The sequence below is a fragment of the Magallana gigas genome, chromosome 9 (assembly GCF_963853765.1).
Source record: "Magallana gigas chromosome 9, xbMagGiga1.1, whole genome shotgun sequence".
NCBI classification, from domain to species: domain Eukaryota; kingdom Metazoa; phylum Mollusca; class Bivalvia; order Ostreida; family Ostreidae; genus Magallana; species Magallana gigas.
The window spans coordinates 34,385,596-34,457,684 of NC_088861.1; the positions used below are offsets into that span (position 1 = coordinate 34,385,596).

Consider the following 72,089-nt stretch of genomic DNA (forward strand, 5'->3'; position numbering starts at 1 on the left):
GTGTAGTTTGTTTTTGAAGTTTATTTTTGATACATGTAATTATATTTATCTGGATCGGTTATGTTTGTTGGTTTGTTTTGTTTATTAAAGAGGGGAATAAAGAAATGAGTAATCTCCAGGCACGTAGCATCGTTTTTGAAAGAGGGGGGGGGGCGCAAACTCTTCCAACAGATCTTGACAAGCAAAATAAGAAAAAAAAAGAATTTTGAATTTTCCAAAATTATCAAAATTTTACCCATAATTTCATGATTTTCATACCATTTTTTTTTTACATGCTACCCAAATGGGGGGGGGGGGGACGCCATGATAATTAAATTTTTTTATGTAAATTTTAAAAAAATAGTTGCTGCGAGAAAAAGTGGGGAGAGGACTTCTTTATGTCATATAACACGTGAAACTGATTTCATTCCACCCACAAGCTTGAAATAATGAAATAATTTTAATGAAAACAATATAAATAGACGTCATAAATCCCATATCAAACGACATATTACCACTTGAATCTGCGCGTCTTTTTAATGAATTTATAAACAGCGGCAAATTCTAAAATGTATTTTTAAAGGTAATGTTAGCTGCAAGTCTGTAGACATTGTATGAAAAATTTCGGATGGTAGTCAATTTTTCCGGGATACAGACCGAGCGGTACATAGATGCAGCTAAGGTAGCTAAGAATGCTTCCAACAAAAATACTTTGTTGATTAATGCAAGCTTTTAAGAAAGCAATACTTATATTTGTTTAAAATATAACACCCTAATACTTCGTCTTACATTCGCTATTTGTAGAACAAGCAGAACCAGTATCAGTCCGACCGGCCTCACCATATACATTGTTGAAATTTATTTGTCCTAGCATTGCATTGTTCTGCATGTACACAATTTCTTTTAAAAATTAAACACTTAAAGTGTTCATCTATATGGCTACACATAACGTACACACGTGATTTAAAATAACCCAGACGGAAAACGGTAAAGAATTCAGTCATTAAGTCTACATTTTATAGAACTTGTAAAAAACACATTGCTTTGATTTTTGTTAATCACATGTTTGTTGATATGTCAATCTATCAATATACAGTTTGTTAATTATTTTCGATTGCTAAGGCTACAGCGTATTTGATGAACATTGAACTACATTTTTCCATGCCACTTTTTTCCATGGAAGATAGCGAGGACAAGTATAAAGCATTTATAAAATTTATTTAATTACCTCTTTAGAATTGTGTATGGAATGAATAATTTATAAGTTGCTGCTGAAGGTTGTTTGGTATTTTCGTTTGTAGATGTTTTGCAAGTAAAAAACGTGAAACGCGGGGCAAGTCATAATTAATATCCCTAATAACCGTAACTTAAAACTTAAAACTTAGCGGCTTTGGATTCAAATATTATCGTATACGAATATTACGTTCACTTTTTAAAATCATCTCCACGATGATAATTATATTATATCCATCGCAAATCAGTATTTTTTTTTAAAGAAATGTTCTATCGGGAGCAATACCGCGTTCGCGTACATTTGTCATGTCTGTAATACACATTTTGCTTTATAAGACGGCCGTGCATACGTATTGTAGAAAAGTTGAGTTTAATTACCATGCATTGGAACCATTTTATTAATAAATCTCCCAGTACTCAAACAATTCAAAATGTCTCTGTTACAGTAACACAGTGGGGCGTTAAACATGAACGTCCAGCTCTACAAGCATATGCACTGTCGTGTAGGAGACGGCCTGAATACAGCTAGCGACTCTCCTATCGATCGGTTGCCTGGGTCTCGTAATGCATCTAGATATAGACAGGGGCGCAGTTATGAAACAAACAACAAAAATAAGGTCAAAGAGGTTCATCTTTATGAAATGAAAATGTACATATGAATAAAAACATTTGGGAATTTTATGTGGAATTATTTTTGCGCGCTACATGTATCAGTTAGTGCATTACAGGAAGCCCTTTCATAACCTCATAAACGTGCGCACCCCCACAAAAATGGACCGAACTGACAACAATTGTGTCTGCAAATACTGACAATAAATTACGAAAACATTAAATTGAATACTATGGATGGATTCAAAATTAATTTCTTTACAACTTTGCTTCAATAATGCATTAGAAATTTTTATTCCTTTTTAAGTTATTGACAAGAAACTTTGGACGTCTCAAACTCCCTAATTATAGGGGCCAGCCCCTTTTTCGGTATACCGAATGAAAGGTCTGGGTAAGACCAAGAACTTTTAAAATACATGTTATTACACATTTTTATCAGGTAGAAAACTATCACGGAAAATACGCGAATTTTTTTGATTTTTTTTCTTACCTTTGTTTCAACATCTATACCACCCCTTTTATTTGCATTTAAATAACAAATGAAATATATCTCGCATAAATTCAATGTTTTAGCTTCCAAACCAGTCCATCTTTGAGACTCTGCCAGTCATCGTTAAAGCAAAACCCCCTGGACAAAAGAAGTCGTTAAATTTTACTAAAAGGGGAATAACTCAAAACTGGATAGGGATTTTCCTCAACTAAAATATGCAACGACAACATCACGCGGCATGTTATCAGTCCTGAAAATTTCAAAACAATCGGTGAACAAACGAGCGAGATATTAAGGATCAAAGTTGGCGTCTAGAAGAAAAAAAAATAAGAAGAAATTTGATAATTTATTTAGAATAATAGTCCCAGCGGAAAACCTTAATTAAACTAATATTTTCTTCGGACACTTTTAAAGCTAAGGACTATAAAGTTGCAATTGAAAGGCTACATACACTAAGACCCTCTCGCTAACATGCATAACAGCTGCTTAACGTTGGTTTCAAAGTTGTTGTTTTTTTCGGTAAAATTTACAATAAATTCATAAACAAATGATAAAATGATAACCCGACTTTATCTCCGATAACCTCTGATCTAAAGCATTACCTATAATTTTCCGAGACAGTAAAAGACACGGAAACATCTCGCTGCATGTTCTGGAACTTACACTAGGCCATCATGATCATTCTAAGTATTGTTGGCTCCAATATGTAGAATGACAGGATAAATCACATTACAGCAATGTCTATGCTCAATGGCGGTCCTATTATATTTGTAATTAGCGAGAAGATGAAAACTTCATATTTGAGTAACTTCCTCGAGAAGCCTGGTTTTTGTCCGCATGTCATGATTATACCACCGAGAACATTGGAAACATTTTGACAGACGGCTGTTTACATGTTAAAACGCCTATATACAACATATGTCATTAACACTCTATCTTAAATGCATTATAAATCACAATGCAAGCTTTTAAGACAAGGAACATATAAATACAACGAGCATTTATTATATGTAACTTTAATATTTTAAAATATATTTTGTCTGCATCTTAAAAATTCTGCATCATAATTAATGTGGCGACCCGTTTGTGTGAAAATATCGCGAGTAAACAACATCCTAAAGAAAAATGTACCTTAAGGCATACTTGTGAGCACATTTTTTAACAACTGTGGCATGCAAAGGTTTTCATTTTTTTTTAGAGTCTGAAAGATAAACATTATATTTCCTTATTCGCAGTCAGCCCAGAACAAATACTACTTGAGTTTATAGTGCTTACTTATTGCTTGTTATTTGCGTTTTACAATGTTAATCATGGATGTGCGTATTGAATTACAACACACCCTTTTAGGTGTGACATTTTTTTTTCAAATGTGAGCAAGAAATTTTTGATATTATTCGGACTATCACGTTTCCTGGTAATATACATTTACACTAATATGATTTATTTTTATATGTTAAACCAAACTGTATTATGTCATTAGCAATTACAAATTTTATTTGAAAAAAATTGAATAAGCTTATGTGTTTGAGACTTAAAATTAGGTTGCCACAAAACAGAATTATAACAAAAATTATGAAATAATTAATGCGATTAGTAATAAAGCCAATGTTGAATTAATCTACCACGGAGTTCTGCATGCCATAAATGATATAAGACAAAAATAGATAAATAAGTAAATTCCCGTTAAGTAGATTCCCGTTTATAAAATTAATACGTTAGCTCTGGCTGACATAAAGTACAAAATCGGCTTTTCTACAGAAAGAAATATTTCAAGAGATTTTTTAATCCGATTAACCGAATTTATTTTTTTTTTCTTACAATCTGATTAAAATGCAAGTCCTGCAACTTGGTGTTTGCTTCTCATCATTAATAGATAACTTTTTTATGTTCAGATTTGTGAAAATAAAAGCAACTTAACATAGTCATTAATTTTACATAATTTTTTGTTAAATCTACTTTTTTAACTTCAAAAAGCACAACATAATCAATACCTCTGGTTTCGCTAAATAGACAAATAAAGGATATATCTCAATGCTGCAAATAAATTTTGAATACAATTTTTACGAGGTTATAAAAATATTTAATTGTAATTACATTATAAATTGATCAATGTTTTGTTTCATTCATAATTAATTATACTTAAACAAAATTGCTGCCTAATGTAGAGTTTAATCAGTTAAGAACACGTTGTATTTAAAACTGGCAAACTTATACAATCCGTTTTTACATGTATATAATAAACACTGTTTTATAATGCATAATACATTAAAATGTTATAATAACAAACCTTTTTCCATTTCTGTAGCATTATTATTAAGGTCTTCCGTTTTTCAACGGAAGACCTTATTGTTTTCGTTCGGTTTCTTTTTCCCTATTATTATTATTTTTTTTCTTACAAAATTTGTGCAGGCGATTTCTCGAAAATGGCTCAGCTGATTCTCGTGAAACTTTCAGATCTAATAGATATTAATCCAAACTTAATATACATTTTTTTATTTTGATGACGTCATTTCCGTTCTTAAGAAAATGACGTTTTAACGATTTTCAGAGGGTCGGCTTGTCCAGGGATCTTCTCCTAAACAGTAAAAGATATTGAGTTCAAACTTTCAGGGATTGTAGACAAGAGATTGTAGATGTGCTATTTGGCGTTCATATTTGTCATGCTCAAAAGGCGTTTAAGCTCGCCTGGTCCCGAAAATTGAGACTAAAAAAACGTCGTAATTTTAAATGGTTTTCTTAGTTTATCTCTTTTCTGAAAAATATTTTGTTAACACTTGTAATGCAAAAACGATTTATATTTACAAGACCTTTCGTTTGATATCAAGAAAAAGGGGCTGCCCCCCCCCCCCCAAATTAAGGGACCAAAGGGCTCTAAAGTCTTTCATCTGTAGCCCTTTACTGAGTGATATTTTGTGAACAGTTATAGAGGCAAATATGTTTATCTTACAGTTATGTATCCAATAAATGTAATGATTTTATCATGTGTTACGTAATTAGGGGTTTTTAGGGGCCAAAAGTCCAGAATTTTGATCACCTATAACTCAGTAAGGAAAAATATTTTGAAATAAAGTATAGAAGTAAAGATGCTCAAAATGATGTACTAAAGAATATGCAATTTTCAAGATTTCGTTAAATGGCCCCTATAAGGAGTTATGTGATCGGCCCCTAAAACGTTCTTTCCCATATATCTCAAGAACGGTAACGAATTTTAACACTTGTTGAACAAAATGTGTTGAGATTTAAATGACCTTTTATTTGATATCAAGAAAGAGGGGCTGGCCCCTCAAATTAGGAGACCAAAGGGCTCTAAAGTCTTTCATCTGTAGACCTTTACTGAGGGATATGTTGTGAACGGTTATAGAAGCAAATATGTTTATCTTACAGGTATGTATCCAAGCAATGTAATGATTTTATCGTGTGTTACGTAATAAGGGGTTTTAAGGGGCCAAAAGTCCAGAGTTTTGATCACCCATATCTCAGAAATGAAATAAATTTTGAAATAAAGTATAGAAGTAAAGATAGTCAAAATGATGTACTAAATACATGTAATATGCAATTTTCAAAATTTCGTTAAATGGCCCCAAAAAGGAATTAAGGGATCGGCCCCTAAAACGTTCTTTCCCATATATCTCAAGAACGGTAACAAATCTCTTAACACTTGTTAAACAAAATGTGTTGAAATTTAAATGACCTTTTATTTGATATCAAGAAAAAGGGGCTGGCCCCTCAAATTAGGAGACCAAAGGGCTCTAAAGTCTTTCATCTGTACCTCTTTACAGAGGGATATTTTGTGAAAGGCTATAGAAGCAAATATGTTTATCTTACAATTATGTATCCAAGCAATGTAATGTCATGTGTTTTGTAATGAGAGTTTTTTAGGGAAAAATATTTTGAAATGCAGTTTAGAAGAAAAGATGCTAAAAATGATGTACTTAACAACATGCGATCTTCAAAATTTGGTTCAGCGGTTCCAATAAGGAGATAAGGGACCGGCCCCTAAAATTTTTTCTTCTAAGATATCTCAAGAACAGTGGCGAATTTCTAAACACTTGTTGAACAAAGCTCTTACACCTGTAACAATATAGTATCTAGCCCCCTTGAATGTAGACCATGTTTTTTTTTATTCTAAATCATGTTTAGCTGTTAAATAGCAAAATCAAAATAGAACATATATCTCAAATTCTAAAATCAGACGGAAGACCTCCTCGTTGCTCGCAACGAGATCGTGTCTAGTTATTATTATTATTATATTATAATGATTATTCCTACTTACGAGTATTTTAGATTCAAATACAGATAGAGGAGCACAGTTAACATATAACTTGGATTTACTGTAGCGAAAATTTTGTTCCTTATAAATGTTTTATTAACATGACTCTTATTTCATTTCTTTTTATCATGATCAAAGTCCTGTATTCAATTCATGTAACAAAAGAGAACATCTACAAAATGGGACTCTTAACTAGACCCTGGGAAATAAATAATGAGAGGTAATGCATCTATTTTTTTCAATTACAAGTCATAATTGTAATGTAATGCATTACTTCCCAACAATGCCAATAGTAAGATAATAGTTGACATTCTATAGAAAATCATATCTATATTCAATTTGCCATCATTTCAAAGAGGAGCTCAAACATTTGTTTAATGATATTTTTGGAGAGACTATAGGCATTCTACATATATTTTTTTAAGTCAAAAATTGACAAAACTCCCGAGATTTGTTACATATGTTCTTCACATTTCATAGAAAATGACATTATAAGACAGGATTTTTCTTACTGGTTACCAAAAATTTAAGCTCCGCTACACCCTATTAAACAAAATATTGTTCAGAAGCAGATTTAAAAGTATTTATATCATAAATCTATAAACACCTTTATTTTCTAGATCTTGAGCTTAACTACTGGCATGAGGAATGCTAAAATTTGTTTCAAGAGCTTAATAAAATAGTAAAGATTAAATGTCAGATATTTCTGTAAATAAAACGTTTACTTACCATCACAATGCTTGTGGTAAAGCCGCTTCTTCAATTGTCGTTTTCACTACCGGCGGTGTTCATTTATAAAACGCAGAAGTCAAACATTACGCAAACATGTTTCTTCTATAAAATGACCAGAAAACTCTAAGCCATACGAATATCATCTGAAATGTTAAGTGGCATATGTCGTAAAATAAATGCGGTTTCTATGATTTTTTTTTAAAGAAGTTTGTTATAACTGTAAAATTCAATTGATAAAATTTAATCATTTGATATAATGATTGAAATTAAAAACTTTCACAACACTAAGGTGATGTACATGCAACACACATATAAATGGGACCAAGAGCGCCATCATTTAGTTCACAAGCCTAATTCTGATTGACATTTCATACTAGGTTTTTTGATATTATTTGAATACAAACGATGAGAATTAGGCATAAAAGTTTAACAATATTTTTAACAACTATATGACATTGTATAACATTCGGCTGTGGCATTTGATAATAATTAGTGCATAGGCGTTGGAAGCTTGGGGGGGGGGGGGGGGTTGGAGCTTGGCCCCCTTCCCACACACAGTTTTTTTGCAACGTTAGACCTAACCAGCAGGTACATAGCATCAAGTAGGGGCCGCAGCCCCCCCCCCCCCTACTTTTTTACGCAGCAAACATAATTTTCTTAAATCTACAAATAAAAAATTGAAGTGTCCGGAAGCTGTCGCTCCCCACCTTAACATTTTGGTAGAATGTAGGGAATTGAAATGAAAATAAGGAAATATTAATAGTGGTATTAAAAATTACATGAATAGTACGCCCCCGAGAATTTAATGGTTTTAGGAATATTTTTTTGATTAGGTATGATTTTTTATGGAGTTATAGCTATACCCCCAACGGATTAGGAATTTCATGATTTTTGGGACTTAGGCTTTTTTTTTTTGCTTGTCATGATTTCTGACGATTAGTGTAGCCGCCCCGCCACACACACACACACACTTCCAATTTGCTTCCGACGCCAATGTAGTGTTGGAAGTGATGTTTCGATGTAAGCAAAAAAGATAGATTTAAGTTTAAGTGTCATTTGTTATATTTATATTTGAATCTTTCTCAGTAAGTACGCTGTACTTCAATTTATTTTTTATATTTCTTTTTCCACCTCTTATAATTAGCTCCCCCTGTTACATTACTGTTTAATTAGTTCTCTTTCTCTCATTTTTTTTTATCTAATTTAGCATCCTTTCATGTTTGTCTTTCATAGTCAATTTTTCAAATTGTTGTTACAGTGCTGCTGACGTAAATAAAAAAGTAAAATATCATATAATTTTACATTAAAAACAGTTTTTAAACCTATAAATATAACTACAAACTAAAAAAAAAAAATCATGGTTTTTTAAGTTGACTCCAATCGGCTTAGCCCTAAGCACGCATTATATCCTATCCTGTAGTTATCATTTATATTATATAATCATAAATACATGTACTGCTAAAAGTTTTCCATTTTTTTTTTTAAACACTACCGTCCCTGCATCCATTGACAAATTCGCACTGGTTCTTGTTGCAGAGGCATTCTTGTTGGCACATTTTTCCATATAAAGGATAGGGACACTCCAAGCTACTGTTTATCCAACGGTAGCCTACGGGGCATTCTATAATTAAAGAAATGAAGAAAATGATTGAAAAAAAAACAACATTTCACATATATGTGGTGATGAATTGTTAGGATGTTAAAGTCAGAAAAATTAACAACATTATCACATGCAGCACATGTATCAAATGTATTATCCACTTTTATCCGATTGATCAACATTTTATGTACAAATGATATCAAATCAACTTATACATTCGTAAAATTCCAGATTTGCACTATACAAAAATATTATCAAGCAAAGATTGCATACTTTGTTCTGAATAATTTATTCTGATACGTTTAATATGTAATCAGAAAATGATTCATTCTGGTTTTTAAAAATGTATAGGCCATAAAGGAAGACATTATAACAACTATGTACAGGTATAATGCACAGCTTAATAAAAAAAAATGTAACTTACCCACACATTTGTTGATTTCTAAGTCCCATCTTGTGTATGGAAAACATCCCATATAGTATCTAAAGTGAAATAATTCAGTAACTGAAGGATATAATAACATATACTCAAATAAAAACTGGCGTGTTATTATTATCTGACAATATAAACTGCATAGACTTACTCCGAAAAGGGGCCATTTTCTCCAACTACCAGACAAAAAAAAACATGAAAATCAAAACAAACACGATGCTGACCACTAATTCGCGTATACTCATTTGGAACTATTCTAATAAATAAAAAAATAATGCTATGTAAAATCAAATTTAAGTATTTCCAACTCACTTGGTATTTGATTGACAGGGATGTTCTTCCACATTGTTCATGGAAAACAGAGTCACATTTATTGTGATTAGTATATACATTACGTACTACGTGTATCAAAATTCAATCATATATACAATCCATTTATTACAAATCAAAATGACATAAGGTCGACTGTATCAAAATATTGGTGTTGCTTAGTGTTTAGTGTTTTTGTGTTGTGTATGTGTGTTTGTTTGTTGGTGTATGTGTTTGGGTTCTGCGTGCGCGCGCGGGTGTATTTCAAATGCATTTCACATTTAATCTTCTTTTTTTGGCTGTATTTTGATTTAATACATAGCTTATTGAAATATATTGTAGAAACAACTTTCTGTTAAATAAGATATTGAAATGTATTTTGATTGAAGAAGGACTCGGGGTCACAAAACACACAAGTCGTTGATAAAAATCATATACCATCGCAAAACATGAGAGATCCTATATTTGTGAAAAAAGTCTTTACACTACTGTAATTTTTATTGCAGGTGCCAGAAAGTAACAGAAATCATAATCCATTTTCAAATAAATTTAAAGTGAAAGAAAAGGTATATGACGTATTGTATCGGGGCATGGTTGTCATTTTAACGAGTTACATTTACATGTATCTCGTTATTATGAGTGGCAACATATTAAAATTTTTCCGAGGTACAAGACACTATACATGTAAAACAAAATTCTGTTTATTGGCGATAAAAGAGTAGACTCAATATTGTTCATAAACCAAACGTGCATTGACGATTTTTCCCTACTACAAACTACTGGGTATGCAAGTGCATCATCCAGATTTAATGATGAGCTATGAAAATTGTACTCCATTGTTAGGCATTAAAACCATAGCTGAAGTTAGCAGCGACTAACAGCAGCCATTAAGATTAAGTTTGTAAGGTGTTCTATCAGCCCTGCGAATGAATTTGCTTTTGTACCGTATATTCCTCTATATATGAGGATATTTCTGCAGATACGAATCTTTAAATTTTTTGCCCACAAAATGGCAAGGACAAGTTCGTGCTTTCTCATGAAAAATTAAGTTATGATTTTAAAAAATTGCTCATGTGCCTTGCCGAGAATAACAAGTGAAGAGAACGTAGACCTCATAATATGCGTACAAAAATTATTAATCATATTCATCAGAACAGGTTATGAAAGTTCACGTGAGTTCACATCAGGTAAACAACAATTGTTAATAATGGGAAAGGCCATTTAGATTTTTGAATGTTTTTACTTACAGGAATCGAGCGCATTCATGTACATTATAAAGGTAGATTTATAAAATACAGCAACTAGCCAATGAAGAAACATGTACCCCCTTGCACTCATATATTTTAAAAGCTTTAAAAAGGTCGGTGGGGCTAAAAATAGTGTACACCTACCTAACATTTAGAAATATATCTTAAACCTGGTCTTTTTCTTTTCGATATAACTGGGATTTCATAAAAGTAGATATATCAAAGAATAGGTATAAACAGGTGTGAGAGATAGAGAGAGAAAGAGAGAGAGAGGCATTACCAGTCTTTAAAACACAACATCAGAAGAGCCCGGCTTTCAGTACTTCAGTTCTTTATTATCAAATGTCATGTATGCCTTTATCCAAGCAAATAGCAACATCAATTCAACATTCTCTGGTCAATAGACAATAACAATCAGATACATTTTGTTTAAATCAAAACTGTAATGACGCATGCTTTTTTTGGAATCGTATTAAGCTTTAAATCAAACCGTAACAAGTGTATATGTAACCGAGGTTTCTTATCGAATGAATACCATACAGCCGTTGAGATTCAAATGGGTGATTTATGCTACAATTTAAACACCCTTCAAATTATATACAACATAATCAATATTTAATAACAATAAGATGATCATTTTCACAATGCAAATAATAATAATAATAATAATAATAATAATAATAATAATATATATATATATATATATATATATATATATATATATATATATATATATATATATATATATATATATATATATATAAAAATAAAAGGTAAATATGAGTCACGTAATTGGTATTTTTCAACTGGCAGCGTCCATTATACGTACGGAAAAGTAAAACATTGCATGTACACGCGACCTTCTTAAAGTACTAAAAATAAAGGCTCACGAGATCGATAAAAAGGGGGCAAAAATCTCTTATTGCACTTTCTTGGGGGGTAAGACTGTGTTGCGTTTCTTCCGTATAATTTTAGGTACTAGTTAAGAATGTAATTTTTCACTTATATATTTTTTTTAGGTCTAACTTATATTTTTTACAAAGATAATCAAACAAATATATCATGCCATAAAATATCCATAATCAGAATAATGTATTTAAGTAGTTGGAATCGAGGAAAACATATGTGATAATTTTCAAATAAGTAATAAAATATAAAAATATGATTATATTTAGTTAAATTTATTTAGTCTCAAACAATCAAAGTTTCTGGTTTTTTACTCATTGTGACTTACAATAAAAAAAATATGTAACAAGTTTCGCTTTGTATATGAATACATTGGATATTCATGCAATGATAGAGAACACTTTTCTTTATGCATACACTTTTTAATGGTTTGTAACCAACAACGTATTATAAAATGATAGATACAACTGTAAACGTTTTGATGAATACTTGCCGTTCGTGCATCCATTAACAAAATCACACATGTCCATTTCACAGAGACATTCAAGTTGGCACATTTTACCATAAAAAGGATAGGGGCATTCAAAGCTACAGTTCTTCCAATGATAACCTATGGGACAATCTATAGCAAAGAACAATTAAGGATCATAATCATGTTTGAAAGACAGTTTGATTTTGTAATGTGAAATTGATAGAATTTTACCAATTACAATGAAACTAATCTTCAAAACGCATTTTTCAAACACGGAAAATTTTTTTCCTGTTGAAAATTAACGACAATGCTGGACATTTTTTTTCAAATCAAGTGCAACTAACATTTATAATACATCGTACAACATTGCTCCTTATATAATTGTTTTTATAGTTTTAAACTTCCTTCCAATTATTTCATGTAATAAAAGTCATCATTTATGAATAGAAATTTTCAGACATGCTCAAATTTACATTATTCCTCCATTATACAATAGAAATCGATGCGATCGGGAAATTAAAAAGTATCGTTGATGTGCATGTATATGCCATGGCATTTTTAATATTTTGAGTAACTTACCTACGCATTTGTTCATTATAAAGTCCCACCTTGTGTATGGACAGCATCCTTTAAAGTATCTAAGATGAAGTAAAACAAGGAAAAATGTAACAACAATGAAATTATTGTGTGTTTAGAAAATGTCATCTAAAACTAAAACTTACTTCGGACAAGGTCCATTTTCACCTGCTCCCAGACAAATCAAAGATAACACTGAAATAGAAACGAATCCGACCAATAATTTATGCCTGTACATTTTGCCCTTTTTTAATGTAATGGAACATTGAACATAACTGCAATGTAGATTTAATTATTTCCTCATCATTTCGTATTTGTTCTATGGTGTATTTCCGCAATGTGATTGAATAACAAGAGATGAATGTTATCAGTATGTTCGTATATAGAACGACATTTTTAATCGTATACGGGTTTATTTCATCAATTGTATCAATTTTACACGACAAATACTGACATCTATGCGAAATTGATACCTTGTTGACAAAGAGTTGCTGACATCAAGACTGTAAAACGTAAATAAATGCATTTATTTTAAACGCATGTTGTTTGATAATAATTTATGCAAAAAACAAAAATGGTATTTAGAGTTATAATTATCTTTCGTGATATACATTCACATGATAAATCCTAAAGCAAATATATTTTTTGATGTCATTTAAGAACGTTTTAAATGTTGAAAACATATCAATGAGCTTTATATATCAAACTCTGTATTACGTGTACATAAGAATATATTGAATATATTTTACACATCTATTACAAATTTTGTCTTCTCAATTCATTGTATGTCTTTTAACAAATCTGTTTAATCGTACGTACATCATGAGTTTTTGTTTTATTTTTTTTTAATAAAAGCACACAATAATACAACGAATTATTTGCTTTTTTACTTATATCGTATGTACAACAATAGGGATATATTTGTCTATCAATTGTATGTATGCATAATGTAATCTACTTAATAGAAAATATTTTGGACGATATTAGACGTGCAGCTTAAAATACACATGCATTAGAGTTCTATTGCCTGGAACAAAAACGCACGTACATGTACATACATAGAAACTCACTGAAATTAAGTAGCCCAAACACTGATAGATTAGCAACAACATGCCCAGGGGCCACATCGGCCGCCTGAGTTACATTTACCTTAGTTTTATTCAAAGCAGCTAGCTATAATTTAAACATCTTATAAAGTCAAGACAAATATTTAACAGTGTAGGTTTAGTCTTTGTTGTGTCTACAATTAAGAAACAGAATGCGATAATTTATAATTACGTTTCAAATTAAACAATTACAAATTTTAAGAATTGTTTTTAAATTAAAGAAAGTGAACATGAATAATAATCAATGGTTCATATTGTCGGTTTGCTGTATATCATGATTTCTGAAAACAATTTCCTCAGTAAGAAGAATTGCGATAACGAATGACCTTTTCTTGCAATCTATGGACGCTACCACATTGTTAAAAGCATTGCCTAACAGCTCGATTATCTCATCTAAGAGAGAACTAAACTGATTATGACGTCAGTGAGACACTTTACATTTTAACACATGCTTAGTAGCAAAGGTAAAATGCCTAGGGAATGGCCCCGGTTGGTGGAATTTTTAATTTATCACCTTTTTCTTGCATTCAGAAAGTTTCTTATATAATTATTAATTAAATGAACACACAAAATGCAGTTGTCAGCATCTTCATTTTGACACAGTGAGTTTTACTCAACTTATCCGTTTGACAAAATAAACCGAACATACGTAACATCTAGATTTATTGAAATTACCTTTATAATATTTATTTGAAATCTACAAATTGCATTTTTAATTAATAAACAGTTGAGGTCAAATCTAAAACATCTTGGATTGTCTCATATTTCTTAAATATTATACATGTATCCATACATTTGCAAAATTTTAGTAGGGACAACTAAGAATCAGTAACAGTGATATATGAGTCCACTTTCTCTCATGACAGTACAAAATTATGCTTAACATCCAGACATACTTTTCTTGATAAGTTCTATCAAATTTGTGTACACATATGGCCAGTCACCAAATGCACTGTGGCTTACATGTATCTACTAAAGAGAACAGATGGAAGTTGGGGAAAAATAGATGACATTCATAAACCTTTAACTGAGAGCGTACAATATGTAATTGTTTGTAAAAGTTCAAACAATTTTGAAGCCCAGAAATTGTCCATGAATTGCAGTTTCAAAACTAAAATTTTAGCTATGAGCAGATTATATTAATCTCATGTTTTTTTCCCGCATGTATTGCTTATTAAGACCCCCCATCATTTAAATTGCCTAACAGGGTGCAGTTTAAGAGTTCAACCTGTTCTAGATTCATGGTTCTTAATGACTTAATTTTCAAAAATGAGGATGAATTAGACAAATATAAAACAGAATGAAAAATTTCTCGATAATAATTCTCTTTACGCAGCTTAGAATGCATTGATAAAACTAAGGTACCGTTGTTTATTCACAATACGTAACAGATTGTCAATTAACGTTTGGTTGTTAGTGTTGTAGAAAGTTCGTCCTCTTCAGAAATTTCTATAAGAGATGACTTAAATAAAGGACAATCAAATGTCTTCTTTTTAATTATGCACATTTAACCGTAAAAGAGAAATTATAGTTGTGATTAAAAACATAAACGTATAACCTTGGTAAAAATTAAATTAGTTTATTGCAATTGATAAAAATGTGTTCACTGAACACATTTTGTTTTAACTGAAGTTATTTTCATTTCCAATTTAAATATGATTAATTTTTTGTTGTATGATTAATTAATTGAATAATTAAAACAGTCAAACCCAGAGGTATACGTAGTACTATTTTCTTGTTAACCAGAAGAAGTGTTAGCTTGACATCTCTATCTGATGGCTAATTTCAAAATGCACCTTGGGTGCTGAAAGAATGCATCTCCCATTAATGATATTTATGATTAATTTACGTAGTGCATATGATATCATAAAATTGTACTTAATAAAACCAGTGCACAGTGAGCAGAAATATCTTTTAAAGAAGTTGTAGTTGATCATGGCGTAATATGAACTAAATACGTAAGCTGGTACAACTCTGTTAAGAGATTGTTGAAGGTTTGTAATCAGAGGCAATTGATAGACTGAGACTGTGCTCAGCAATTGCGTTTGCTACTTTCACTGCCTGCATAGGAATTTGCGGGTCGTGATATCGACTGATAATTTACGTCAGTATTCAGAATCTAAAATTCATCAGGAAATTTATCAGGAAGCTTATGTTTAGGAATTGATATAACATGCTTTTTAGTGCTGGAGAGGACAATTTTAAAATACTCCAACTTAATTTCATTCTTCTCCAATTAGTTCTCTTTTAAAGAGGTCCTTCATTTAAAACTAAATTAAAACTCTCTTCCCCAAGCCATGTAGTTTGTGTAACTTTCATACTGGCACTGCATGAAATATTGCGTTTAATAAAATTAAACTTCGTTATATCCTCATTTTACATGAACTTTAAAGTTTAATTGATATTTAATGTAAAATTATACTTCGAGATATAATTGTAATTAATTCTCAACTTTAGGTCATTTTTATTACTGATTAAACGTCATTAAACCAGAAGTTGCAAATATAATTGAGGTTTAAGACAAATTATATTTCCAAGCAACCGTCATTAATTTTATCAACTTTAAATAAGGTAAACATGGTAAAAGCCTCCCGAACTTGTTGTACTTTATAAAAATAATGACCTTGCAATAAAATTTCTATTAATCATGGATAGATCTTTATATGTAAACAAATCATTCTGTCCTTTTCTGTTGGCTGTGCTGGTTTTAGCATAAAGTACACTATGCAACATGTATTATACGTATACCCGTGTAGTCATGTTGGTCGCAGTAAAACAAGAATCAAGATTTTTTTTATTGTTTATTAACGGTAAAATATATCATGAATATATAAATAAGCATGATTGAGACAACCCTTCCGTTTATCTTAAAAGAATGTATGTACATATATTATCCATATTTTGCCTGTTATAAGAACAGCGCATTCCTCTTACAAATATGAAACACAAGCTAATGAAATATAAAAAAACCCATTTTACACACGCATATTATAAATACAAAAATCGGACACAAATTTTAAATTTAGAGTATATAGTTTAAAAACTCCCAAATCAAATACTAAAAAAATGAAAAATTTAAAAGTCCAACTATACCTTTATATTGCCAAGTGGCGCAGGACGCACATCCTAACAAGATGGCTGATGCCAACTGGCGCAGGATGCACATCCGTCAAAGATGGATGATGCAATCTGATGAAATTATAGATCTCTACATTAGCGCACAGCACAGAGAGATTTCACTGCGCTGTGCGCTAATGTAGAGATCTGTATTTCAATCATATTTTGGATGATGCCATCAGGTACAGAACGCACATCCTTCCAAGAAGGCTGATGCCAACTGGCGCAGGACGCACATCCTTCCAAATGGCTGACACCAACTGGCGCAGGACGCACACCCTTCCAGACTGGCCGACGCCAACTGTCGCAGGACGGTCAATTTTTTCAGGACAGATTTCATTTCAAAAACTAAAATTCGATACAGCTATTAAACACGTCCCTTTTTTATTACATTTACACGTTTACACCTTTAATAACAGGACAAATGTATGATACACACTTATTCAAAAGCATACCATCAGCACATATATATTTACAACTTATTCTCTGGAATGAAAGCAGAAGGCTTAAAAGTGTCAAAAACGTTCTGTCTCCATAATTCAACAGGCTTCCCACAGTGATATCTGTACATGTTTGGGAGTGATGCAAGCCACAAAACTTTAGCAAACAGGTGAACACGGCTTTTATTGTCTACAATTAAGTTGTGCTGAAGAAAATATTGAATTACCCTGGGACGGAGTTCACCTGAGCCAACTTCTTCGATTATTTTTCCATCTGTGGAATGCCAGTAGGCCATGACAAACGAAGATCGCTTGTGACGCGATTGATTTGAACCATAAACTTCTCCTCCGAGACAGATAGATGAACATTTTCTAAAGGACTTTGGGATGCATTCAATGTAATCATCAAGCTCTGGATAAATATGTTTGTATGTTTTCTTTAACATATCTAAGTCAGCTGAAGATAGAACATGGCATGATAACTTTTTACATTCAAATGCAGAGCAAATTTGCCAGTCCTATCCAACAATTTGGGCACTTTTCTTAGACATATACAATATTTTCAAAATATCAGAATCCGTAGGAAATCTGTCACCACATAACTCTGTCACACTTGGAAAATGTTTCTTAAATTTATCAACATACAAACTAGGGAATTGCAAAGAATGTACAAAAGAGTCTCTTAAAAAACCTCTCATAAGCTGCATTTCTATTGACCTGCTATTATTTGGCATGCTTCCCAAATGACTATTGTATCTTTCGAAACTAAAAAGCAAAAAAGAGTAAACTGGACCATAATCAAGTACACACTGTGATAAATGACAATGCATATGAATATTTGGTGTAATGCTAGAACAGCCATATACCCTTTCCACACCTTTACAAAATGCAATAATATAACTATCAAATCTAGCTATTTCTACACTTGATATGAATTTAGAAGTTAGCGCACTACATGCCAAACCAAAATTTCGCCAAACATCCAAATCTGTTTTAGGCAAAATATCTGCTAGTGCAAAAATCGAGAAAAAAATGGTCCAATTTTTCCATTGCTCAGCAGTAAATCCTCCAAACGAGGATGCAATTTTTCTAGGAATTGCACCTATGTTGCTTGCTGCATCAACAGAATCAACCTTCTCCTGAATCAGAACTAACTGATCTGAATGTAAAACTTTTAAATCAAGCCACATTTTCATCATTTTTTTTTTTGCAGTTCCTTGAAATAAATTGTGCATGGGATCAACAATGGACATTCTTATTGGGTTGAAATAGTCTAGTTCACTTAATACCGAATATTTTACTCCATGAAAAGATTCAAGTCTTTCTTTTTCTGTCTGAGTTCTAGCTTTCTTAACAGCTTTCATGGATAAATTATAATCTTCAAGTGTTCGTACTGGCCAATTCTCTACATCAAAACCTGAATAATCTTTATTGCCTACACTACCTGGACATTTTTTAAAACATTTTGAGCAACCAATTGTTGCTGAATGACCCAAAAATCCACATAATTTTCGTGTTGCTGGAATGTCGCATCCAACACACATTAGTGCAACTTTAAAATTCTTTTTTAAATATGAACTTTTGTTTGAAGCCAACTGAAATCCCTGCGACCATGCTACTTTAAGTTCATTAACAAGAGGTGTTATGAAACTATTTACAGAAGGTTCATGTTTTAAATCTGGAATAACACCTATCAATAAAACATTTTTCAATTTAAATTTTTTTCCTCTCTAGGCAAATTCAAAATAACTGCATACAAAACTGAATATTTAACATGTTTAAATGGCTGAAACCAGTCTAGATTTAACATTAAGCCATAATTGTTTCGATGGGTTAAAAAGTGTTTTTTTCTTAGCTCTGAAACTCTTTCCAAACATTCCCATCATAAATATCTGTCAAAAACCTAGGTGACTGCTTTCGTAATCGCCAATGGTTACAAAGATCTTCAAGCCCAGGCCTTTTAACTAAATCTTGCAAAGATTCTTGAATAGGTTTATAGCAGTAAGACTTAAATGGATAAAGTTTTTTTGTACCATCTAAAAGTGTTACAGATTTCAACAACAATTCCCCACATGGTCTTCGCCTTGCTGGCTGTGTATGATTTGGATATTCTACAAAAGGACATTTGGCAGACACAGTTTCACCCTCTAAATTCATTAAACAATCATCATACAAGTAAATGGAGAAACATTTTCTGCACACAACATACTTTGTAAAATTGTCTTTTTTCAAGCCTATCTTTTTCCATAACAGATACACAGAACCTGGAAAAACAGTAGCTAAGCTCGAAAATATGAAAGATTCTTTTCCAATTCGACAAAAAAATGTACTTAAAAATGAAAGAAGGTTGTCAATAACACAGTCTGGCAGCATGAAAATGGCTTGCCAGGTACATATGAACATACAGAACCACATTAAAAGTGTCCCAAATTTCATGTTTGGGTTTGAAACATTCACATCATTGCTTTCATTTCTTTCTAAGAGTTCTTCAGTCTGAAGGTCTAAATCTAAATCCTCCAAACTTGCATTATCCCAAACCTCATCTTCACTCTCAGACTCGGCGGTACAATTATTTTCAGAAAAATGTTTTCGTACATAAGATTGAAAAACATCATGTAATCTTTGAGAAGAAAGATTTTCATCAGATGAGCTATCAGAAAATTCCTCATCGATATCCTGAGACAAAACTGCAACATTTTCAGACACTGACTTGAAACAATTCCATTGATTATTGCTAAAATATTTTTCTTAAGCTGCCTAAAATACCTAGATGTAAATGATTGTTTACATCCTGGACATTCTTTTCTTGACATTTTTTTTCGCTGAGCTTGGTGAAAAACTGAAAGTTTTTGTTTCTCAGACATGTTTTACAATGTACCCTTCCAGTCTATTCTTAATGAAAAAAATACAATTCCAGTAACTAATGTATCTAGTATACAAAGCTCAAATAATGACAATTTTTGTTTGGACTGAAGCAAATGTTAAAAACTAAAAATACATTAGCTTTTATAAAAAAAATAAAACCTTTTCAGAACTTGGCACAAAATTTACATTTCTTTTTACTTTTGATGACATGAACACAGAGGTTTGTAAATTTTAGAAGGTTCTTTCTTTTGTCCTTTTCATCATCTATAGCATTTTCCGCAGTTTCAAGACATCCCTGTCTCCATCCCCAAAAAGCTCTTTAGCTGATTTATAGGCACTTCTTTTTTCTACAAAGGTATCGTATATGTATATACCATCCTCTTTGCACTGCTCATGAATTTCCCGTTCAACTTCCTTCAACCCAAGATCATTTTCCTATCAGGCCAAATATTATCTGCTGGAAATTGAATAATACGTATATTGAGAAACTGAAACTGAATAATTGTAGCATCAAGTACGGTACATCTCTTTTTGTGCAGTGTTAATGATTAGCAAGCAATCATAAAATAAAATTCATGAGTGAAATCAAGTAAGAGAATAAATAAAACAAGATATCTGTGAGCCAATGCTATTTGGCTCACTAGTGATATCCCTGCTCTGATGTGAATATGCAAAATAAGCAAAGTCGACATTTAACAGAAAGCTGGCATCCGATTGGTAGAGAAATACATCCCACAATATGGAATGCCTAAACAAATAGTGTGTTAAAATTTCAGGCATCTGTACGAAAGCCGAGAAGGATCATTCGAGATTCGAGATTCGAAATACGAGATTCGAAATACGAGATTCGAGATTCGAAATTCGAGATTCAATATCTAAATTAACCAATCAAATCAAGGATCTGAAAATATGTATCCTAGCGACATGAAACTGTTCTAAATAAAAATCATACGTACATGCTCTTATATACAAATAAATGCTATGTTCACTTCTCCCTACCTAACTAAATAATTATTTGTATTTACTTTTACACAGAATATCTAAGTAGACTAGTAATAATGCAGTGTGCTTCGCGGATCTAAGTGATTTTGTTTGCCCTGGTGCATTTCCACCTGATGCGTTTGAACCCTAAGGTATTTCACCACCAGTAATAGTTTAAAACCCGGGTTTATTCACCCCTTTTGTGTAAAAATGCGGTTATGGTAGAGAACTTCATAAGCGGAGCTAATTTTTTCTGTAGGGGGTCCTAGGCCAATTTTAAAAAAAATTACTATGTAAATTTAATAAGCTCCAATTTTCCCGAGGAGGGGGTCCAGATCCCCTGACCCCCTCCTTTCTAGATCCCCGCATGAAGATTAGTACATGTATCTAAATAATCTAAATATAAATAATCTGTCCTGTTTCACTAATAAATATAAGCATTACTAATCGTTTTTATGTATGCATACAGTGATACACTAGTACTATGATTATAAACAAATCATTGAGATATTATCACATCATACGGAATTATTAATAAATACAATTTTTTTTCCTTTTCCGCAGTAAACAACTTATTATGAGTCTTACTTTTGGAATTGTTTTCAATATAGAAGGATACCTACTCTCTACAATTAAAGGTAGGGATGATAGGGTGCCAACTTGTTCACATTGCCGATTTCTTGTGCAGAGAACAGTAAAACCTTTTATTTGATTGTGCATGAATATTTCAAAATTAATTGTTGTACATATATTTTGTTATAATTCATTCATTGATATATCAACAAGAAAGAATAAAAGCATATGTTTCACAGCCAAGTTAAGTTTCTCTGTAGTTTCCTACCCCCCCCCCCCCCCTACGCACCAAAATTGACAATAATTACATATAAGTCATACAAATGTTTACTTTTGCTAAAATGTGTGTGGTTCAAGATTTTTCTAAAGGACATACCCGATTAGAATTGAAAAAGAGTCGTACGTTTAAAACTAATTTTTTGTCAAAATTTTTAAAATTCATTTGGTTATATTTTGGTCCATTTGGGTAAATATATGCACCAGCGCAGCTCTAATTTATATATTGATTGGTTAATTTAGATATTGAATCTTGAATTTCGAATCTCGAATCTCGTATTTCGAATCTCGTATTTCGAATCTCGAATCTCGAATGATCCTTCTCGGCTTTCGTACATCTGCGATAAATAGCTGCTGTGAAATCTTTGAGAAAAAATTGTTTGATAATTTTGGCTAAAATAAACAAAGTACTCATTTAACAGAAAGTTGACGTCCGATTGGTACAAACATGTATCCCACGATATGGCATGCCTTAACAAACACTGTGTAAAAATGTCAAGCATCTGCGATAAATAGTTGCTGAGATAAATGCGACAAAAATTTTTGTTACACACGGACAGACAGACAGACACACAAAGGTAAAACAGTATATCCCCTCTCCTTCGGAGCGGGGGTATAAATATGCTTTTCATTTAAAAGTCACATAATATTTACTGGTTTTTTTATTGAACATTTCGAATTCCTCTGAACTCTCATTCAACTGCCGGTGCCTTGCCTTTTCTAATCTGTGTTTTTTCCTTTTTTCTCGTCTCTTTCTCCTCTTTCTGTCTAAAGAGTGTTTTCCCATTTAGCTAAAATAATAATACATATTTTTAATAATTAACTTCAATGAAATCACTTTGATTATTCTTGGCTTTTTTCTTTCATTATGATGAAACAATATAAATCATATAATTTGAATTAAAGGTGCTATTAATTTAGCTTAACTGGGTGTACACCCATCTTATCATTTTGTGTTGTATAACAAGTACATCATAATACTCCATTATATTGGTGAAATCATTTGTCAAGTTTCTAATCATAATTTACATAAAATCGTAATATTTGTTTCAAGTTTAAGTTCTTTATTCCAAAGGAAAAATATCTCATAGGTTATACATGTGAACAATGTGTTTATATTATTTACATATTAAATACAGTAAGTAAGCGACATACAAAATGTACATAATCAATTTCAGTGTTTCACTTCACAATACATGCCCCTGATTTGTTGTAGAAAAGTGTTCAACCAGTGTACACGAAAACAATACACCAATGCACTTGATTTATAAAAGTGTACACCTTCTTGGAAAATCAAGAGCACCCTATAGCTTGATGTCTTATTTTCTTTTTTCATTATTCATCGACTTACACTTTAACTGCATAAACTCAGTTATAATCTAAGCGATAAGACGTTTTGTCATGACAATTAAAAGTCTTTCTTATAACACGTTTAATTAAAACATACCGTAATTCAAGTACCATAAACTTCCTTAATACTGCAAAGATTTCTATAAATGCTCTTGCTTCGTTTTTGATGACCAACAACTGCTGTATGGTAACCTGTTAAATGAAATAATCATGAAACTTAGTTTCTGTGTATTTCTTTGCAAGCTTAGTGCAAGTGATTCACAATTCTTGGAAAGGGGGGGGGGAGAAGGGGGCTAATTTTTTTTTTTATTATTATTTAAATATAGTTCAGAAGCAATAAACATCAGTAAGCGAGAGTCATGTTAACCTGTCAGATGAAATAATCATAAAATTGAAAACTAAAGTTTCCCTGTACTTCTTTGCAAGCTTAGTAGAAGCGATTCACAATCATTGGGGGGCTTGGCTCTTATCTAATCTGAAATCTTGAAAAGTTTTATTAATTAAGGTAATCCTATACTCAGCACTAAATGCAAGGGGGGGTGGGGGGGGGCATCAAACAAAGAGGATATATAAGCATATAAGATGTGACCATAATTAAGCTTGGTCTATTGTGATTCGTTATGATACTATAACAATTTTTGACAAGTGTGCAAATCACTTAAATCTTATTAAATTAACACATTCCTGTAATGAATATTATGCAAATGTTAATCATACAAAGGGGTAGGAGTCATTACGAGTATACTAATGAAAATAATGCACCAAATCAATATTCAAACAATAGAAATAATTTAATTTGTCATTAACATTTGTTCCCTCTTATGTGGATTTCAATTTGCCTGCTCACAAAGTTCTACATGTAGGTCTCAAATTAGTGGTGTAAGCATCCTGGTTAATCAGTGTATTATTATCCGAAGAAATTTTGTTTTTTATTTTACTTTTACAAAATCGAGTTTCTCAACATTAATCATTTCTATCTCTCATTCAATACATACATTACCGTTCTAATTGCTTATTATTGACATTGTTTACAAGAGCGAAATCAATACTGGATATCTAAAACGCTATGTAAAAGTAGTACCAATATTGTAAAATCCGTATTGTGACGTAGTTTGATACTCGGACTACTTTAATTCAGAAGCAATATTGATAAACATTGATAAGTGCCAGTCATTTAATGATCACATTTACTTTGTTGAACAAAATGGCAACCACTATGGTGGCGCAAAGGAGCTGAAAGAAAAAGCCACCTTTCCCCTCCTTTGGCTCATGCAGATATATTTCCAAACACACGCAAAAAAAATCATAATTATAGACTGAGCACATGACATTTGATCTATTATGATTTGAGTAACGTTTCATAGGCAGGTAAATCTATTTTTTCTTTCATGTTTCGAAGAAATTTTGTTTCTATCTTTGATCTTTTATACTAATAAGGCCATTTACATATTATTAACAAAGGTAAACTTAACGAGAAGATGTAAATAATGGGTGTTTAAATGTACTTCACACTTTAGAAATAATACAAATAGGATTTTTTACAGAGGCGTTGGAACAAGGGGGGGTGTAGGGGGGCACTTAGCCCCCTCCCTCCACTTTTTTGGCAAAGTTATACATAACCATAGTTTTATTTTAGCCTGTCAAGATTTTTGATAAGTTTTGCCGCCCCCCCCCCCCCCTCAATTTGCTTTTGACGCCACTATTTAATATTTCTTACAGACATGAAATTCAAGCATGCATTTGACTTGAAAATGACTGAAAAATGTTCAATTTGGGGGGAAAATTAACTTTCAAAAACAAGTCACTACTATAATTAGACTCGGGACCTTTTGGTTAGAAAACCACATTTATACTTACTGTGCTACAGAGATAGACACAAAATTTTGGTGACCAACATCACGAAGAATTGAAATCACCATAATTGAAACGGGCATAATTGTCACAGGGTTTCACGGCCCCTTCATTACGCCAGTAAGGATCACCAAAGAATTGATCATTGACATTTATGTGTAAAGATGAAATTGATCAACTGTAAAGCACGTTCTTAATATCAAAGTATGAGGCATTGGAGTTTCATTTGAAACCAAGTTATCAGTTAACTGACTGAAATAGTTACATATACATATCAGCTACCCCTAAACACAAACTTTCATTATCATTATTTACCATGCAATAAAAGTAGAGAGGCAATTTATCATTACAAATCTAAGTTTATTTAGGTGTGATTGTATAAGTAAGGAAGGTTGGTTATTGGTTAAACAAAATGGCGTGTGTACGTGTGTGTGGTGGGGGGGGGGGGGACCTGTTGCTACGTGCATGTGGGTATCACTACATAACACAATTCGTGAAATTGTTGCTGAAAAGAAAATTAGATATTGCAAATGTCCTTCCATTGTTTGTGATTACAGCCATCATCAGTGATCATATATACATTATATTAAATTGTATCACACATACATGTATCGATACCGACTGTTTACAGTGTAGCATAAGATACAGCAAAAATGACATCACAATATGACATCACGCAAGTGAAAATAGGCGACGATATAATAAAACACATACCTGTTATGCTCCGTATTCCAGTATCGTCCGACCACCCTCAAAAGATCATTTCTTACACGTGTTCACACACTGGGTAAATGTGTAACCGCTCAGTTTGGGATACCGCGAAAACTGCTGCTGCTGATTGGATGTAAATGATGCTGTACATTTTCGTAATTTGTAAAAAAGGAAGAATGAGTGAAAAAAATCAATCATTTAAATGTTTTTAAATATCTATACATTTCCTGTTTAATATACCATGTTTAAGTAGATGTCGAAAGAATATTCAGATGCGCGATTCAAGATGCGAAAATAACGTCATAAAATTTTGGCGGTAAGATACAGTAAATATCTCTCATCCCGCGTTGCCGCACATTCTAATAGAGCAAACAACAATGTCTGATTCTGAAAATACGAATTACATCGAAAACGACTCGGAGGATAGTTTTCACCCAGATGAGGAATCCAGTAGCAACGATTCAGACGAGCCGAGTGCGTCTTCGAAAAGACCAAAGAACTCGAGGAAAAGATCTTCAGTTGGCATTTTCACCTCCACGCCAAGAAATTCTGCCAGCCATAGATTAAGTAAAACAGTAAGTCGTAATACAATGCTAGTTATGCTAAATGTGTAATTTTGCTTTGATACAATAGATAATCAGCTAATATGCTAGAATTTTAAAAGTGTGTTTCAAGGATTTTTTTTAGAAACGGGAGGGGGTCCCTTAAATTCCCTAAGAAAAAGGCCATAGGACGTATATTGTATATAACTGTCCGACTCAAAATTATTTTGACAAGCTCTCAAAAGTAGCATAAAATTTATATCTTTCAAGTTTACAATGTATTTTCATTTACTACTTGAAATGGCTGGGGGGGGGGGGGGGGGGGGGGGTCATCACCTGTGAACTCAAAACTGAAAAAAAGCAGGGCTATTAAGTAATTTAACAGTTATAATTAGTTAAGGAGGTAGGAGGATCAACTTATCCTTTTTTTAATTGTATATTTTTGGTGATTTAACTATCTAACCAGTTAATTATAATTTTTAAAGTGTTTTTTTTCGGGGGAGGGGGGTCTGGACCAGTTCAACTCCACTCTTGATTCATGGGAATAAGGATTGTTTGAAATGGCTGAGGGAGGTATTGGTCTCAGTTGTGACCGATAACCCCAATGAAGACCTCTTGATTGGTATTAGTCCGAAATATCTGACGTTTTTCTGGCTTTTTTAACGATTTTGATATTTACTTGCCAGTAAATATCAAAATCGTTAAAAAAGCCAGAAAAACGTCAGATATTTCGGACTAGATTGATATATGATAATGAAGTGTACATAACAGTGTTTTCAGTGAATAATTGATGTAGGCAAGCTCTTTATCCAGTGATTTTAATTATTAATAACAATATTTTTAGCTTCCAAGAATGCCATCGTTGGATTCTTCACCACTTGCTGCAGCTCCCCATAATTTTACTCCAAAGCTTTCCCCAGGAGAAGAGGTAAGAAGAAATGTACAAAATTTGAACATGACCTCTTTTGCAGTACTTCAAAATCAGGTATATATATGGTTAGGATTAAAGTTTTTTAACAGACTTATTTTTTAAAAACTTGGTTCAAACTAAACATGACTCAGTAAGTGCACAAAATTTACTATGATACTGTTGATACAGGATTCAGGTGTATAAACCCTTCGTATTAAGGTGGCATGGGACATCTGTCGATATTAATGTGGATTAAAGTACATTATAATTAGAATACTTCCAACGATTAAGAATTTTAAAATTTTATAATTTTTAGCCAAAAAATAGCTTTAAATATTCAGAGAGGTAAAAATTGTAAAAACGCCAGCGGGATTCGAACTCATGAGTCATGACTTATAAATTCATAGTAAACCCTCTAATCCACTGCGTTACGCTGTTAGGTGACCATGTTGGGAAAGAAACTACTTATATAATTACACTTCATTTTATTGTTTATTTCGATAAACAATACGTCAAATATGGAGGTGTCCAATACCACCTTAATTGTTTATATATACATTTTCTATTTGTAATGTGCAAACATTCAGTAATGTGTTGTTGGGAATAAGATGCGCAACCATACAGGTGAGGAATGCTAAATGTAACAATATGTTAATTACATTTCAATGCATCATATTTGTAATTCATGAATTTCTTGGATTTTTTTAGACTATTATGCAGTACCTGAAAAAAATTGACAGCAAAATAGACAAAATTGAAGAAGAAATCAAAACTCTCAAGGAAGAGATTGGAACTGGAATGAAGGGAAAGGGGAAAAAGAGTGAACAAGAGAATTTTCATGTTTCTCCCAAAATAAGAGTATGTTTTAGTATATGTAGATGTTTAAATTTTTGACACGTAAAAGTACAACAGAATCAAGTGTAAATTAAATCACTCCCAAGATCTTTATAAAACTGAGCTTGTGCTATACTAATATTTTACAATAGTACGACAGTAATCATTGAGTTTCCTGTATATATAGGAAACTCATAACAAAGTTGCTTTGTCTCATGATGCAGGTATTCATGTATTCCTCAATATACATGTACGGTATATAGGATATATTTGATATAAAATTCTCTTTTCTGTAGACAGCAGTACATGATGCTTACAAGCAACTTGTAGAAGAAGATGATTATGCTGCTTGGCAAACTAAGCTTGGACACAATAAGCTAAAGTATCTTATTTTGTTCTTGATGAATTTCAAAATTTTTTGTGTTTCTACATCGTTATGTAAATCTGCTACTAATATGCTACATGTTTATAGTGTAATTAATTAAAGTGTCTGGAAGCAAAAATGTATACAAATCTTGAAATTATACCTTTAAAGAGAAAGTAACATTTACAAACTTTCCCAATTTTAGAGTTTCTTCGGAGGTAAACAAGGCAACTACACAAGCTGTGAAACAGTTTGTCAAAGGCCTATATCATGATGTGCAGGATGGAATTTTACAGAGTAAGATGTTTTACATAGTGAATATTGTCGAATTACTGTTTTGCTCATTTGTAGGGATACAATTTCATGGATGCACCGGTTTTCAGTTTCAGTAAGAAGGATAATTTTCTAAATTTGTTTTTGTTGAGGATGTAAATTCGTGGAGGAAGGCTACCCACGAATACCATGAAAATTGAGTCACCACAAATTCTAATGAATCCACCGTATTTGCTGCTTATCTGGCATTAGTTTAAGCAAGATTTAGGCCTTTCAGTTCCTAAAAACAAAGTTTATGGGGGTATATTTGAATCATCTTGTCTGTCTGTAGACACAATTTTGTTTCCCATATAAACTTGAAAATTGTTTAAACTTGTTTCAATAATATAGTTACTTAAATTATGGTAAGTCACATTTGCGGCAAATTGCCCCATTTGAAATTAGCGATGACAAATATTTATAATGACTTGTTTTAAGATTTGAAAAAAAATCTGGAAATGGGCTTTTTTCGTTCAGTCATTAAATGGCCAAAAAATAAGTATAACACTAAATTTATAGAATCTGTAAGTTTATGTTAGAACATGTGTACTAACTAACTTAGAGTGTTAATTCAAATTTATTTATATTTACAGCTGCTGTAGCTCGATATTTTGAGTCTGTGGCTCAAAAGGAGCACAAAGAAAAGACAGGAAAAATTGAGCAGCACAAGGCAAAAATGCTCCACTACAGCAGGAGAAAGAGGGTACATATTATGATGTATAAGCATGAATTGATATTCCATAGGATTTTTGTTATTCAACAATGTTCACATTATATAAATAGTGCCTGTTTGGGAGGGTAACAGTTGAAATTGACACCCCGAGGAAACCATTGTCAACCAACGCGAAGCGGAGGTTGACAATGGTTTTCGAGGGGTGTAAATTTCAACTGTTATCCTCCCAAACAGGCACTATTTATTTTATTATACTGAATGTCTTAATTTTAGAGATTTTTTTACTGATTTTTTATAGAAATGACGTGAATTCCACGGCGAACAGTATGCGCATAATTAACGCGCATGTAACAATTCGTTGTGTTACCCGTTGCTAACGCTGATGGTAATAGAACGGATTATCAACCGTGTCTAAACCAATCAGATTTCAGTATTTAACATGAAAGTATAATAATCAAAGATATTGCTCAGTTTATGCACTTATATAATATATGATGATTTTTTCATTTTTTTAAAATGCTTATAGAAATTGCAGTGGAGAATGGCAATGGTGGAGAAAAAGACGGGATGGGACGAAGCAAAGAAACGCCGCATCTCAAATGCTTTAGAGCTATGCTATATGTCCTCAGAGGAGGAAAATAATTCTGATGATGAAACATTTCTGAAGACCAAACCACTGAGTTGGAGATCAGAAGAATATACCAAAATATTAGAGGAACTGGACACAAAATATGAAAGGTCAATGTCCAACAGATCAAAACGACAGATGTTGAAGAGAGTTAAGGGGGATATGCCATCAGTGAGACCAAAACCATGAATGGGTTTTTGCTCAATAAATTTTCAAAAGGGTGGCTCCCATCACAATTGTAATCATTGTAAAGATTGTTCTCCTTTAAACATTTTCTTTCATTCATGGAGTAATTATTTGTTGTAATGAATTTGTTTTTTACACATTTATGAAAATTCTGTGTGAACAGAGAGATCATTTTTCTTAAGTGAAATATCCAAATATCGTGTAAATTTATTTCATTTTTATTTTACCTGTGTTAACTACTGATGTTTTTTTTCAGCATTATGTATAAAATACTTCAATATTTTTAGGGCTCTCTTTACACTTTCAATAAAAAATAATTTGGCATGTGATAGAAATCTTGAGTAGGTAAAATTTAAGAATTAGGAAAAACATGCTCTAGAACAATGATTTATTGAATAATTAAAATCACCTTTACTCACTTAGAATGGAAAAATAAATGCAGACAAGTTGTTCAGTTATTTAAACTTAGTAAGTTTAATCAAATAAAATCTGGTATAGCCAGAATTATTTAGGATTTATGTCTTACTGCATAGAATTAACATTGCATTAAAACTCAAATGCATAGAATGTTGTCCGTTAAGAAACTTTATTTTTTAAAATAACTTGCATATTAAATTATAATGGCACTCAAAAACATCTGTTCTTTGCTTTGCTGCATCCATGTAACAGTTATCACGTACATGTATATACAAGAAGGCACTTCATGTATCTTAATTTGCTGTATACATATTTTATTTGCTTTATTGGTTTCTGTTATGAATTGTTAATGTTGCATTATAAACCAGCATTAAGATGACACGAATCAAAGTAAAAAAGTCTGATTTTCTATTATTTTTTGGTTGTTGATATTTAGTAAACAATGCTGATCTCTATCTCTGATGATCACTGTTGCCTTAATGACTAAGCACTTGGCAAAGAGGAATGAACAAGAGAAGAATATACAATGTTACCTCTGTGAAATGGAGATAAAGGATGTTTATTATTAATTGGTATTGATCAAATCTTCAAATGAAATTACGTATATCTATATATATATAATTCCAGAAAAGTTGAAACTCCTTATTAAAATCACAAACATGATAAAAAGCAATAAGAAAAGGTGAACAAGTGGAAAGTATACGGTACCATAAATTCCACGTAAACTTGGTGTTTAAAGATATTAATTGTCAGGTATAAGTGAAATAAAATAATGAAATTTTACGTGAAATTTCATATAAAATATTTAAACTTGGTGTATAAAAAAATTATGTGTCATAAAAAGTTGAAATATAATAAGTGGATTATACCTGAAATTCCACATAAAATCAGAAATTTGATGTATAAAATGATTAATCGTCATTTAAAATTGATATAAAATTATGGTTTATATATGAAACTCCACATAAAATAATAAACTTGGTAAGTTTTATGTGATATATAAATGAGATTTAATTAAGTATAAATCTCATTAAATTTAGGAGTTTACAACAAATTTTACACCTAGGTAAACTCCAATTAAATTTCACGTATAAGATATTATATGTTGAATTAAACGCAATTTTTCGTGCAGTGTGGCCCAGTGGCCTTGGAAAAGGAAGTGGAAATGTAAAAAATTAATGAAAACGACGACGTCAGCAATAAACAACGGTCTCATTTTGATAAAAACGCCGATTTATAGATTTTAACCATTTACGAAAAAAATTTAGCACATCAAATTCTTAACTTTGATGAGAAACGACATCTTAAACCATGCTGAATATTGTTATTGTTAGACTGCTTTTCTTTTGAAACTTGGGTGGTATTTTTTTTCTTCAGTGATTGTAATTTTAAACGAATATCAGTAACTGTTGTATTTTGACGAATGCATTATTTTTGAAAGGAAAAAAGTGTAAAAATGTCATATCATGAAAAAAATCATTTATTATACATTATAAATATTAAGTTTTATTTTAAATTTATGCACAATTATATATATTTGATTGTTTTGTTTTTTTTTAACAAAATACCTTACATTACATATGATAAATTAATGTATTCATATATCGTAGACACGATGCGGCCATTCAAATAAATAGAAAACTTAGTAAATTAACAACTTAATACACAAAAATAAATTTGATACTTGTATCATCACATATTTTTGGATGAGACATTACAATAATTTGTTTTTCTCAAAAATACTATAAAAACAAATAAATACATAGTAAAAATAATTTGATACGCAATAATAACACCCGTTTTCAAAACTTAAAAATTGCAAAGATGGAATAAAGATGAACCCAAAACTGATTAAACTAGCTTAAAAAAATCAAATAATATGCATATACATTTTGTTACAGCCAACCTTCCAAAGAGCACAATTATCCCTTGTTAAAGTTTTTTGTTGCAGTTGTTGTTTATCAAATTTTCTTAGAAACGATTTACATATGCATAGTAAGCGAATCTATCCTATGTATTAAATTTAAAACGTGTTTTATTGTAAACGGGGTATAAAATGTTATCATCATTCTAATTTTTTTGATTTATTGAATCAGGATCTTCTTTGATTAGCGATAAAAATTAAATATGAACTTCACATCTAAATATACCGTTGCATTTGAATCGCATATATCTGTTTTGACGTGTCTTGACCCAGTGATCAATATACTTTAATATGAGCAGTATCGAAATGTGCTGAACAATACTCATTCTTTTTACTTTCTGACATGGAAAATAGGTATTGGTTTAAGATAAATTCACTTTATTAAGCGTTTTAAGATTAAACTAGTCTTGAATTATAAGAAAAGCAAACGGGTAATGTAGACATTTCCTTAGATCGATTATTTTTTACTGGGGAGGGGGTGTAAAGATTAATGTTATGTTATTTAATGTATTTACTTTAATGTACAATCGGCAAATGTTGAGTTTAAGGGATTTTAATTACTACAAAATAGTTTAACTACAAATTGACCAATCATTGATCTTCCGTATAAGTGGTAATTTTACAACATATATTGTATTTCATACATTTTATATTAAGATTAAAACATGTTATATCTTTGCTTTTTTTCATTTTTCAATCATGTACCTAGAACCTTTTGTTGATCAAAATGTGCTTGAATTGCTCATGCCTCCTAAAATGATTCCCCTCCTGCTGAATATCCACGCATAAACATGACATCACTGTACCTTTATCTTTTCAGGTACGGTGCAACAGAGTGATCAACTGTTTGTCATCTATATCAAAATACATCGTTATTAATACATTGGTATACAAAATTTGAACAAACTTCATCTTTTGACTCGTTCACAATCTGATTTAAATCATTCAACGATACATATAACAAACTTTTTAAGTTCAATTGTTAATTTAATGCAATCTATCGTTTTTAAAGAACAAATCAAACGATAAAGCTTTTCTTCTTTTCTTTTCTTTCTTATTTAATTCAATTAACTGAATGTTTACGTATAAAGTAACTAATGAATAATGCTTCTATAAAATACTACAACATACATACGTCATTTTATGCATATCTTTTTCAATTTTGAGCTATGCTATGGTATGCGATTATAAAGCAATGTAAGCTGTATTTTTTTTAGAATTTTACTTTGCTGCAAAAACCTGCTAGTATGAAAAAGTCTGTATGTAACTTAAACTGTTATGGTAAATAAGGTTTGTAAAGATCATTAATTTTTGTCAAAAGAAAGATTTCTCTTATAATGAATATATAGCATATCAATTATTGTACAGGACGACAATAATTCAATTTTGCTCCAATTAAGGCTTTTTAAGGGCTTTCCCACAAACATATAGCTAACAGAAATTTAAAAACCATGATTTTTTTGCCAATATAGTAGAAAATAGCATTTTCGTAAAAAAAAATTCAACATGAAATTGCAGCTCATTTTTCTTTTATGATATGCTATTAGATTTAAAAGCAATGCTATGGGATTTGTAAGCTATGCTACGAATAATTGAGATGAAGGCTTATTGATATTATATGCTGTAATTTACTATGAAATGCTATTAGATTTGAACAAAAACGCCTCTGTATACAGGAGAGTTCCAAATACTGTTAACCAACCAAAGCGGCGACTTTATTTCGCGATTAACTGCCAATAAACTGGTTCGCGACGACTAATGTTCGCGACCTTGCCTTATCCAGACCTGTATTGTTATAAAAACTATAGACAAAGGATTGGTTTGTGGAGAGAAATATTTGCGACGACAAGGCTCCCGCTAACCTTGCGAAAATTTCTCTCACGCGAATAAAAGTTGGTTTACAATATATCGAAGTAAAATGATAAGAAGCCGAAGTTTACAACTAATCAGCACTGTAAAATTTATTTTTTTAAAACGGAGTTAAAATCATGTTCTATGCTACGACATGGTATGCTACTGTATAATATGACGAATGATAACCTATAAGATTGTTTGCTATGATATGAGATTCCAATGCTATGTATGAGATTCCACTGCTATGATATGGTTTATGTTGTAAAATATATGCTTTAACTAACTGTTATGCTCTGCTTTTCCACATTTTAATATTTTTTCTGATATGTTATCGTAAATATCTGTCGTTTTCTCATTAAAGCTTAACCCAGGGCTCATAGTTCAAAGAAATCCATAAAAAGAACTATCTTACGATTATTTCTCAATTCTTACGCTTTTCATGATTGACTTAAATACTAAAATTGTACGCCAATTCAAAAACATAAAATATACGTTGGCATTATCAATAAATATTGATAACTATTTTGCTATTGATTTTGAAGTCGGTCAATATTGTATATATGTAATTTATTCATATTCTGTAGTATCTATTATATGTTCTTGTCGATCATTTCTAAGTCAACCAGATGAAATGTTCAAGTTATTTTGGGATTTGCACCCTAAATAGCATTAGTTTCCTATGATAAACAATACATGTTTACCTTCGCTGTTCTTCTTTCTATGATTGCAGTATACGTATATGCCTATAGATGGAATTGCAGATAAAAATATGACCACAACTATGACTACTGGTACTATGATATGTATATATTCCTTTGGATCCTTGTTCCTGCAAAAAGATTTAGAAATGAAGTAATTTTTTGATGTGAAATGATTTTTAGCTCACCTGAGCTGAAAGCTCAAGTGAGCTTTTCTGATCACCCGTTGTCCGTCGTCCGTCTGTCCGTCCGTCCGTCTGTCCGTCCGTCTGTCCGTCTGTCTGTCCGTCTGTAAACTTTTTACACTTTGATCTTCTTCTCTAAAACCACTTGGTCAAATTTAACCAAATTTGGCACAAATCATCCTTATAAGAAGGTGAATATAACTTGCAAAAATAAACGGCCAGATTATATTCAAAGCAGAGAAAACCTCGAAACTGTAAAAAAGGGGGGTGCATTTTAAAAAATCTTCTTCTCAAGAACTACTGAGGTAAGCTTAACGTAATTTAGCATAAATCATCCTTAGGGAAAGGAAAATATAAATTGCAAAAATTGTAGGCGAATTCTGTTCCAAATTTGAGATAATTTCGAAAATACTAATAAAGAATGGCTCGTTATTCCATATATCGTAGACTGGCAATTCATTGCGATAGACTGGTCTTATGACAGGCATCGCCAGTCTACCGCATCTCGAAAACGAGGTTCTTTGTTTGAAGCTGGCAGTTTGTTGTGCAAGTTCACGTGCAAATATAATCTATGAAACATGGAAATAACATTGGTGCCGATTATTGTGAAGTAAATTGAGGTTAAATATTTCAACGCGTTGTCATTTTCACTTGTGAGGGTGGTTTTAGCTTGTTTTGATTTTTTCGTTTCATTTTGCTTTTTAACTTGGGAAACAATCGCCTTGTATTTGGAACGTAGACTTCGGTAAATAGGCAGTTGATTGTTTACGTGCGAAAATGATAAAATCTGATGCATTAACAACGTACTAACGTGCATTTCCCTCTGTTTTTATTGTTTATTAATTTCTAATTGTGTCAACAAGGATCAAACAAGGGAGCGACTTTGGTTGAAATAATCGATTTTTGATCGGTAACTTCGCCTGAATTTCTTTCGAAAGAGAATTTAAAGTAGCCATGTATTCCGAGTTCATAATCGTGTAAATTAAATCCAAAGACAATAAAAAGATGTTTATGAATTTGAAAAGACGTTTTCACAGTCTCAGTTAAACCCTGTTGTGATTAATCACCCGCGACTGTCTTATCTTTAGAGGTTATAAATACGGGTGATGCAAACACATATACCGTGTATTGAAAATTACAATCGATAATCATTACATTTCTTGTTGATACTACAATTAGAATGTAACTTGTAATCATTTAATAACTCTGCCAAATTAATGCAAAACCGTTTGTTTACAGTTATCTTCAAAACTAAAAACTGTTGTAATTGGGTCATAGGGTAGGACTATAATTTCTCCAAAATACACAGTGCATAAACTGATTTTGTGTCACCTGGCTAACTCAATTACAAAACATTTTATCTATATAATGTATGAATGCATTAAAAAAAAATGAAATTAAACAAATTGGATAAGTTTTTAAAAGTTGCTTATCATTCTACGACTGACGCTAAAATGTATGTTGATCTTTGGAATTGTCTTGCTAAACGTTATATACTTGTGTACAGAAAAATCAAAAGGATGATGTGCTATAACTACTTTCTAGGGTCCTTTCTCATTTGATAAATTATTTGAAATCTGCAACAATTTTGGTATTTTTCAAACGAGTAAATAAAAACTTCTTTTAAACAGTTCTGACACATTATAATTATGAGGATATCCGTGCATTATCATTATTTTAAAGAAAATATTGCAGCAGAAAATCTTCTTGGTTTGTAGCCGTTTGTTGTTTTTGAGGGAATATGAAATAATTAATGGGCCTTAGTACAGAACTGATACCTGTATGCCTGACAATACATTAAATTATACATGTATAGCTTTTTAACACATCATGTAACAACATTTTCCAGTCAAATGTTTTCATCGATCAAGTGAGTAAGGATATAAAACGTCACACAAGTTTACATCAGGTAAACAATTCTTCAAGGGAAGACCAATTAAGTTTTTTACTGTAGCCTTAGCAACTTTTTACTGTAGCATTGGCAACTTTTGCCACAGAGTTCTAACACTGCGTACTGCCTTCCAGACTAGCTGGCGATTCTCTGTCCGTCAATCTTTGTTAACTTTCACATATGAGATATCAGCTGTGAAAATGAAATGTATCTTCTCTGCATGGTATATTCATAGAGCTTGGCATCTTAAATAAACACACTAAAAATATTCACTTAGATGTGGAAAATGAACATTACACTAATTTAAGTTCGATATTTTTTTTCTTAAGTACCAATTTACCAAACAAGAAATATTGCAGTTAAATGGTAACTACCTTTTCCAGTATTTTCATCATATAAAATAAATATGCATTGCATGGCCTCTAAGACAACATATTAATGAAATAAAATGTTGGCATCCTTTAATTGTGTAGATTCAAAATGTTCAAATTATGATTACACACAATAAGGTAGGCCTACAATGGGTGCTGATTTTTTAACTGATATGCGTCTTAGGAAATTCCTGATTTTAAATAATTTACCTTGATAAATTATTTCTTATTTATCAACATTTAAACCTGTTAATTCCCAAATATTCAAGGTTTATTAGAGCTATAATATTTAGAATTTTCCTTAAAATAGCATGCAAAATGCATTTGAATGCTTATAAATAAAGTCATAGTATATATTTTCAATTGAACACTTTATATCTAAATAAAAAAAAGTATCATATAACAGGAAAATATAATTATGGAATTACTTGGTGGAAATCTTCACATTGTGGAGATAGGAAAAAATAGAAAATAATGGAAGATAGGTCGCGTCTGACCGTAAAGTGTGTTAAGTCAATGTAGTTCGCTATTGTTGCTCAGGTGAGCGATGTGGCCCATGGGCCTCTTGTTAAAACATGCCACTGTGACTGAACAATGATAAAGAACTTCAAGCTACGTTTGATTTTACTTTTGTTTATTCAATTTATATTCTTATTTTCCTGAAATGCTAATAAAGTGCAAAAACTACAAGAGTTTGAATAATAATTGTAAAAAAAAAAAGGAAATTAAGAATGAATGAATTCGTATTTACTAATTAGACATATATTGCCTATGATTTGTGTTTGGATAAAAAAACTAATTACATCTTCTTCTTTTTTATTGATTTAAAAAGAATTTTTTTTTTGTTTTATTTTTTTTGGGGGGGGGGGCGAAGTGGTGGGGGTGGGCATACATCCATTGATACACAATTCGGTGCATAGATATTCATATCGATAATCTGACGGCCTAACACCCAAAAGGATGTCGCTAGGGATACTCAATGGCTCTATATATTTTATTATGTTTATTATCTTGCAAATCTAGTTATGTTCATTTTTTTTTTCACTGTGTGATACTTTTGTAATAAAACTAGATGAAATTTAATTCAGTTTTAACTATCACTTATTTTAATTTAAAATCATTATTTAGCAATAACATCTAGGGCTATTAATCCCTGAAGTAAGTCGGTGTTCAAAAAATTATATTTCCCTAACAAAAATAATGAAATTTTAAATCATTAAGTACTTTCCTTGTTTAATTGAATTTTTTTAAAGATCTAAAATAGGAAAATTGTGACACATCTGAATGATTATTCTGAACTCACAAGTTTAATGATATTAATATTCAATCAGAACTATTGTTTTCTTTATTCTTTAGGTTTTACTAGCATGTTATGATTTGGGGATACACATGAGTGATGTTTGGAACTTATTTATGCTAACAAAACATTCATGTAGAAAAAGAGAGTGATACAATAGAAATATAGATTACAGCAAAACTATTAAATATGTATAGCACAGAATTACGAAAATTGCAACCTTTTCAGCGAACTTGAGAATAGAAGTAAAAACCTATGATTTTCCCCAGATCAAAACATGTGGTATAATGTTCCTACACACTAAATAAACATGAATCACTCAAATAAAATGCACGCTGTACCAAAACAACCACAGTCATTTACTAGAATGGCATAATAATATCTTTAGTTTTTTAATGAACTTATACAGAGCCTAAAAGTGAAGTTTAAATGAGTGGACCCCGCGGGATAGATAAGGCTACACATTGTTTTGATATGCTAATGAAGGGATAATGAGATATGACGTCATAATATATGCCCCGCCTCAGTATTTCCATATATAGAAAATTTACCGAAAACAGCAGTTCAAGCAAAAAATACGACTGATTTAATACTTCATTTGAAAAATAAAACTACGAATCACTCATGTGTGTTTTTATAAGTTTACAACAATCAGAATATTCGAAGAATTTCCATAACGCATCAGTCGTATGGTTGTAAATTTGCGTCCTAAAGGCGATCGTTAGACGATGTAAACACGTGTAGCTGGTATTCTCGATGATAGCGATTTTTTGATGATTTATCAGGTATGTAGACTATATATAGGCCTACAGTGTATTTATAATGTATCAGACATATTCGGACTTACAAGTTTACAGGTCTAGAATTTTGAACACGATTACCCTCCATAGATACCTGGCGTAAACTCGTGTGACTTTTATAACTTTACTCACATTTGATAGATAAATACACTTGAATGAAAAATGTTGGCACGTGGCATGTTAAAGAGCTATAAAAACCAATGTTACAGTATTGACAGGCACATCACTCTTATTTACTAAGGCCCACCCATTATTTTCTTCTTTATTAAAAAATAACAAATGACTACAAACCAGGATAATTTTCCGCTGTAATATTTTCTTGGGAATAGCGAATAGCGTGTATAAACAAACTAACACCACCGTCATATGTAAAAACTGTCAACCCATTGAAATGTTAAGCCTCAATTTACTTCACAAAATCGGCACCATTGTATTTTGCATGTTTCAAAGATTCCCTGAACAAAAGCTCCAGACGGATTCGAACTCATGATCTGCGGTTCAGAAGCCCGATAATTTCACCACTGAGCTACGACGATATATACAACCCAACCGAACGATATAAACAATTTAACAAAACATTGAGATCGCCAACTTGTAACGTAGTGTCTTAAGCAGTATAAGTGTAGGTGTAGTGAGATACCTTAATAACTGCCAATCTATTGTTTTGCCCCGGCCCGGTTTTGCCTACCATTTTACCAAGACTCATGGATACCGAACCCGAAGCTATAAACTGATTGAAACACGCCTTTTCTTAATTATTATTTTCGTAATAACTCAGATTTGAAATTTATATTTTCTTTTCTATAAGGATTATTTATGCTAAATTACATTGAATTTGATTCAGTAGTTCTTGAGTAGAAGATTTTTAAAAATGCACCCCCTTTTTCTACAGTTTCGAGGTTTTATTTGTTTGAATAAAGATCGATCTTCCATTTTTGCAATTGATATTTTTCTTCCCGTAAGAAAGCGTTGTGCCAAATTTGGTTGAAATTGACCGAGCCGTTTTAGAGAAGAAGTTCAAAATGTAAAAAGTTTACAGACGGACAGACAGACAGAGAGACAGACGGACAGACAGACAGTCAGACGGACGACGGACAAAATGTGATCAGAATTGCTCACTTGAACTTTCAGCTCAGGTGAGCTAAAAGTCACGTGACCGTCAAATTTAGACATGGCCAATTTAAGGTGATCCATATCTTTACAAAAACATCCAAAATAGTTTAGAATTATTCATTATGCAGAAATGAATAGACAAAAGCATAACGACCCCCTTTACTCCTGTTTAAAAGCAAAATGTTGCCTTAACTCTCCTGCGCTTTCGATATTAGATAAGGAACAGTTTTGTTGAAAATATAACATGTGGAAAATGCTAAATACAAGATTTATTTGATAAGAAAATGTCTTACATAAATGCATATGTAAGTCAATGAATTAGATTAATACTTTTCTCGCAGCTTCTTTTTTTATTTTTAAGATATTGTAATTTGCAATGCAAAGCAGTACTTACCCGGAAAAATGGGTTATATTTTTATGTGTAAAATAAACATTGCTTCTTTTAGTTTGGTTAAAGGATTTTTTATCCGGTACTTCAAGAGTAACTGTGCGTGTTGTGAAATAAAGGTGTAGGTGGGGTGTTTCAACACACGTCGAATCTAATAAAAGAAACGAACATGTACATGTGTCATTATCTTGATTTAGATTTTTATAAAACTCAACATCTGAGAAAAATTACTCACATTTTGAAGTTTTATCTGAAAAATAGTTTGAGGGACATTCGGGACAGATGATGTTAAAGTCAATTATGACTCTTCCTAGTCCTTCTTCAAATACTGCACAACAGCCACCTAATTTTAAATCAAACTCATTTCAAAAACATATTGGAGCTAATTTTTTTTTACTTTTACATTGTAAAAAGGTATAATTAGATAAGCTTCTTCCTAATATATCAATGCAATAACTAATTTAAAATTATGTTATTTATGAGTGCATGCTTGCACATGCATGATTAGGTGTGCGCGAATATGCGTGTATGTACATGTGGTATGTGAGTGCGAAATTTGAAATTGGTAAAGAAAAATATAATTCAACTTAACTATAATTGTTTTGGTTTTGATATTTTAGACACAATAATTTTTTTTTGGTTTAGACACCATTTACTTACCTGATTGGTGACCACATATTACGCGGAACTTAGGGGAACAAACTTCTACGAGAACCTTTTTAGATTTAACGCAATGGTAAACCAATTTTTCTCCGTGACATTCTGGATAGCTTCCACACTTCATCATATTAGATCTTTCTCGTAATTCTGCATCATTCTCAGGACATACGTTTACTTCGTTAGGTGTCGTAAAATTGCATATATCTTCCTTTAACAAGAATAAAAACAACGTATTATTTTACTTTGAAGATTTTTTTTTACATTATATATTTCATAACAAAATTATTCTATTACTTAGTTTGATAAACTATGTTTATTCCTGGAATTATTAAATTTATGTACGATATTCACCTAAAACATAGATTTGTTTTTGGGTTTTTTAAATAAATAGACTGATTAAATGTGCAAACGTTTGTACAAGTAAAATATTCCGAATATAAATTAATAAAAATAATAAAAAACTGTAATAATACAAGAAAATATAACTTTTTCTCTTGGACCTAGTTCTGAAAATCCTTTATAAACCTTTTAAACTTAATGAACGTCAAAAGACCAATTGAAAGAATATATCTAAAATTCAATCGTGCACTTTTTTGATTAAAACTGAAGGAAATTAGGCATTTGAATTTGAAAAGTCAATACAACACTTATCATTTATAACAGAACATTTCATGTAGCTGTTACAGTAGATACTACATTCAATTCGCATTGAATCCATTATCTGAACTACTGAATAACAATACATTGAATAAAACTACCAAAATATTGCTAATTAGTTGGAAATACTTATTGCAACTCATAAAGTATTTGTGCTTTCGAACGGTTTTTTTTTCCCAGTACGTTAATGTCCGATATCTAAATAATAGAAGTATATCTGTCTAAAGAACTTTTAAGATATAAATAAAAAATTGTCATTTAAAAAGTTAGATTTGAATTTGTATCAAAAAGTATCTAATTTTGATAAATTTCCCATTTAAATACAGAGATAAAATGCCTAGAATGTTAGGCAGCGTTAATAAAGTTTTCTTCATGCATCAATTACACCAGATAAGCTATATTTAAGATTGGTTAACGATTAAATGTGTTTAAAGATCATACTCTTTACTTTTTACCTCAAGGTCAAAAAAATTGTAAAAGCAAGCAAAATGATCTTATTTTGAATGTAGTTTAAGTATGGGTTATAAAACAAGTGATTTATATTAATATTTTTCCATATGATATTTAGAAAAACACCAAAGAAACAAATAAACGGGCATTAAAAATAAATTGATACAATTACCTCCGTAAACCTCTTCTGTGGAGAGATGTGCTTTGTTACCACAAAACAAAGACTCGCAGCAACTATTGTGACAAAGCACTTGCAATTACAACTTGATGTTGCCATTTTTTAATGATTCTTTAAAGTTTGCTGGTATCATACAAATGTATTATTTGTAAGTTGTTTCCTAGAAAGACATACAAAAGACTACTTATAAAAATAATGCAAACTTATCAAGTTTGATAATAAAAGATACCTAATACTTTTGAGATAATGGTAACTTTCTAAAATCCGTTCGTCAAAAATCATTCTGCAGTATAAATCAGTTATTTTGATTCCAATACATTTGATTGCCATTTTTGGAATTTAATGGTTTCGAAAGAATTAATTGTATAATTATTTAAACAATGTGTATCCATCATAGTCTTTATTATATGTGTGTGACAAAATTCTTATGCTGGTATTCATTAGACTTCAAGTTTTAAATGATTGTTTCGTATGAATTTCACCAAATTTTACGAAAGCCAAGAATGCTCATTCGAGATTCAAGATTCAAAATTCGAGATTCAATACCTAAATTAACCAATCAAATCATGGATCTGAGACCTGTGTCCTAGCAACATCAAACTAAATAAAGATCATTCGTTAAAGTTCCTCCCTACAAATAAATGTCCTCTTATATAATGGATTGTTTTATAATGATTAAATTAACTTTAACGAAGTAACCCCTCACAGTATAAAAATCAAATAAGTGATATCAGTGTGTGCTTCGCGTATCTAAGACATTTTTTGCCCTGTATGTATTCACCCCCGATTCATTTTAATCAGTAGTGTATTCGGACCAATTATGTAAAAATCGGTTCGCGATGAAAGATCTGACAGGTTTAATATTATAAAAATAATTTAAGTGTTGTTTTAGCCATGAAACAAAAATGAAAGAAGATCTTCAACCTTAGCGATACTAATCTTAATACGAATAGTTTATCGTAGTGTACCACAATGACTAGTCAAGTTGAAAAATGAGAGAGAGAGAGAGAGAGAGAGAGAGAGAGAGAGAGAGAGAGAGAGAGAGAGAGAGAGAGAGAAAGAGAGAGAGAGAGAGAGAGAGAGAGAGAGAGAGAGAAGGGAATTTGTGGTGTCAAATTTAAATTTGATTGAAATACAAGTATAGTATATAGACGATAACTAAGTCTTGAGAAATTAAAAGAAAGGAGGTAGATCTGCTGTCGAGTTTTAATAGCCTCCATCATCGGTAGCGGACGTGTGATTTACATCGACTCTCTCTTTCTCTCTCTCTCTCTCTCTCTCTCTTTAATTTGTTAAGATTGTGGTTTTTTTTTACATTGATCATACCAAACATTTCCCGATAGATTGTCAGCAAGGTTAACAAGTTATTGATTTTATTCAAAATTTAGGGATCAAATCAGACGCACATCATGGGCACTATATAGAGACAAGAATCACCCTCTTCAAACTTGCAAACTGTTCTACCTCTATAAGACGACTTTACGAAATAAAACGGATTCTTACCTGTGTTCACATTACCTTATTATTTAATATCTCAGTATAAGAAAGCATGACTTACAATCTCAGCCACTATTCTTCTTCATTGCCCAGTATCACAGAACAACTCCGTTTAGCTTAATCATTTTGTAACCATTAATTTTCACATTACCAAACTCATCGTTTCCGAATTGGTGCAGCCACCACTGCAGCTGCCCGAGGATTTTAAGAACTCTAAATTCAAAACAAGGGGAGATGGAAGTCAAATGCTTTAGATAAGTATTTTCGGACTCCTACCTTACAGCTCTGAGTCATTTGTAGACACTCAGGGGTCCAATAGTTAATGAGATGCAATGTATACAGAACACTTGTTATCAGTCAGGGGTTGATTGCGTATGGTATACGGCGTAAGAACACTTGATAACAACCAGGGACCTGTGACTTATGTAATAGGGGAAAGCGCAAATGTTATCAACCAGGAGCTGATGATGTATGTATTACGGGTTAAGAACACTTGTTATCAGTAAGGGGCTTATGGCTTATGTCATTTTATTCATTGAACACTTGGCATCAGTCAGGGGCTGATGGCCTTATAACTACAGTTTTCTTTATAATTAAATGTACATAGCTTTATACTAGTATCTTGTTAGGGTCCTACTCTGTGGGCTCCTTATAGTGATCAGCTTGTTTGTCCGTCCGTCCGTCCGTCCTTCAGTCAGTCTGTCCGTCCAGGATCACTTGTCAGGGGCATAATTATATTCTCTTTGCTTGGCCAAATCTGGCTTACATTTACCTACAGCATGCATTTCGGTAAAATGTGTGCCATGACCTTAAGCCAAGTTTCTAGAATTAAGGTTATGGAAATAACAGAATTATCTGAGAAATCGTATCTAGGATCATACATTCTCTCTCCTTGATCTAATCTGGTTCATACTTCACGAACGAGTGTCTCAGGTCAAAGAATGTGCAGTGAACTTGAATGACATATTTAGGATAAGGGTCAATTATTAGACCACGCAAAAAAATGGATTATATTTACACCAACCTTAGCCATATCTAGATCGTACTTTACATAAACAGAGCTTCTGGGTAAAAGGTGTGCAGTGACCTTAAGGCATGCTTCAAGGTCAAACGTTATGCTCATAGCAGATCTCATTCAAGTCCAGTTTTAGACCACAAATTATTTCCAATAAAATCATTCAGGATTGTTTTGGGTATCTGAGTATCGTGTTAATCCCTTTAAAGCATCATTCAGATCTATTCATAAACGATTCCACAGGCGGACTACGAGCCTTTTTCGGTTGAAAATCTTGCCAGACACACAAGAGATTCTTGCAATTTTTGAAGGATATGAGCTTCCCGTAAGCACACCCGATGGCCGTTTCATATGCACAACAATCAAAACAGTTTTCTTGCGAGATCTGAAAACTTATGTGGCAGTTGGGATTTAACGAGAAAATCGTTAATATCCGTGTAAATTGATATAGGCAAATGATGTTAAGAGATTTCATTTGTGCCGCTACACTAGAGAACATTTTTTTTAAAGATAATATTACTGAATTTTTGAATTCTATAAAGAAAGTCATTTTCTGATTTTTTCTGGCTGTATTGAAATTCATTTGCGAAAAAAAGGAATGATCACAACTTCACAGCTGAGTAGGTATGCACTCAGTTATCTGTTCTGGTTTCGTAGAGACCTTCAAATTTAACGATTCCAAATAGCCAATGAGCGCAGCCAACAAAAGAATCCCTACCAAGTGAGAACCAGTCTAACGACTCAGACTACCTTGTTTACATAACAATAGTGATTTTATTTCCACCATGTCGTGAAATGTCGTACAAAGTTAATGCATCACAGAGTATTGAAAGTTATGTACGTAGCTATAACGGATGATTTTGCAAACCTTGAGAAGTGCATTATTTTTTATTTGATTTAAATAGGATATCGAATAGAATTAATTATATTTATTTCTTATCTAAATTATTCCTACAATGCTACAAACACAAATTGTTGATGAAGAAGGGGAGGCGGAGGGTCAAAATCTTCTCCCTTCTAAAGTTGTGGTAAACAAAGATCACGTGATCAAAATAATTGGGTCTGTAATATTAGAATCTAAAACGGTACATATGCCTAATCCGGAAATTGACAAAAATAACAATTTATTATGGAGATGGTATAAATTACTTTATGCTTCAAATAAATACAATTATACCATCGTCCATGTTTCTATCATATAACCTATATTAATTTGTTCAACCAGAGTTTACACTGCTCTGTTTTTTGCTAATTTGAAAGACAATATTAACAATGTGCGAAACAGACTGCAAGTGACTGCACATCATGTAAAGTTAGTGTATGATGTATCTTTAGTAATTCCAAGCGTTGTATCACATTGCACACTGACCCAGCACAAAAATTATCAAATATACCTTTAACATTATGCGTCATTTATTTAAACTTTCTAGGATGGAATCTTGAATTATTTCTAAAAATTACAAATATAACAGAAATTCCCATGTATTCGATAAGATACAAATGATCCGTGTTTTAATGCCCACTTTACCAACCCTTTAAACCTAAACTGGTTCCCTAAAGAAGCATTGCCTCTGTCTTCAGTGTCACGCCATGACACTGATCTGAATTCGTATTATAATTTTCAAACAGGTTCTGCTTATGATAAATATGTATATATGGATTTGTGTTGTGTTTTCCAGAGGAACATGTAATTATATAGATCGTGCCGAACTCTAAAAGAAGACTGTACAAAACCTATATATGGCTTTAAAGGATTAGGCATGCAACATATATCGCGACAGGATATTTTCTTCATGGTTGAACAATTTGTATCAGAAGTAGTGCATCGAGTGAAAACCCATAAATAATATAGTGTTGTGAGATTACGGTCTATACGTTATAATGAACTGTTAACGAGATGAGACTTCAGAAATGGTGGTATTTAAAGTTCGTTAAACGAATGTATCTTATGAATATTCATAGATATCCTGACTCAAAATATATCAGCGTATAGGTCAACAAGACATGTGATCAGGAGACTGAAAAGGTATGTTAAATAAAATTTAAGACTGCATGTAAGTTGTCCTCTTTATTAAAGATTGTGCTAGGTTGTTTCATTACTTTAGTTTAAGTCAATAAAATTATTACTGTGATTGTCGATCGGTTGTATTTTTGTAGTTAACCTCCAAAAGAGATAACCCAGTGAATACTAAATGGCTTGTTTAAACAAAACAAAAATATATCGGTTGAACGGTCGATTGTTAACAATACACTTGACTGTCCCAGTAAATACGTTGGTGATTTAAGATCAAATCTCTTTCCTTTTAACAATAATACAGATATGCACTAAAGAACACAACGTTTAAAATATAAAAATAATGACACATGGAGGGGATGATACATGATACATTTTTCATGCAAACAAAAAATCAAAGAAACCACTAATGATTTCCCTTTCTTTCTTTTTTCTTTTTTTTTTTTTTCTTTTTTTTAATTTTTTTTATTTTTCGGATGAGACCTCCGCCCTCCCAACCAGTTTTAAAAACGATGCTACGTGCCTGAGAGTGGATAATGTTTTTTTTATTACAAAAAATGAATATCATGAATGCTTAAGAGGGATCGATGGTCGTAAATGAAACACATATATAAAAGTTAAAGAGTCATCTTTGTGGGGATGATTTAGAAATTTCTGTCAGGCCATAAAGTAGAAACCCCGATGTTAAAAAAAGTAAACTACATTTTTTTTTATGTTTGAATAAAATGTGTAACAGGGATGTCGCAAAAATGCTATTTGCTAATGACAAAACATATACATGTATAGTTATAAAGGTTTATCAAAAAAGTCCACATTTTTCCTTATTCTGTTTGTTTATTTTAAAAAATTAGATTCAGTGAAATTTCAGTGTCCTGTAATTGTCTTATAGATAGTTCTATATAAATTTTTTTTAAGTGAATGTCTAAAAATATTTAAAAAGAAAAAATAAAATCACATGGTACGATATCCCAATACTTTGATAAGAGATTTGAATGCTTCGATGTACATGATATACATGGTGTATGTTGTAAAATTTGTAAAATATGCTTGAATTGACAGTACAACTTCTTCTTGTTCGACAGATTGATAACGCTTAACAGAAATAACCAGGTCTTTTTAATGTTCTTATCATATTGTATTTCAGTTAAAATCTCATTTTTTTTAAGTTTAATGTATATATTAATGATTATTGGGAAAATATCTCGGAGAAGTTTGTAAATAAAACATATTACAATTATTAAATAATCTACACGTTAGGGACTTTTTATAATAGGAAATAGGGGGTTTACCTATCTTTAGATGCACAAGTTTACCTTTCTGATTGAATTTTGATCCATCCACAATACCATAAAACTCACTCCTAAATCGGAACATTATCTATACATGTGCCTTTATTTAAGACTTAGTTGTACATTTCTATGGTTTACTTCAATGCCAACCTTAAAGGGGCATGGTCACAATTTTTGACAAATTCTATTTTTCTATTATTATTATTTACAATGCTTTAGAAATGCATTTCTGATGACAAAATGAAATTTAAGTGCCCGTCGTAGTCAGTCGTATAGTTATAAGCAAGATACAGGACTCACAACTCATTGTCATGTAAACAAGGCCCGTGCCCCGTTTTTGTTTACATAGGTTCAATTTACCGGTAAAAACATTTTTCAAGCTGATTTGTATATCTTTGTTTGAAGCATAAATAAACAGTTCCTAACGTTTAACACATTCGTTCTAGGTCTAAAATTGGAATTTTTACTTCAACATTCATAATGTAAACAAACGCTTTGTTTACACAGCAAAGAAATGTAATCTCTATAACTTGCTTTTGACTCTAAAATTTTGATTGCTTATTAGAAATGCTTTACTGAAGCATAGTAAACATTAAAACCAGAATCTCTCTCTTAAGGTCAGTATATACAATATGTACATGTATCTATTTAAATTATCCAAGTACTTGAATATTTTGTTAAAGAAGTTAAAAAATCACATGCTAATTTCATTTAAAAATATATAAGTAGGCATAAACAAATTTTGTTAGATTTCAACCAAAATATTTCCTCTACCCCCTTTCATTCCTGGGATACAAAAAAAGACTTAATGCATTCTAAATTTTAAGCTGCTTGGTCAGACTTTTTATCAAATATTATGTACGTTTTTTTAACAATGATTTAGCTTATTATCGTTATATCAATAGGCAATGCAGTCGAAAAATGAGTTTGTCCCTTATTAAGATTTATCCCCGACGTTAAGATGGTGTGATTCGCTGAAAATAAAGAAAAATGTATTTATATCGAATATTTCTACCTTTGTAAGGAAACGAAGCTGCTGTTGTAAACAGATGGAAATTGATAACTTTCTAAAATAATTGATTTGTATGGGAAATATTTGGAACTGTAATAAACAAAACTTCGTACCAAACAGTTTTTAAATTGCATGAACCTTCCTTAAAAATAGGTCTGAAACAATAACACAAAGGCCTAGATATGATACGGGCATAATATGACCCACTATGATAAACATTAATTTTTTACTTCCTTTCTACGGATTAACATGTGGATTTTTTTTTCATAATTTTTGTTTTGATCAAAATGTCCACAATTTTGATAACCTTTTCCCACCATTTTTGCATTTTTAGCATAAAACAGCTTGTTTTTATCGAGGCCGCCGGGTCTTATTTGTTCTGCCCTAGATTTTGAAAGAAATTTTTTACATGCATTTCTACTGATATACTTATTATTTTATGATAAAAAAAAAGACATTTTCCACACCGTTTGTTTAAGGGGGTCATCTCAAAGTTTGTTAATTTTAAACACAGGACCCTGTAGGATTTTGCTTAAAATTTATCAATTTTGCACAATTTTTACATTTTTTTTAACTTCTGCTCCAGGGATTTCTTTTTCCGTTCAAATATAAAAGTTATTGCTAAAAGGCATCAAATGGTCAAATAAAAAAACCTGTTACCTCCTGGTTTGTTCCAGGGGTCTTATCAAATTTGTTCTTTGTATGCCCAATTTCCAAGATTTGTCAGATAATGGCTATTTTTAATTTGACAAAGGCGGAAATGGTGATCTTTATACTATCATTAAAACATGCAGACATATCTAAGTAAGAAATAAATATATAACATCATATTTTAAGGGTAATAAATATAAAATACATGGTTACTGTCTTGAAATATATGAATAAAGATATATATAGGCGGGTAAAGAAAACGTATCAGAGGGCAATGCTTGCTGAACCCTCTTCACGTTTTCGACCCGAGCCCGAATATAGCTTATACTTCGAGACATTTATTTTTATTCCACAATATATTATCAATTTTACGCATCAAACGAGCTATTTTCAACAAATTTCGCTGAATATCTGCATTTGAAACTATCACGCCATGGCGTCAACCAAGCAAAAAGATGACGTCACAATACAAATGAAACGCTGCGCGAAAGCGTGCATACTCGATCTGTACTCGGCCTCGTTATTGTCAAGTAAATGATTCCGAATTGTCTTTTTGGTGCTAGAACCATTATGACGTCATAATTGATTTGATAAATCTTTTCCCGTATTTTACTGCTTTAAAGGAATAATGTAAAAAACAAAAAAAAATTGACATTCTGTGTCTAATCACGGGAAAAGTAATCCCGGTACCTATATTAAATTTGACATCATTTTTAAAAGAGAAGCCAAGAGCTTGTTTACTGTCTTTTTTGGAGAGACTGTAGGCAGTCTAGATATAATTCATTAGTCAAAATTGGACACAAAACTCCTTTTTATCATTCATATTTCATTGAAAATGACAGTTTAAACCTTGAGTTTTCACTGTGTTTACAAAAAAAATTAAGCCCTGGTACACCCTATGAAACAAAGATATGGTTATGAGGCATGATTAATATATAATTTATATATAAATTTTATATTTTATATAATTAATATATAGTTTATTTCGGTGTTGTGATTTATATATATATATATATATATATATATATATATATATATATATATATATATATATATATATATATATATATATATATACTGTATTCACATTGTGACGTCATAGTATATGTTCTACGTTGTGTTGCTATAGACAATAAACACCAACTGATGAAGACCGGTAACACGGTCGAAATATTTTGAAACAGTGTTTTAAAAGTTTTTTATTATATATATATATATATATATATATATATATATATATATATATATATATATATATATATATATATATATATGCTTCTTTGTTTAAAAAGATCAATATATTTATGCCTACATTTTATCAATATTTGAAATTAGAAGTTTTAAGATACCAATTGTACCTACTAGCAATGTATGAAAATCTTGATATTTAAGAACAAATCTTAAAAACCAAATTCATTAGTTTTGATTAGAGATTTAGTCGACTCTTCCAGTCAGGTCAACGGGTCAAGAGAAAACTAAATGCATTCTGAAGCAAAACTTTGCTCTCTTTTTATTAATTTATATAATTGACTTCAATTTAATTATTTTCAAATAAAATTACGTTTAATTGATTAAACACTGTCTGCATTATTGTTTGTGTTATTATTCCTTTTAAAATTGTAGTATTTTCTATTTGTAAACAAATGCAACAAACTCTAGAGTTGCAAGAAGTACATTTATGTTGATTTCTGAAACCTATTCTAAACGATGTATAAAGTCTATAGATAGAGTCCGATAAAAAAAAATCAACTCTAGGTACATCCCGAAAAGTGTTGTATCAAAATATTGCAATAAAACAGGATATTCCATAATATCTGATACCATTAACGATTTATATGATTAAATACCAACTCGCCAACACTTGTAAATTTTACCTCAAATAAAAAATTAAATCATTCATTTTTTTTCCCAATTAACATTAGGAAAAAAATGCTTTTCTTTTAATCATGATGTACTTTTGAGTCATATTTCGTTGGTTGATTTAAATTCTAATCAAAATGAATCTGACAAAAGAATAGGGATCCTCCTTTTCAAATCTGTGTTATAAAACACAAGTTTTAGTTATAATTGTCTGAGGAATTTATCAGCTTGAAAACAACCGATAAGGAATTTTAATCATTTAAGTTGTGATTTTTGCCACAAATGTGAAGAAATATCTTTAAAAACTCTAATATAAGATACATTGTATACATGTTGTATCATTAACATTGATTTAGAAGGCGACTCAGAAACAACTACTACATGTAAAAGAGTTACTTCTCTTTAGATTTTAGAATTATTACACAAGGGTTATTGTAATTAAGCAAACGTTTTGTTTAAAATGTGGCAAGTAATCTGGTTTACGGTCGAACGACTGTTCAAGGCAACATATAAAACTCTATCAGTAGGCTGTCTTGCAATCTATAGAGGTTTACAGGTACCGATATTACTGATGTCATTGTTTTTTTATTTATTTTATTTTTTTTGGTAATTGAGATATATATTCTAATAGCTTTTTTGTTGGAAAAGCATGTGCTTACTTAGCATGACTGATTTGTTTTTATAATTTGCTAAGATTAAATCCGAAATGCAGCGAATTTGCCATTTATGAATGTTAAATAACAATACAGTTACCAGAACAGCAAGCGAACGATAACCCTTTGAAAACTTTGATCCATAAAAAATGGTTTTACATGTATATAGTGGCTTGTAAAGAAGGTCATCCTATGAACTTCGTTAATCTGCTTATTATAGACAACTCGATTATTTGATAAGATGAGAGTCATTAAATAAAACAAACAAAAATAAGTACATGGGTACAAGATCCAAAAAGCTACGTCGTATCAATATACTGTTAAGTCGTAGCAGTGAAGACTTAAGTTTATTTTAAATACTAATCATTTCATCACTTTGTATTCACTTTGTAAGGGAATGAAACTTCGTATCGTGTTGTATTTAAGTTATAAAAAATATTAAGTTATAAATTTTCTTGATAAAAATAATTACCACTAATTAAAATCAAAGAGAATTTAAAGTGTATCTACATGTAAAATCATGTTCAATTATCATATGGGTGTCATAATTGCTTAAATCTATATAAACAAACTTGGTGGATGTGCGATCTATAAACGATTAGTAAATGTGATGTTTTTCAGTTTAAAGCATTAAACACTGTGCCGGATAATTATGCCAGTGCCAAGGTGGCATTTTTGCACCAGCTTCAGATGCAGTTTCGTTAAAATATATATATACCAAATGATAGACCATTGTCTAAAGAGTAAATAATCACTTTTGTTTTTAGTGTGTTACACCTGACAGATGAGATATTTACCTTTAAAAATTAATATCCCAGAGGAAAATGATAATTCCCATAGGAGAAACGATTCTCCTATAGGGAATATTGACAATCCTATAGGATTTTCAAAATATCCTATAAGAATTATATTTCCTATAGAAAAAAGCTATTACCTGTAGGCATTTGACTCAGACAGGTAGTTTTCCTATAGGAAATTAAACCTTCCTATCTTTATCAAATCCTATCGGAATTGAAATTCCTATAGAAAGTTCTTGTATTCCGATAGGAATTTTCAAATTTCCTATAGAGGTATTGATTTTCCTATTGGAAAAAATATTTTCCTGTAGAAATTTTGTTCTGAAAGGTATATATCTCACCTGACAGGTGAGATACAATGATAACAAAGGTGGTTTTAAACCCTTTAAGCAATGGTCTATCATATGACATATTTGAATTTTTTCGATATATGTAGCTAAGGCGGACGCAAAAATGCCACCTTGGCACTGGCATAATTATCCGGCACAGAGTTAATATCTCCCTCGCTTATATTTGTTTGTAGCATGTATTTTTTAAACACTATAAGTCCGAATAGGACTGTGAAAATTAGCGACATCAATCAACCAGACTTGTAAGGGATTTATTAGGACCCGACACTCCAAACCACAAAGATAGTGTAATGTTTTGCAAAAAAGCAAATTGCAATTTAAAATATGCAAGTACTAATAGTTGTAGAGTGTTTCGGCAGTTATGAGCCTCATCAGGGGTCTGCAAGAATAGCTGATGTTTATTTTAAGTGAGACCTGATTATCTCGTCGCTAATGTTTTTGTGCTTGCTGAAAGCTATAATAGGTCGAGCATCAAAAGAAGATTTGCATTCAGAATTCCTAAGTACAATATCCCAATACTTTAAAATTCGCTTTTTGAGTCCTTTAAGGCAAGGATTGAATTTAGTAACCAATACCGTAGGGCTACGTAGTGCTTGCTTTGGAGTCTTATTGAGGATGAGTTTTGTTCGATTTGTGTTTGTTGTTTCTTTGATAATTGGGTCGATTTCTTGGGGAGAGTAGCCCCGCTTTGACAGATGCGCCTTAAAATCATTGAGTATTGTAGGGTCGGTAGTATTTCGTGCATGTCTAATGCATTCTCCTTAATGAAACCTTTAAACACAGATGGGCTATGAGCGCTCTGTCTGTGTAGATATTGAAAGTTGTTTGTAGGTTTGATAAATGACTTGATGTCAAGCTTGTTAAAGGTTTGAAATCTGGGGCCTTTGTAAACTGTAGTATCAAGAAAATTCACAGAAGATGGTGAGACTTCAAACGTAAATTGAAGATGCTTGTGACAATGATTGCCAATTTGAAAAAAATCCTCTATTTCCTCTGTGGTGCCATTGAATATAATAAAGCCATCATCCCGATATCTTCCATGGAACAAAATTTTGTTTGCATGACGAAATTGTGTGATTTGATACATTCGAATGTCACAAATTTCTGGACTTGGAATTGCACCCATGCTTGCTCCAATGATTTGCTTGTAGAATTTTCCGTCAAATTCAAAGTAATTGTTTTCTAAAACGCATTTCAATAATAGCGTTAGCTCTTTATTAGCCTGCGTGTAAGCCTCGTGCACCGATGAAAGAAGTTCATTGAATTCCATGTTTGTGTACATGCTTGTCACGTCATAAGTAATTATACCCCCGCTCCGAAGGAGAGGGGGTATACTGTTTTACCCTTGTGTGTCTGTCTGTCTGTCTGTCCGTCCGTAACAAAAATTTCTGTCGCATTTATCTCAGCAACTGCTTATCGCAGATGCTTGAAATTTTAACACAGCATTTTTTAAGGCATGCCATATCGTGGGATATATTTTTGTACCAATCGGACGTCAACTTCCTGTTAAATGACGACGTTGCTTATTTTTTAACCAAAATTTTCAAACAAATTTTCGTCAAAGATTTCTCAGCAACTGTTTATCGCAGATGCTTGAAATTTTTACACAGTATTTGTATAGGCATGCGATATCGTGGGATATATTTTTGTACCAATCGGATGTCAACTTCCTGTTAAATGACGACGTTGCTTATTTTTTAACCAAAATTTTCAAACAAATTTTCGTCAAAGATTTCTCAGCAACTGTTTATCGCAGATGCTTGAAATTTTTACACAGTATTTGTATAGGCATGCGATATCGTGGGATATATTTTTGTACCAATCGGATGTCAACTTCCTGTTAAATGACGACTTTGTTTATTTTTTGCCAAAATTTTCAAACAAATTTTCGTCAGAGATTTCTCAGCAACTGTTTATCGCAGATGCTTGAAATTTTAACACAGTATTTGTATAGGCATGCTATATCGTGGGATGTATTTTTATACCAATCAGACGTCAACTTCCTGTTAAATGACGACTTTGTTTATTTTTTGCCAAAATTTTCAAACAAATTTTCGTCAAAGAATTCTCAGCAACTATTTATTGCAGATGCTTGAAATTTTAACACACTATTTGTTTAGGCATGCCATATTGTGGGATATATTTCTGTACCAATCGGCTGTCAACTTCCTGTTAAATGACGACTTTGTTTATTTTTTGCCAAAATTTTCAAACAAATTTTCGTCAAAGATTTCTCAGCAGCTATTTATTGCAGATGCTTGAAATTTTTACACAGTGTTTGTTAAGGCATGCCATATTGTTGGATATATTTTTGTGCCAATCAGACGTCATCTTCCTGTTAAATGAGTACTTTGTTTATTTTAGCCAAAATTTTCAAACAAATTTTCGTCAAAGATTTCTCAGCAGCTATTTATCGCAGATGCTTGAAATTTTAACACACTATTTGTTTAGGCATGCCATATTGTGGGATATATTTACCAATCGGATGCCAGCTTTCTGTTAAATGTCGACTTTGCTTATTTTGCATATTCACATCAGAGCGGGGGTATCACTAGTGAGCATTGGCTCACAGATTTCTTGTTAATAATGCGTTAGGTGGCGGCGTGAGGCTTTCAATTTTGTTGATAAAGTCCGCAGTATCTTTAATATACGTTGATTGTTTTTGTACGATAGGGACGAGAAAGTGATCGCAGTACTGTCCTATTTTCCTTGTCGGCGTGTTGCATTGCGCGATAATTGGTCTACCAGGTGGTAATTTTCTGATGCTGCAATGACCGTTCATTAAAGCGTTGTAAATGTGTTCAGGAATTTTGTGGGTTTTTGGTAGAAGATAAAGATGACCACATTTTAATGACGGTTTATTGTCATTCAGAAACTTGTAAGTTTCTTTGTCTAGTGACCCATTTATATGCATTTCCGAAAGTATATTTTGAATATCATTATGCAGCTTGAGCATGTTCGGTTCAGGTACTTGCATATAGTGTTTGGATAACAGTTGTCGATGTGCTTCTGAGACATACTGATCTCTGTTCATAATGACAATGGTATTACTTTTATCTGCTTTTTTTATAACGATGTCGTTGTTATTTTTAAGCGATAAAATAGCCGCTCTCTCAGATTTAGAGATATTCGATCTCGTGTTTACAATTTCCATTGAGGAAAGTTCAAGTTTTGTTTTATCTATGTAATCCTCGAGTTCTCGGCAAGCCAAAGGCGACATAAACCCAGACTTTGTTTTAAAGGGGTGAATCGGCGAGTTGTCCCCGGTATCAAAGTGGAATTTGCATCTGAGTTTTCTTGCAAATTCGTCAAAGTCTTTGAGAAGTAAACGCTTAGCGTTGTTATTTTTTGGCGTAGGAATGAATTTTAAGCCTTTGCTCAAAAGTGAGAGCTCGTCTTTGGATAGCGTGTATCGTGATAGGTTTAACACGAGCTTGTCTCCTATGGCCGTAGATCTTTTACAGTGAGCCTGATAAGCCCGTAAATAATTACACGTGCGTTTCACGGTTTTGTTTTGTTTACTCCGTCTATTTAATCGTCGAGCCATTTAAATAGAGGAGCTGCGTGTGTACAATAACAACAATTAGTGTGTAGGTTAGGTAGGAATCCGTCTAATTACCAATGTGTGTTGGTAGATTAGAGGATACTGGTAATGTAACGCAGTGAGAACTGATAGCCCAATTTATAGATTAATTGCGGTCACGTGGAAGCTGCTGTGTGCGATCGCGTTAGTCAAACCCAGTGGGTGCTTAATGGGTTATGAATTGTAGTAATTGGTTCTTAATAAAGCACCTACCGTCTAATATACGCTATGTCGTAATATTAGAGGTAAAAATGAGAACCCGTCTTAGTTTAAGTTGTTGATCCTGAGTGGATTAACAATGCAAGTGGATGAAAAAGATAAAACAAAAACATAAAAGTGAATCAAAAGTCATGAACTATATTGAAGCAATGAGACAGAAACTTGGTCTCAAATGATATGGTTTAATACTTAGGCTCTTAGTGCCAAAGCAATAGGTGCACTATTAATGGTGCAAGCAGGCGTTATACAAATAGCACAGAATATATGAAAGTTAATATGGTTTGTTTCTCTGAACATAGCTATGTCCTCTGTATCGGTAATGTCCCACATTCCTTTGTTGTTTGGAATGACTTTTGTGGTTTGTGGACGTGTACGATGCGTGGCCCGGTCTTGTCGGTTGATTATATAACGAGAGAAGTTTTTGACGATGTTCTTGTAGTTCAGTCGTGTGCTTGGCCGTTATGGCTGTGATGGCATCGTCTAACTTTCTTTTTTCAGTGGCAAAGGTATAGCCGTCGGTTTCAGCTTGCAGACTTTTTAAATGTTCTGCCCTTAATTTGTTACTTTCACTTTCTTTTTCACTGATCAAGCGCTCTAGGTAGCTTAGGATAGAGTTTCCGAACGCCAAGGTAGTTTCTTTTTGTAATCCATGGAGAAAAATGCCAAAGTTGTCGTTATCCTCTCTAGGGAGGTTTAACTCACAATGGAGTTTGCTTCCGAACCACGATGGGAAGCGGCCCGTCCTTAATCCATGAGAAATACTCTCTTTACGTTTGGTGTAAAGTAGGCGGGTAGACAAAATGGCTTCAGTAGACTCCAAGACTTTTGATTTTGTCAATGCCGATACTCTATCAATATCTGGTAGATTGATAGACATGTCCAAGTCCTGTATAGCTGCTTCTTGGTTTGAAGGAACTTGGTCTTTCATGATGTCCATGTAGTCAACTTCTGACATTTGTGTAGAGGATTTCTTGAGGGAGAGCTTGTTAAAGTGCTGGTACATAGTAACAGAATGAAGGCTGATGCTGGGGTTGTGCATATTTGAATAAACCAATGTGTTTGATTTATAGGAGAAGTATAATAAACCAACTTTGAAGTAGCAATCCAGTTCTTTACATATTCAAGTTAATTTGGTAAAGGAAGTGATGGTAGTAAAATGTCTCAGAAGACAATAGAAACAGGTGTGGTTGGAGATGTTGGAAGACCAAATAAACCACACAAGTCGATCGCTGTCCAAGGGAGGGCGATGCACGGGATGATGCCGGTGGGACATTGTCCCTAGTCAAAGTGTGAAAATTAGCGACATCAATCAACCAGACTTGTAAGGGATTTATTAGGACCCGACACTCCAAACCACAAAGATAGTGTAATGTTTTGCAAAAAAGCAAATTGCAATTTAAAATATGCAAGTACTAATAGTTGTAGAGTGTTTCGGCAGTTATGAGCCTCATCAGGGGTCTGCAAGAATAGCTGATGTTTATTTTAAGTGAGACCTGATTATCTCGTCGCTAATGTTTTTGTGCTTGCTGAAAGCTATAATAGGTCGAGCATCAAAAGAAGATTTGCATTCAGAATTCCTAAGTACAATATCCCAATACTTTAAAATTCGCTTTTTGAGTCCTTTAAGGCAAGGATTGAATTTAGTAACCAATACCGTAGGGTTACGTAGTGCTTGCTTTGGAGTCTTATTGAGGATGAGTTTTGTTCGATTTGTGTTTGTTGTTTCTTTGATAATTGGGTCGATTTCTTGGGGAGAGTAGCCCCGCTTTGACAGATGCGCCTTAAAATCATTGAGTGTAGCATTCAAAATTGTAGGGTCGGTAGTATTTCGTGCATGTCTAATGCATTCTCCTTTAATGAAACCTTTAAACACAGATGGGCTATGAGCGCTCTGTCTGTGTAGATATTGAAAGTTGTTTGTAGGTTTGATAAATGACTTGATGTCAAGCTTGTTAAAGGTTTGAAATCTGGGGCCTTTGTAAACTGTAGTATCAAGAAAATTCACAGAAGATGGTGAGACTTCAAACGTAAATTGAAGATGCTTGTGACAATGATTGCCAATTTGAAAAAAAATCCTATATTTCCTCTGTGGTGCCATTGAATATAATAAAGCCATCATCCCGATATCTTCCATGGAACAAAATTTTGTTTGCATGACGAAATTGTGTAACAATATGCTGTGTGATTTGATACATTCGAATGTCACAAATTTCTGGACTTGGAATTGCACCCATGCTTGCTCCAATGATTTGCTTGTAGAATTTTCCGTCAAATTCAAAGTAATTGTTTTCTAAAACGCATTTCAATAATAGCGTTAGCTCCTTGGGTGTGGGATAAGGAATGTCTGATTTAATTTTATTAGCCTGCGTGTAAGCCTCGTGCACCGATGAAAGAAGTTCATTGAATTCCATGTTTGTGTACATGCTTGTCACGTCATAAGTAATTAATAATGCGTTAGGTGGCGGCGTGAGGCTTTCAATTTTGTTGATAAAGTCCGCAGTATCTTTAATATACGTTGATTGTTTTTGTACGATAGGGACGAGAAAGTGATCGCAGTACTGTCCTATTTTCCTTGTCGGCGTGTTGCATTGCGCGATAATTGGTCTACCAGGTGGTAATTTTCTGATGCTGCAAAGCGTTGTAAATGTGTTCAGGAATTTTGTGGGTTTTTGGTAGAAGATAAAGATGACCACATTTTAATGACGGTTTATTGTCATTCAGAAACTTGTAAGTTTCTTTGTCTAGTGACCCATTTATATGCATTTCCGAAAGTATATTTTGAATATCATTATGCAGCTTGAGCATGTTCGGTTCAGGTACTTGCATATAGTGTTTGGATAACAGTTGTCGATGTGCTTCTGAGACATACTGATCTCTGTTCATAATGACAATGGTATTACTTTTATCTGCTTTTTTTATAACGATGTCGTTGTTATTTTTAAGCGATAAAATAGCCGCTCTCTCAGATTTAGAGATATTCGATCTCGTGTTTACAATTTCCATTGAGGAAAGTTCAAGTTTTGTTTTATCTATGTAATCCTCGAGTTCTCGGCAAGCCAAAGGCTTGATAAAAATAATTACCACTAATTAAAATCAAAGAGAATTTAAAGTGTATCTACATGTAAAATCATGTTCAATTATCATATGGGTGTCATAATTGCTTAAATCTATATAAACAAACTTGGTGGATGTGCGATCTATAAACGATTAGTAAATGTGATGTTTTTTCAGTTTAAAGCATTAAACACTGTGCCGGATAATTATGCCAGTGCCAAGGTGGCATTTTTGCACCAGCTTCAGATGCAGTTTCGTTAAAATATATATATACCAAATGATAGACCATTGTCTAAAGAGTAAATAATCACTTTTGTTTTTAGTGTGTTACACCTGACAGATGAGATATTTTCCTTTAAAAATTAATATCCCAGATGAAAATGATAATTCCCATAGGAAAAACGATTCTCCTATAGGGAATATTGACAATCCTATAGGATTTTCAAAATATCCTATAAGAATTATATTTCCTATAGAAAAAAGCTATTACCTGTAGGCATTTGACTCAGACAGGTAGTTTTCCTATAGGAAATTAAACCTTCCTATCTTTATCAAATCCTATCGGAATTGAAATTCCTATAGAAAGTTCTTGTATTCCGATAGGAATTTTCAAATTTCCTATAGAGGTATTGATTTTCCTATTGGAAAAAATATTTTCCTGTAGAAATTTTGTTCTGAAAGGTATATATCTCACCTGACAGGTGAGATGCAATGATAACAAAGGTGGTTTTAAACCCTTTAAGCAATGGTCTATCATATGACATATTTGAATTTTTTCGATATATGTAGCCAAAAATGCCACCTTGGCACTGGCATAATTATCCGGCACAGAGTTAATATCTCCCTCGCTTATATTTGTTTGTAGCATGTATTTTTTAAACACTATAAGACCGAATAGGACTTTACCGCAATATTGTCATTTCGCGTTGGACCTGAGCAATTACGATGCTTTTATGCTCTGTATATCTCATCCGAGAGAATAAAACGCAATAGGAAAGGGGGAATTTCATTTCATTTAAAAAAAATCATTTTTCACTTATGATCCAGAGACCGATTATTGATAAACTGTATATCATCGTGTATTTCCGTCTTCATTTTTTTTTCAGAAAGTTATTAAAATGTGAATAGGCGATAAATTATTTAAAACAATATTTACGCTTATTGGAAATAACAGGTAAAAGGGTCATACCATATAATAATATATTATATTACAATATGAAAATGCATTAAAAAACGCATTTTGAAAAAATAACCACGGGACGTACCTTTCTTCAGATGTCCGAACTACCTTCCTCAATTTACTAGCTCGACTAGGGCTTTCTCATATCATACACCTTAATTAAATGCAGATGTGTATTTTGACCAACTATGTCTGCAGTCTGTTTAGATTATTTTGTCAGCCGGTGTTCCGGTCGTATGAACGCGGTTGTGCGGTTTTGACAATTAATACACCTGTTTGTCGACAAACTACCCTGTTTTCACTTAATATGCGATTTGTTTAAAGAGCTTTCATATGTGAAAATAAGTACTTACCGACTGTTACAAGTTATGTACATGTAGCTAAACAAATAGGAATTTTCATGTCTGAAAGTATTTCATCCATTGTTTATTTTTTTTTTAAATTTAACCACCGAAAATGTATCTCTGCTGGTGGACAGTCTGTCATCGCGGATAATTTTCGTTCCTTGCTTTGTCTTTCATAAGCAGTATTTTTTTTCATTTCACGTATAATTCGGCCGACAGAAAAATAGAAACTTTCCATTTTTATGTTTAAAGACATTAACTTGTTTTTGAAATATTGTACTTTACTTTTACTCATCAAAAATGAAAAAAAAGATACATATAATATGAATTGCAAAGATTTTTGTTTTTATGGTTGAACAAAATGCGTCGAAAGAAGCACATCAAGTGTACAAATCTGAACAACCACCAAAAATGCAGTGCAACAGTGAGATTGGAGTGAGATAGCTATTTCGACTGACACTTATAAACATGTATTATGTACAATCATTTTCATGCACATACATGTAGTAGTCCTAAGCTCCCTGTGGAAACAAAAAAGGAGGTTTTAACTAGGTTAAACATTTTTTACATAAGGAAAGTGATTTTTCATCCGATGTTGTGGAGGGTTTGCAGAAAATGTACAATAGCAAAACTCATTGATTTTTAACCATATGTAATTTACATCATTTCTAATTAATTTACAAAGTTTCAAGAAAATATTCCTAACCATCTGGTTCTTTTCAGGGACAATCTAAAACACAGGTTACAATAGGAATATGATGACAATTGTCATATTCTCACTTCGAAGCATATTTAAATTTATGCTACTAAAGTTAGCTATTTTCCTAAAATTGCAAAATGTAATTAGCAAAATATAATTGTCTTCCTTATATGTCAAAAATACTCAGTTCTACAAATTATAATAATCTAGCAAGCATAATCATTTGAAACTAGATAACGTCGCCTTTGTGCTTAATTCTCTCTCTCTCTCTCTCTCTCTCTCTCTCTCTCTCTCTCTCTCTCTCTCTCTCTCACACACACACACACACACACACAAAATTTACTTTTACCTCATAAGAACTGTATGATATAGAATAATTAAATAGTTAAAAGCTTATCAAGATTATTATATAAACACATGTACGATATATGTCATGAATGTACATATATGTGTTGTGAAAGTGAATCAAAGTACTGAAAGTACTGAGCGAAGGATGCATCATTCCGGAGGAGATTAATCTAATAATTCCAAGTATTGAAGTACCGACATCGAGTTGATTTCATCGATTGATATTTATCTTAAAATCAACGATATGTAATTTTGCATGCCAAGTAGTTTCTCATATGTAGTTGAATAACGCATATTTTCATAATATGAATTTTCGGGCATTTCCGACATTTTTAAGAATTCTAAGAAAACATCATATGAATCATGTTGCGTATTATTTTAAGATAGAATAAATTTCATCAAACTATGTATCAGTAATGTAAATATTTCTGGAAAATTACATGGATCCAAGCAATATTAACCATGATAATATTTAATGCTTCAGAATGCATTACATCGGATTTATCGATTATTTTTTAGAACAAGGTCTTCTCAGCGGCAATGATCTGTGGTTAGGTCCAAACACAGTTTCACTTCCGGTTTGCCAGATTAACTGCATAGGAGAGTTGATAAAAATCAACTCCCAAAAATAATAATGGTTTTTTCTTCTTCAAATTTTAAGGTATAGAAAGTTTAGAGTATCAATTAAGAGTTTGCAATACTGAATACTACAGGACAGAAACTACTTTGCTAACATATTCGACATGCTTTTTTATGGAATATGCAGAAACAAATTACAAACAAACAATATTTTGTTAGTTAGTACTTCACCTAATGATTCACAATATATTGTAAAATTTATGATATATAATCAATAAAAACTTTTGAACAGTGTACTTTTTCATATAAAAAAAATCGTTCATGCTTAAAAACCCATAATGTTACATGTAAGTAATACATACATGATCTCAATCTCGCATAGTTGTTGTTTTTTTTTGTTTTTGTTTTTTTTTTTTGCAGAATGTACGATTCGATTGTAGAGAGTGATCAAATATATTTCTTAGCGTTTTAAAAAGTTATGTAGATATATTTATATATAAGAGACGCCACAGCTCATTTTGCTCAATTTTGCTCAAACTTACCGTTGATTTAATCATTTCAGGCGGTCCAAAAAGTAAATATTGCTAGTTCAGCCTTTTGATCAACAGTTTAGCGCTTCAACTGTAAACATTTCATCGTGACTTTCTGCAAGGAATGAAAATCTTACGAATTTACACAGATTTTACATGTATTGTAAACATAATTTTAGAGATATTAATTTAAAATTTCGGGAAAATATGTAACACACAATTGCGAGCTTTTTTTGCTGTAAAAAGATTCAATCTTTCAGTATATGCACGACTTCTATTCTTTTATCTAATTATGTTCAAAAAGGGAAATATCAGATGAAGAGAATTCGCTGTAATATCTCTTTAAAGCTAAATTTAAAATAATATACCACGGTAGATCTTGTAATACCCCGTACTTCACTTTTAAAAGAAAATATGTACATTCTGTAAAATGTTTTTACACTTTTTTCACGCGAAATTCTCTTATAAGCTTGCAAAAACACACTTCCCAACTTACTATAAAATCGACAGCGCTGGCCAGACAATGCAGGATTAATCGAGCTTCACGGCACGTGGCCTGGGTACTCTACCTATGCACACACCGAATGTGTGTGTGTGGGGGGGGGGGGGGTGCGTTACAGGGTGCAATCTGGATGTTTAATTTATTTGTTTCACTATCCTTATAGTAGGTTTAGTATGCATGCCAAGTAAAACTAAACTAAAATGTGTCATGCTATCACGGTTGTATGTTCTTAATTGAGGGAATACTAAAGTTCACATAGCAGTGGTTCATCTTGTTGAAAAATTATTTTATTGGATTGATGCATGGGGCGGGAGTGTAGCTATACATGGAAAGATACATCTCCGCAGGAGATTAATTGATACTGCGCAAGTAATATACGATACTGACTAAGAACCACGCCGTGTTTATCCATTGAATCTCATAATTATTCTATATTTCAAGATGGTTCGTGAGGAATCCTCATTATTTGACGTCACGGACAGGAAGCTGTATTAAAAGTATAAATAGCCACTAAACGATTATACACTATTGCTATTCTTAAACTCATGCATATTCATACTTACTTGGAATTTCACATATGGACTAAAATTTTCGAGAGAATTTATGTTTTTTGATCGAAATATGTATTGTTCTATTTATTGTAATTGCAAATAAGATATTTATTTCAATAATAATATTCAAATATGAATCCTAAACGAATATTGCAATTTTTGCCGCTAGGTGGTGTCCGTCAAATCCACTATCGACGTCATATGTAAGCTGACCGGTAGCAATAGAGGAGGCTCATAGAGCCTCCGTCTAAAAATTCAATAAAAAAGTTCATGTGCATGTATTCTTCAAAACACATACCTACTGAATTAACTCCTCTTATTATGTGTTCTTTATACTTTATTTCTATGAAGTACTTTAACATGTCCATTGATGTATACATTTATAAGCAGATATGTATTGTAAGATGGGGTGACTTTATTCTTCTGAAAACACCGGGGACTTGGGGTTGATGGAAACTGTGATTTTTGTATGGTACAGGAATCGGTAAAAATGGAGAAGGGAATTTGGTTATCTAAAGAAAAGCATCAATCTATGCACGACTTTATGTACAATTAATCTTTACACTCTAGTACGATGATCCGCCGGTCTCTTGCATGTCTTTTTATATTACACTGTAAACATTAGTACTATTAAGATTTGGTTGTCTGAATTGTCGGCGTTTAGCGTCAGATCATATAAAACGACGAGATTTTTGAAAAATGTCGAAATGAATATGATATTACTTTTCTTCTCGATACTCATAGTTCACCAGAAGTCGAACAATGTTGGGCCAATGAGTGGGGTTTATAAAGCATTTTTTTTAACTCTAACTCGAGCAGTAGCAGAGGTGTTGCTATTATGTTTAAAAAAAAATCTGTTCAGTATGAGATTCTAGATGTTTTGAAAGATGAATCGGGTATTTTTTTAATTCCTAATATAAAATATTTCAATATCAAGCACTCATTAGTTATGCTATATGGTCCAAATGAAGACATAATTTTTTTGAGATTTTCTCCTCACACATTGAAACGCTCGGGAATGAATCTCTTGTTGTTGGGAGAAATTTCAATGTTCCGCTTGACTACTCCTGTGGTACAAAACTATATCGGAGAAAGAACAACCAACGAGCAAGAGAGAGGGTTCTACGAGAGAGCGAAATACTTCCGTTTCATGTTTCACCTGGCATGGGCCTCAGAGTACACAGGCCCGACATTAAAGGGATAAATAAAAATAACACCGAATATTTAATTAGCCAATACGCAGATGACTCAGCACTAACGACGGCCGATGAATGCCGCTCTTGGCTGTATAGATTCTTTGCGCAGTGTTCTGGTCTCAGAGCAAACTCTAATAAAACACAAGCATTATTTGGATTGGGGTAAAAAGAGGCTGTGGTAAGGATTACCAAACTAACCAACAGCTATACTGGAACCACGATGGAAAGTTTAAGCTGCTGAGTGTCATATATGATTTACAAAAAGAATAATTAGCTCCATGAAAAAACTGCTGAATGACTGAGCTTTTAGAAATCTTACAACTTTTGGGAAGGTCACTGTTGTCAAGACACTTTTATTTCCAATATTAGTACAGTGTTTATCTGTCCTACCGGACCCAAAAACCAAAAAAAATTAAAGAAATCCAAAATTTATTATTAATTTTATCTGGGATGGTAATATTGATAAATTCACCGAAATATTATGATGAATGACAAACATAAAGGGGAGGGGGGGGGGGGTTAAAAATTTCACATATTCTTTCTTTCGCAAAAAGTCTTAAACTTACGTGGGTTAAAAAATGCTTGGACACACAATGAAAATCCTCATGGAAAATTTTAATAGCTGATAAACTCGACAAGTTGGGATACTCAAATATATGGCAACTTCGTTAAGAACGCTTGTCGACTGCCATGCAAGAGTTTAACAATTTTTGGCAAAGCGTAATGCACGCTTAAGCTTGGAGCGAAATTATGCAGCATCCTACCACAGCCCAATCAGAAATTCTACGCCAGCCACTATGGCACAATAATGAAATATTAATTAAAAAATAACGTGTTTAAATCATATTGGATCAAAAAGGAATATTCTTTATCAATGATCTTATCAATGACGACAGTAATTTTCATTTGCATGTTTTGCCAACGAAAACGTGAAAGCCCTAAAATTATCACAGATTCCACCGACTGTAGCCCCCTGCTTTTAACCACTAAATTTGTACTTTGTATTATTTACAATGTATATGTATAGTTGACTTTTAATATCAGAATTTTCAAAAGGGTTTATACTTCTAAAATAATAAATATTATGATCTATATTAATGAAGATTGCATGTGTAGTATCAGGCATTCGGCGAATTCTACTATTTGCGCACATATTACGCTTCGCACTACTTTGTTAATTATGCAGTGACAGCTTTGTGATTTTGATGCATTTTTCTTGAGATTTAAACTTTTATACAACCATCTATTATATACAGTCACATAATTATCCAATCATACTTGAATACTTAAATAATTTAAATCGGGAAGTACTCGATCTAGCCTCGCCTTCTATAAAAGTAAAATTCAGCTACATGTGTATTCGGAAAACAACAAAACATTGCAAATTATGCTATTTGATGCATGCTGTAGTTTCGGCATAGCATTACCTCATTTCATAATACTGACAGTTTATGTCACATGCCGATCATTTCTTTAAAAGGAATACTTTGTTTCTGTAATGTTTACCGACAATTTACAATTAAAGCGCCTTTGAACTAAAAAATAAACCTGTGCTAGCCTGGTTCCCTGAGCCATTACGCACAGGAACCAGGCTAGCTCATGCGCAGACTGAATTTTTCCCATAGCATCTGGTTTAACCTTGCTTATATATTTTCTGCGTGGACCTCAGGGTCCACGCAAAAAACTCCTCTCTCTCTCTCTCTCTCTCTCTCTCTCTCTCTCTCTCTCTCTCTCTCTCTCTCTCTCATTAACTATGATTTTGCATTTTAATTCATACTATTGCCATTATTTTATACGTATTTTTTTATGAGCAGTACAAATTTCGAAATTTACACATTTTGTCCAACGAAATATTTCCATAAGATTCATGTAGGATTTTGTTTTTTTAAAGAAGTCGAAACTGTAAAAGTCTACAGAAGGAGTAAACCTAAAAACAACAAGAATAGAATTCCTGGGCCCCCCGCCGGTCAAGCATTATACTAGTATCGACCAAGGCTGATTTAGGAACTTGACCAAGGTATAAGTGGTATATACATTTGGTATAAATTTCATGTAAATCCGTCAAAATTTGTAGGCATGAGAGCGCTTACAAGGTCAATTTTTGGATAAAACGGAGTCATTATTGTGGTCAAAGTCCCATAACTCAAACAAAAAGCATCGACCAATGCTGATTTTCGAACTTGACCAAAGTATTAGTAGTATAAACATTTGGTATAAATTTCATGAAAATCCGTCAAAATTTGTAGGCATGAGAGCGCTTACAAGGTCAATTTTTTGATAAAACGGAGTCATTATTGTGGTCAAAGTCCCATAACTCAACCAAAAAGTATCAGAAAAAAACCTCTTTTGACCTCCTCGATCAGTGTTTATGTTGACTCATTTTCACATATTTTGATTTTGACATCACTGTTTATGTAGAAACTTTGTATTAAATAGTGTCACATCTTACAATAGGTAAGTAGAGAAATAAATTCAGAAATTGACGTAGACTAAGCTTCATTAAGGTGCATGAATACTGGCTAATCAATATTTATTTTGTTATTCTTAAATTCTAATTTTGTAAACTTTATACAAGGAAAAATTCTTCATAAAAACAACACACAACAAAACATTCTTTGAACAAAAAAACAATAGTCAATTAATAAAGACTGTGAATTTTCCTTAAACGATCTTATGAACATTTTGAATGCTAATTTTATGTGGTCGTTTTATGTGTATATACTAATGTGATCTTAGTATACAAGATAACAATCTATTGTTGTGTTGCATTTGATTTCAATTTTAAAGAAAATTTAAAAAAACTTCTCTTTCCGGTACTATAATGTTTAAGATAATTGACTCAAATATTGGCCGACCATATAGCTGTTTCTAGGGAAATCAGAAGTTCTTAGACTATTCCGTTGAAGTTTTTAAAAGCAGACCTAATATGATCAGTGCATAAATAGGTAATCTTTCACAAAATAATGCAAACTTCATTGCATATACACTTTAAGTTAAACAATTTTACCAACAATACTGGTTCAATTAACACTACTGACAATACTTTACATTTTGTTTCAATAATAAACTAATGCTTATTAATATATTAATAGGTAAGATGTACTTAAAATCGCTAGAATTCATTCTCTAAGATAGTACATATTTTGATCTGCATTAGCTAATGACATTATTTCAGATATGCATCTGATTAAAGCAATCAGAACTCAACACGGCTATATGAATACAACGCTTATGATACGGGAACTGATTTCATAAAGAAAAATATTTTCTTATTGTTGTCTTGACACTCTTCCTTTTTAATAATTAATATACATTTTCTAATTTATTTTTCTTCCCATTCGTCAATTACCCATTACCTGTTACTGAAGAAGTCATTTAATAGCATTAGCCTGTTAAGAATGGTTCCAATGATTTTCCTGTGGCTACATACAATTATTTTATAAAGGTTTATGCAATTATCAGTGGCCGCCATACTTGCATTTCAAAGATATTTGAGTTTAGATTAGGAAGAAAGTGCAAGCGTGGTAGTGAGTTAATATTTTTTATTGGAATGTATATGATATTTTAGTTTTTTAGTTTTCTTACAAACATGAAACACTATTTGTTACATCCTGATCGGGTTTTGATAATAAAAGTTAAGAACAACAATTATTGAATTGTCTCATTAAAATAAAGATATTTTGTTTTAACACTTTAAACCCATGTTGCATATTACAATGACATATCTTTTGGTTGAAACTGTTACAAAAATGAAACTGTAATCTTTTGTTTGTGGATGTTTGAGGTATATGTTGGTAAACATATACATAAAACATCCACAAACAAAAGATTAACGTATTCACCGTGATCAGCCATTTGATTAATTTTTAAAGATACTAGAGTTTGAACTCTTTGTGTTGTTGTTAAAGCTATCAATAAGATTTTTAATGTCAGAGTTTTTATATCCAAATTTTCTAATGGATATAATGGTTACGATTTTTGCAGGTTTCTGGAACTTTTATTTCGTCAAGATATTTCCTTACATCTGCTTTCTCAGTGCAGTCAATTTTTACGAACCGACACTGGGGGACACAATTTTGTCTCGGCTTCAAAAACCTTGGGCATTGGAAATTCACTACTCTCGTCATCAAATATGACCTCTGGGTTATTATCTATCGAAAAAAAGATCACTCTTATCCATACCATTTAAATCGATTTCGTATTTTTTGCGGAAGTGCACGCTTCCGGTTCATCAATACTACTTGGCGTACTACTTCGCTTTAACAGTTCTGATGACATAGAATAAACTAGAGACGGGTTAAAGTCTACCTTTTGTTGTTTCTTAGGCCCGGGAACATCGTCCTGTTTTCTTTTATTTGATACATTTACTCTTTTTGTTTACTCATTTTCCTTTTTTGTTCTTTCCCGGTCCTTTACCAGGAATATCCGGGGGTCCTTTTGTGAAATTTTACTACTATACTTAGAAGAATATTTTTTTTAAAGTAAATTAAATGGTGACCAGGAAAGAAGATCAAACAGCATTACAATTAACAGTTACCCCTTTTGGTTACACGCACCAGTCGTTATATATAAGATACATGTATACACCCTCTATCTAATTATACTCAAGGCACTCATCGCCGCTATCTTGGATTTATATAAAACTGTCATATTAGGTGGAATTTTTTATTGAAACTCATCGGTAAAAATATTTTGCGTCTTCCAATT

General features: G+C 32.1%; 2 long non-coding RNA genes across 2 annotated transcripts; one reads left to right on the top strand and one right to left on the bottom strand.

The window, feature by feature from the left end:
* Positions 1 to 12,249: 12,249 nt before the first annotated feature.
* LOC117691638 (uncharacterized) lies at positions 12,250 to 13,127 on the bottom strand. The gene is made up of 3 exons (XR_010709222.1): positions 13,003 to 13,127; positions 12,860 to 12,918; positions 12,250 to 12,430 (listed from the first exon to the last, which is right to left on the bottom strand). It is a non-coding gene; the product is annotated as an uncharacterized lncRNA (long non-coding RNA).
* Positions 13,128 to 28,541: 15,414 nt separating this feature from the next.
* Positions 28,542 to 30,539, top strand: LOC136271153 (uncharacterized). The gene is made up of 4 exons (XR_010709001.1): positions 28,542 to 28,794; positions 28,982 to 29,073; positions 29,682 to 29,791; positions 30,288 to 30,539. It is a non-coding gene; the product is annotated as an uncharacterized lncRNA (long non-coding RNA).
* The last annotated feature ends 41,550 nt before the right edge of the window (positions 30,540 to 72,089 follow it).